This window comes from Capsicum annuum, chromosome 3 (genome assembly GCF_002878395.1).
Source record: "Capsicum annuum cultivar UCD-10X-F1 chromosome 3, UCD10Xv1.1, whole genome shotgun sequence".
NCBI classification, from domain to species: domain Eukaryota; kingdom Viridiplantae; phylum Streptophyta; class Magnoliopsida; order Solanales; family Solanaceae; genus Capsicum; species Capsicum annuum.
In genome coordinates this window covers 69,905,537-69,977,625 of record NC_061113.1, presented here as the reverse complement: position 1 = coordinate 69,977,625, position 72,089 = coordinate 69,905,537, and the positions used below count along the sequence as shown (strand labels likewise).

Here is a 72,089-nt window from a genome sequence, read left to right as displayed (position 1 = left end):
CTAACATACCTAGGAATATTAGTTCTTGAAGTTTTTGGTAAGTTTCTTGATATTTGCTCTTGATTGCTTGAAAATTAGGGTTGGCTAATTGAGAGAGAGCTTGTTGATTTTGGGGAAAAGGTAATCAATGATGGGATTAAATCCCATATCTGGGCGAGTTAAAATCATGGAAAAAGACTAGTTTAACCCTGGATGAAACTTTTAATTTTTGTCAAAATTTTTTGACTTGGGCCCTTGGCGCGACGCGGTGCTATTGTACCGTGTCTCTGAAAATTAACAACTAGTAAATTGGCTAGTAGCGCGATGCGGTAAAATCGCAGTGCCTCACTGGATGGGAATTTGGGACTCATCGCGACACGGTGGTATCGCATTGGAATACTGGAAAAGGGATAATTTTGAAAATTCTGCTTTGTGCGATGCGTCATGATCGCGATGGAGCACTGGATTTTTATAATTTCCATTTGGCATGCCTCCACAACGTGTTGATGCTCCAGGTGGTACACTATTTTACAAATATGCTATAACTATTCACCCGGGTATCAGATTTGGGCGAATTTTATATCGTTGGAAAGTTGACTGAATTTTCTACGAAATGGCAGGCTCTAAACTGAAAATTACTAAGTATTTAAAAAAAATTATATAGAATAACTCATCTACTGAGAGTTAAAATGAGCTAAGAAAATATGGGGCATTACAATAGTTTACCTAAAAATGTTCATCATGTTGAGCCCATGCTAACGCGAGTCATATCCCCCCAGTATATATATATAGCTAAAGATTTGATGCTCCGACATCCATTAAATTCGATACAGATCAGATATAATTATATAAAAAAATATAAAAAATTGTCACCTTGCCTTACATACGTGACATTGTACCTTCCATTTGTGGCAATGCTCCACTCATTTTCTTTCCATCTTGCTCCATCCCAAGGAGTACCTCCAACAAGGTATCAGGGGAATATCCACCCATGTTAAGTTGGATTTTACCTCCCGAAGTCATGGAACTTAGTTGGTTGATTAGTTTAGAAATCAAGGAAAAGGTGATTAAGAATCAAAGAAAAGTGAATTAGATTCAAAGAAATGAAAATAGGATGTTAGAACCTGAGAAAATGGAGTTTGAGGAAAGTTGGTTTGCGTTTTTGTGATATAATTGGTTTGCGTTTTTGTGATATAATAGCATATGTCATGACATGTTCACGTATGTCATGATGAATATCAAAGATAGAAAAGCTTATAGTGACATGCCCTCTAATATGCTGACGTAGATGGTGAGATGTTGGAGCATGTGTGGTCACATGGCCTACAACAGAAATCTGAAGGCTCCCAAAATTGTGCTTTTGTGGGCCTTTACTGTACTCCTATTCTTGTCTCTTCCACTTTTGGAATTAATCTTTTTGTACTAACACCTAAACAATTTTTCTTCTACCTTTTTTTTTTTTTGGATCAAACACCTTCTTTTCAAGATTCTTCTTCAACAAGACATGAATTTCATGAAGAACACATGACCATTAAAAATTTATCCCTCGATTAAACGAGCTCCAAATTTGATGAAATTTTAACCACCAACTCTTTTGACATCCCAAATCTAATCTAAATATTTTTAGTCTTCAATTTTCCACCAAATTGGTCCTAAAAACTAAACCCACTTTTATATTCTTCATGCTATGAAAAACATCATGAATATGATGAACTTCAAACATTAGATCTAGTGAAATTCAACTCCATTTGATTCTAGTTGGTTAGGAGAACAATCTGCAACACCATTCAACACTTAAATCAAAGCCAATAATAATAGATCTAAGAATCCATTTTCAATTTTTCTTCAAGGTCAAGAATGCAAAAATGGTGATTTCTTAAATCAACTCCAATCAAGATGAAATCTCATATTCGTACTAGATTTATAATGGAGAACACAACATAGCCTAAGAAAATCAAGAAAACACAAATATCAAAAATCAATTTTTTTAGGGTATTTTAAAAAAGTGATTTTTGTGATAACAAAATCAAAACTAGATTCATGGGAACAAATCTATAATATAGATCTGCTATGGAAAATACGAATCAAATACAAAAATTGAAAGATAATAAGGAAAATGATAAATAGCTAGACACGTGAAGCGGAAACATAGCAAACCAAATGTATATTAAATCAATGATCATCAAACGTTACACTTACAACAATCACCTAACTCTTACGAAGACCGAAAGTGAAATTAATCCACTTGCAACCAACTTTCATAACAAAGTTACAATAAAAAATCCCAACAAGATTAAAGAACTCGCATGTGTAAGCCTCATAAAAATCATCTAAAAAAAGAAAAATTCTAGCTATTTATACTCATGATCTATTTATTATAAAATGGACCCAAAAGTGACCCAAATAAGAATATAGAGTGGCCCAATGAGATAAAAGGAGCAAATCAATAATGGTCGTATATACCCACATGCCCACGTATATGAGAGAGAATATGCCCACATGCTAGCACAAATGGGGCTACACAAGGATCCAGAACGATGTTTAGCTCCTCTTGACTCTGTAGGTCCTTTAGCAACACATCTCCCATATCCCAAGATATCATTGTTAATAGAACTTTATTGAAGGGAAGAAAGGCTAAGGTTTACAATATAATCTGAAAAGCATAAAACTAACTAAAACAAGAGTAGGCTATATATACATAGCCAATAACCTAAAGGTCCATAAACTAAAGGCCCAATAACATATGGGCTAACATCCCCCCTCAAACTCACAATGCAACAGCAATAAGCATTGAGAGTTTGTCACACAAAAAACGAAATCGAGATGCCGACTGAGCCTTCGTAAAAAGGTCAGCAATCTGCAAAGACGATGGAACAAAAGGAAGCGATATGGTCCCGAGCTGTAAATGATGACGGGTGAAGTGACAATCAATCTCAATGTGCTTCGTACGCTCATGGAAGACAGAATTCTTTGCAATTTGTACCGCACTTTTGTTATCACAATGCAGGGGAGTAGGCATAGAAATGTGAACCCCCATATCTGCAAGAAGCCAACGTAACCAAATAATCTCACATGTAGTCACAGCCATAGCACGATACTCAGCCTCCGTGGAAGATCTAGAGACAACATCTTGTTTCTTGCTCTTCCACGAGATTAAAGAGTCTCCAAGAAACACACAAAAACCAGTGGTGGATTTACGATCATTGCGATCTCCATCCCAATCAGCATCACTATAGGCTCGCAACTCGAGAGATGACGTCGAGGGAAACAAGAGATTCTGAAATTGAGTGCCACGAAGATACCTTAGAATACGAAGTACAGCTCCCCAGTGCACAGAAGTAGGAGCAGTAACAAACTGGCTAACAACATGAACTGCATGTGCTATATCTGGACGAGTAACCGTAAGGTAAACCAAACTACCCACAATAGTCCGATAAAGACTCGGATCTGATAATGGAACACCATCACTAGGAGAGTAACGTGCATTGATTTCAAGGGGAGTATCTACAGTCCTGTTGTCAGAAAGACGCGCCCGTGTAAACAAGTCAGATATATACTTAGTCTGAGAAAGAAGATACCCTTTCTTAGACTGAGCCACCTCAATACCCAGAAAATAACGCAGCAAGCCCAAGTCCTTCATTGCAAATCGATGAGCCAAATCATGCTTTAATAACTCAATACCACTATGATCATCACCAGTAATAATCATATCATCTACATATAAGGACAATAGAATTCGCCCTGCACTTGTACATCTAACAAACAATGCTGAATCATGGTTACTCGGGACAAATCCAAGGGAAGTAATAACAGTGGAGAATTTCTCAAACCAAGCACGAGGGGCTTGTTTGAGACCATATAAAGCTTTTCGAAGCCGACAAACTTCACCTGGCTGGTGGTCAATACCTGGGGGAGGAGTCATATAAACTTCTGCGTGGAGATCACCATTCAAAAAAGCATTCTTGACATCCATCTGAAATATCTTCCACTGTCGAACGGATGCAACAGCAATCATAGTGCGAACAGTCGTCATCTTTGCTACGGGGGAAAAAGTCTCATCATAATCCATACCATATTGTTGTGAATACCCTTTTGCCACAAGTCTTGCCTTGTATCGCTCAACAGACCCATCAGATTTTGTTTTTATCTTATACACCCATCGACAACCAATCGCATGCTTACCAGGTGGGAGAGTAACCAAATCCCATGTATGTGTATGATGAAGAGCAGCAAGTTCCTCAGCCATAGCATTCTGCCAAAGAGGATCAGACACAGCCTCTCTATACGACTCAGGTTCAGACAAATGATGTATGTTTGCAATAAAGGAAGCAAATGAGGCTGAATATGTAGAATAGTGAAAATCTGGCAGTTTGGTGGACTTACAAGGTCGAGTAGACCTCCTCAGAGGTGGTGGGTCTCCAGTCTCAACAGTCGAAGGAGCAAACTCAGGCACAGGCGAGGCTGAAGCACTATCAGGTGGCACACCAGATGGCATGGATGAATCCGGAACTGGAACCTCTATGTCAATCCCAAAGGGATCAATAAGCCGAATATCTGACTTTGTCACATCATGGGTTTTAGCTGGAATGGAATAAAAAGGAATATGTTCCAAAAAAGTGACATGTCGTGAAACATATAATTTCTGACTTACAGGATCATAGCAACGATATCCTTTTTGTCCAATACCATACCCCAAAAACACACATATAGCTGATTTTGACCCTAACTTATTTCGTTCAACATGAGGACGAAGAACAAAGCAAGTACATCCAAAAACTCGTAATGCAGAATAATTCGGCGGGTGACCATATAGTTTCTCAAACGGAGACATCCCTGAAGTCAATGCAGTAGGAATACGATTAATCACATATACAGCAGTTAGAACTGCTTCTCCCCAAAAAATACTAGGAACCTCTGCAGACAAAAGTAAAGAGCGTGCTGTCTCAACAATATGACGATGTTTTCTTTCTGCCAGACCGTTCTGCTCAGGAGTGTCGGTACAAGATGACTGGTGTATGGTACCATCAGAGGCAAGTAACTGAGTGAAGTCATTAGAGGTATATTCACCCCCTAAGTCACACCTGAAACACTTTATCACAGCCGAATGTTGTGTTTTAACAAGGGCTCTAAAGTTGTTGTAAATGCCAAAGAAATCAGATCTGCGTTTCATAAGATACACCCAGGTATAACGAGTATAGTCATCTATAAACGAAACATAATAGGTCGATCCACCCTTAGTGGATACTGGCGCTGGTCCCCATACATCAGAATGAATAATATCAAAAGGAGCAACAGAATAAGACACACTTTTATTAAACGGTAAGGCAGAAAATTTTGCCAGTTTACAACCACTACAATCTGAAATATCACTAGTGTTCACATGACCCAAAGCACCACTAGAGACCAAAAAACGTAAACGTGAAACTGACACATGTCCTAATCTGGAATGCCAAAGATAAAACTGAGAAGACAAAGGACTCAAACGAAAAGAAGATAAATCTATGCTAGAGGCAGCAACTACAGACACTTTGAGATTCTCCAAGACATAGAGTTCCCCCAACCTACGGCCGGTCCCAATCACCCTCTGAGTGTGTTGGTCCTGTATAACACAAACAGAATCAGAAAAAAACACCCAATTACCAGCCTTACACAACTGACTGACCGAAACAAGATTTAAAGCAAGTTTGGGAATGTAATAAACATCAGAGAGGACAATGTGAGGGGTAGTAACAGAACCAACACCCTCGACTGACATAGGTACAGCACTCGCGGACATAACAGAGATTGGTGAAATGGGTGACAAAGAACCAAACGATGACAAATGAGGGGACATGTGATGAGACGCACCAGAATCCAATATCCACAAGGAGGAAGGAATACCTGAGGTACTAGAAGAAACTGAACCCGAATGAGACATAGATGCTGACATGGCCGTAGGATTAGAAACGAAGAACTGTCTGAACTGTTCGAAAACCTGGGGATCCAACGCAGAAGGTGGCATAGTGCTAACAGACTCAACATCTACAGATGGTGCAGCAGCAGCGAACTGTGGAGGACGAGATGACCACGGAGGAGCACCAGATGGGCGTGACGGATACTTTTGCTGCCCATATTTCTGTTGCTGCCCAGATTGAGGTTGTTTGACCTTGTTAAGTAACAACGGACACTGAGCCTTCCAATGATTTTTCTGTTTGCAGAATGCACACTCATCAAATGCAACTTTAGGAGATTGTCGAGTCTGAGTACGTGGTGGCCTAGACTGATCAGTTGAAGCAGAAAACACGACAGGAGTAGTAGTTACTTTAGACCCTTTATCCACTTGAGACTTGATACGAGTCTCCTCTGTAATCAGTTCATGAACCACAGAATCAACAGTAGGGAGGGGAGATCGATGAAGGATTGTTCCACGTAGGCCCTCAAAGTCAAAACGTAGTGCCATCAAAAACTGAACCAAGCGTTGCTCTTCCCGTCTAGCAATGTACGGCCCAAAACCTTTTAACTCTGCAGATTTAGTAAGTGCCAATTGATCCCACAAATCCGACATGGCAGCATAAAAATCTTGAATACTGAGATCATGCTGTTGAAGAGCACGGATATCATACTCCAACTGGTACTGCTTAGCAAAATTAGACTGAGTGTACAGTCTTTCCAAATGATCCCAGACCTCCTTTGCTGAGTCATACTTAGCCAATTGCATACCAATTGACTGAGTTACAGAATTGTTGATCCAAGTGATAATCTTGGAGTTATTAGTTTCCCATAAGTCCACCAACAAATCAAAATTTTCAGTTTTATCATCAATAGGTCTTGGTTTTACTCCAGTGATATAACCCCACATATTCTTCCCACGAAGAAAATTCTTCATGACATAACTCCAATATGCATAGTTCTTACCATCTAATTGAGTACTAATGGACTGGAGAGAATCATCCTTTCCAGTCATTGTAAACACAGCAACACACAAACAATTCAAAAAAACAAAAAGATGCAAAACCCTAGGTTGAACAATTCCGAACGAACAACAATGGCAGCAAGCAAAAGAACGAAAGACGAACAATACCAGACAGCAAACGAAGACAGCAACGAATCAATCCAACCAAAAAACCCAACGAAAATAGCAAACGAATACAGCAGCACCTCAAAAAAATTCGGGGCTCCGCCCCGAACCCCGGACGGGGGCGCACTGCCCCCCGTACCCCCCAGCGAACTCACCGCGGAGTTCGATCCGCGCAGTAGGTGCCTGCTACAAAATCTTCAACCAACAAATCAAAGGACATGGATCGAACTAGCTCTGATACCATGTTAATAGAACTTTATTGAAGGGAAGAAAGGCTAAGGTTTACAATATAATCTGAAAAGCATAAAACTAACTAAAACAAGAGTAGGCTATATATACATAGCCAATAACCTAAAGGTCCATAAACTAAAGGCCCAATAACATATGGGCTAACAATCATCAACATATGATATTAATATCTTGAAAGCTTTTTCCAAGAATGGTTGCTTTTGAGTTCCATGTCTTCATTCCCATCAACTACCAACCTTTCAAAAATTTATTTAACCGATAAATCTCCTAATTCATTAGTTCAACTTATTTGTAAGACCATGATGAAGGTCGGATTATATCAGTGGTATTTGAATTACATTAGCTCTAACTATGCGTATATCATATCGTATGTGTTAACTCTTTATGTTGTTTAGACTACATGACAATTAATCAGGAAGTGCCTTACTATATTCTATGTTGTATGATCCTGTTACTAGAGCATTAAAGAAATGTATTGTGCTGCCTTTTTTATTCTTCAACATAGTTTGCTGAAATACATTTATTCAAAGTTTATTCAAAACCAGTTAATGGAGCTGCATGTCCTTTGGTTCCTTTAAAACCAGTTAATGAAAGATTTTCTCTTTTCTACCACTATTCTCTCTTTTATTTTTGGCTCTTCAGTATTTTCGATTTTATCTTGATTACTTTAGGAAGGCATAGGGAGTGGATGAGTACTTTTATGGAATAAGAAAAAAGTTATATTATAACTTCTTAATCAATTTGATTCATCAGGAACATTAATTGTCTGTAAAAAAATAGTGTAACCACATTCTCCCGTAAGTATAGCAGTGTATGGATGTAGGTATCAGTCTTTAGATGATGAAGAATTTGGCCAGGCATTACAGGTTAGTAGCCTATAATGCTCTTGTACTCTCAAAACCAGATGGCTATAAAGCTAAAAACATTTACTATGATTTACTATTACCTTGGTGAATAGCATACTAACCAGTGAAAGTACTTTAACTTCCATATACTAGTGTCAGCATCAGATTCTCTTCTGACTAGCTTCCATTTTCAGCAACTATATTTTCAATCGAAAGTTGAGAGACACTATAAGCAAAAGAGACACAAAAACTACTTTTTGATATGTGGAAATGGATAAATTCATAGGCGAAAAATGATAACATCTTTAAAAGCAAAGCATACCCATATGGAGAACAAACAATCACGAAGTGAATATTAACAGAGAACCAATCCAAATATGGACATCCTACCAGAACACTTCTCAACTTTGTGCTCAACTTCTCAGAGGAAATCTTGTACACGTGTTGATTTTTGAATAAGTACAAATGGTGATAGTATTATTTTATTGAGTAAGTCACTACTGGTATTGTAGAAAAACAACATAAAGAGTTGTAAGAAAAGGGTATCTTAAATGAAGCTACTGATGTAGTAATAGTTGTTCAAGATTCTTGGTAAAAATAAATAAGAAAATGAGAATCTTGTAGTTGATACGTCTCCTAAACTCTAGATTAGCAAAAAATTTATTCATCCTTCAACACTTCCCCACCAACCCACCATCCTCTCATTCTGTAGATCTATCTCAACTTTTTGATCACCCAATACTCTCTTATTGGTTTCTACCCCTCGTTTATATGCTCCAATATAATATCTTTTTAGTACTCCTACATATCATATTTTTAGTGATATGTTCTTCAATAACTAAGATATTAAATTGCTACAGAAAATGTATAAACTTTCTTATTAAGGTGGTTACATTTTGCATTAAGACCACATAATCTTCCCAATCCCAAGAAAAGAATTAGCTTCAGCTTAAGCTAGTCTGGGATTCTTTTCCCCTACCCAATAATTTTAAATGCTCATTACTTATGTTCATCAGGAAGCAAGATGATAAAATAGAGTGGAAATGGAAACCAGACCAATCATTATGCAAGCATGATATGTCTTGGATAGACCTCTGTTTAGACTTCCAATTAGATTGTGCTTTATCTCAATAGTTCCTCTCTGATTACTGTATTAACTGATTATGAAGGTGAAAAAACTGACTCCTAGGATGCCTGCCAGAGGTGATTCTCTGGTAAATACACGATTATTTTGATTCTGAAGTTGTTGAGTTCTTTATGAAGGCATAGTAGATAAGTTTAAATACTTGTTATTTTTTAATATAAACCTACTAGGAGCTTATTTGCATCTGACCTTGAATTCCATTGACTGTTTTGGAAATTTTGGATTACGAGCACTGCTGCTAATATTTGGTGTCTAGATTCTAGAATTCTTTAGAGAATTAGTCTGTAATCTAATTACTAAAGAACAGTTTTGTGAACATCCAATACTAGAATGCGGTGATTGGGATTTCTCCATTCCCTATTCCTCTGTGCTCTATGGTTAACAGGATATCTACTTAGTTTGAGGTATTGCGCACAACCCTCAAGGTTAAAACTTTCGCCGCATAATATATTGGATGCGATTTTTATTTTTCTTGCATTTTTATTTTTTAAGCATTCTATTTTTCTAAGCGTGCTATAGGAGAGCAGATTGATGTTTGGAAATTAGTTTTACACCCTTCTTATTCTGCTCATTTCTCTCTCTTTTCTTTGTTTAGTTTATATTTTTTTAGATTCCATGGATATTAAGGGTAAAGTGGTTGCCAACATGATCCATGCATATATTTGTGATTTCCAATTCTGTTGCAGCTTTGCTGCCACTTTCTTTACAGGGAGTTATCTAAGTTACAGGTAGTGACTTGTAGAATTTCACTGGGTATGTTGTTATTGTTGTTGCTGCAGTAGTGACTTTATCTGAGTCGAGAAAAATTTTAGAATAGTTTTTTCGCTACATTGTGGGAATTTTAGAATTTTCACTGGAAGACAAAAATGCAAGCTTGTACCTTGTCAAATATGATGTTGTTCTGAACAAAGCTACACACAAACAAGGGGAGAAGTAGACTAAGTTGACTAAATTTTGTAATGGAATATGTTTGTTGTTTGTACTAATCTGTGTAATCTGGCCGCCTATGCTGGTAAGTGGTTTGTGCACTGATCTTCAGATATATGTGTTATACAATTTACGACTCTAAGATTTTCAGTCAGAAGTATTTTGTAGTAGTTTACATTCAGATAAACAAATTATATATTCTGAAGCACATCATCATATCTTTATCAAATCATTATACCACTGAAATGGAATAAGGAAAATACGGGAATTAGCAATTCCACATTATTGCTTGCATGCCCGGCCAGTGTGTGAGTATCATATCTACAATCCCCCTCAATATAATCGAACAACTAGTAGACTTTTCCTCATATTTTTTTCGTTCTCTTATTGGACATTGGAGAAGTTCATGCATATGTTTCCTCTTTCTTCCTTTTCCACATTTTATATTTCACCTTCAGTGCCACTCAAGGTACACCAATAATACCCTGTAGGCAAACATTTCCTCTTTCTTTAACTAAGAATAGTTCCTTCCATGTGTTCTACTGAATTCTTTGTCCATTTACCAATGAATTTCAGGACATAATTCCAACATTTCTTTTCCACAATTTTTTGAAAACAATATGGTGAATTTGGGTGTGGTGGGTGCCTTTGATTTGTTAGTGTGTAGTATTACTTTGTAGATGTCTTATTTCTGTTATTCCATCTTGTTATAGTATGTGTTCTATGTCTCATACAATTAAATGTGATATAGGATGGTTGTTCATGGCCTTATCCAACACGCGGCACTGATTGATATCTTTCATCTGCAGCGCAGCAATAGCATACGCCAACACAAAACACCTATCGAACTAAACACAGTAAGAAACTAGCAGACTTGTAAGGAGAATTATAGAGTTATTATTAGAAACTAGCAGACTTGTAAGGAAAAAACCATATTATAATTGAGTTGCTAGTCATGTCATTGTTGGAAAATAGTCACATCAGAAACTAGAAAGCATCTTCACGGTATAATCGTTGTTATCTTATGGATGGGAATTTGTTGCCCTTGTTTTAGTCACGTTCGTGTGAATGTGAAGCCCTACTGCTAAGTTATGTTATTTTGGTAGTGAGAGTTTATTTATTGAAGCTGGAGTGTGTTAAAATATGCTTCAGTTCTTCCTCTTACTTGTATAGATGATCATACCATTTTAGTTATACAGTGTTATGTAATCACTTCTTATCATCGTATAATGTTATCTGAGATGAGTATCTTGCCTATTTATTTATCAGCTTTTTTTATAGAATTTTATTCTCCAAGAATCTTGTATATTCAGTAAAGTTACCTATTTGAAAAAAAAAAAAGAAAAATATTGTATGTACAGTACAATTACTGCTTCCTAATATAGTAGACCAGAGTCATTCTACACTAATGAAGATTGACATTAGATTCTTTTATTTGTAAAATTGCTTACCATGTTATTTTGGAAGTAGGTAGATGGAACATACATATATTACTAAGAAACTTTAGTTCCCAAAGTATGTTCATTGGCACAGGAGACTGGTGAAGAACATGAAAAGTGCAGCTTGAGGGCATCAAGTTTGCAATGTCTTTCTGCCATGGTAATTGCTTTTATGGTTGGAGTAAAATCCATTGTTCTAACTATGATTGCTTTATATTTGAAAACAATTCTCTCATGCAAGTTTGTTGATTGCTTAGTTGGGTCTGGGTAATGGAATTCACCTTTGCAGGTTTAGTTCATGACTGAGTTTTCTCTTATATTTGTTAATTTTGAAGAGGTTAGTTCTCTCTCTCTATAGTACAATATGTTTAGTTCCTTGTAGTTTAATTTATCGTTTCCCTAGTTTTGAAAATATTACACACTCTTCATTTGCCAGAACATATTTTATGAGTCTTTATTATGAGATTTGATATAAAGGTTTTCTGAAATAGACAGTGATTTGTTGTGGATACATTGTTGCTATGTTTCTCCACCTTAGGTGTTCCCAAAAGTTTCTATCCTTTGTTTGTTTGCATTTGTTGTTGATCTAATACATAAGTTATTCATGATCATAGCTTTCAAGTAAAAAATAACACAAGTAATGAATTGAAATGTTCATGAACAAACTCACAAGTAATGAATTGAAATGTTCATGAACAAACTCAGAAAAAAAAAAGATCTGTTTGTTTGTTAAACAAAATGAGCTCAATCTTATTATGAAGCTCAATATTAAATGATCTGAGCTCAGTATCACCTCTTCCCTATTCTTATTCTAGTTGGTTATTTCTAGATTTTTTGACTGGATGATTTCTTATCAGAATGTTTTATTTTTTGTTAACAATTGACAATAGCCAGCCATCATTGAAGATTATATCATCTCTCGCAGATTGTTCACGTGATTTTGCATAACCATGAGCCTAAAATGAATAATGAAGACTTTGAACGGGGTGAGGCACACCAAAATTGGGTGGATAAAGTTGTTAGTTCTGAAGGAAGAGTTGTTGGTAGTGAATATGGTCCTTGCCAAATTAGACCCAGACCTGATAAGAAATATCCATTGTTATTAACAAGGTTTGTGCTGTTAAATCCATAAAAAAAAGTTGGCTATCTTACCAGATGACTGTGATTGTTGCCAATGTGTTAATATCTATTTTAATCACTTTATCTACCCATCTTTTTAAAAATCTTTCTGCCTCAAATTGTTTCTACAGTGAAGAAATTAAAACACCAAAAGTGTGGGCTCAAATTTATCTTGAAAGGATGGCTGACCTGGCCAAAGAGAGTAGTAATACAGTGTGTAGGGTGTTACATACAATGTTTGTCCATTTTGACCATGGGAGGCACTGGGTTTCTCCACATGGATTGGTTGTGATGGTTCTCTATGATATGATTTACTTTGTTGAAAGTTCAGGTAATATGCCAATATACTGCTTCTTGAACCTTGGTGATATCCCTGCATTGGACAAATTTTCCTCTATCCTTGTCATAGTGGAGATTCTTGATATTTTGCTCACCAGTAGTGTACATAACCATATGTCACTTGTAAATCAAGTGTTTCTTTGATGGGTTTCCCGATGCATTTATCCCAAGTATTATTTTTTCTTCATAGACATTCCTTTTGTATAGGGAAAAAGTTACTCCACCAGCTTTTTCCATGTGTTTTGGAGAAGAAGCTGAATAACAAAAAACACTGTCAATTATATTGTTTAAACTAGTGGGTCAATGCCTGGTATCTATTACATCACCATCTAATACTATGCCATGACACTGTATTCCTTGAAGTCATCAATAATTCCATGCATTGATGGCCAAATACGCTTGATGGCATCTAAATGTTCTTCATTTGTGAATTCGCAGGGAATCAACAATTGATTTTAACTGATATAATTCGTCATTTATACCACAAGAATATGGCAATCAACAATTGATTTTAACTGATATAATTCGTCATTTATACCACAAGAATATGGCACATGATCCTCAAATATAGTCTTATGTCATCCAAACTACTACTGTTTTCGCTCGACTCATTAGATTGGGAGTTAGTCTCTCAGATACATGATTTGTTAGTGACTTATGCAGACATTTGCGTAAGAGCTTAGTTTTGTGAAGCCTTATGGTTCCTGAAAGGTTGTTGTTTGATAAATCTAATGTTTCAAGCTGAAACAACTGGTTAAGCTCGAAAGGAATTTGCCCTCCAATTTGTTGCCAAACAAGTTTAAGTACTTCAAAATTGAGAGATAGCTCAGCTCAATAGAAAATGAACCAGAAAAGTTGTTGTTTACCAGGTTCTAGATTTCGAGTGATTCAAGCTGACCAATTGATGCAGGCATCTGTCCCCCAATCTTGTTATTTGACGCTGCAAAATTTTAAAGATTTTTGCCGTCGCCAGTTGCTTCTGGTATGGGGCTACTAAGACTGTTTTGCTATAAGAAAGATTAAATCTCACAATATGAGATTTATCATCTGAACATGCCACTCCATTCCAGGTACATATGCTAGTCCCTTCAAACCACTTCATCCCAAAAAAATATTAAGTAGTTTCGTTGATCTAGTTAATGCTTGTATTTTCTCCTTTTTCATGAATCAAATAATGCAAATTGAAAGGAAGCGGGTATTTTTTTCATATTCATCTCATAGTTGGACTTAGTTTTCAACTCTGTGTACCTGTTTTATTCGTTGGCTAAGTTAGATATCCACTACTATACTATGTTCCAATTTTTATCTTCTTACGTATATTGAACTATATACCAATAGTTATTAATTGTCTTTCCAAAATTTTACTCTTACAAATTTCTGAAGATTGAAGTTATAAGTGAAGATGCAAGTTCAGAGAATGCACAAATGCTAGAACATTATGTAAACATGACATCAAACTCTAGCTCGGGATGTTAATTGGTTGTTAAGTTTTTTTGTTTAATAAATATTGAAACTATTGACATCATATTCTAGCTAGGGATGTTAATCGATTTAGTTTTGTCTTTTTAGAAAATATTAAAATTATATTTATCATCCTTCGATATTTTTAGTAGCAATTTATATTCAGCAATGAAATATATAAATTTTATGATTTCAGTAGCAATCTAGGACAAGTTAGTTTCTCATCTCTAAAAGGTTAATAAGGGATGAGCTAGTTGCTAGTCTCTAAAGGTTAATTTAGGACAAGGTAGTTACTCATTGCAAAAAATATTTAGCGATCAGAAAATAACTACTTTTTAAAGATGAAAATCATCTATTAGGGACAAGATATACAATCTCTAAAAGTGTTTTTGAGGCCAGATATGCTACTATCTCTAATGACGTTTAACGACCAGTTAGAGTACCTCGTCGCCATAGACCTTTAGAGAAGGAGGCTATAAGGACAAGCCGCGACCAGTGTTTCTCGTCCTAAAAGATCATTTGCGACCAGAATTGGACTTTTAGGGATGAAAATTTCCTTCTCTAGAGGTTATTTTTCTTGTAGTGTTAGGTTCCATGAGTTGAAAGTACAACTCATATAATGGATCCATGAGTCGCAAGCTAACTCGTGGTTCCTGAGACTATTTTTTATCACTCTCTAGTTAAGGGTCTACGGGTGCTAAGTATGACTCGTACAATGATAGTATATGTCTGCAACTCGTGATTTCTAGAGGGATTTGACTACATAATATATTAGCTACCAGGAGTCAGAAATATGAATCATGGCTCCTTCTATGGATCTTACAAACACTCGTGGGAGCCTAGGAGTTACAATAACTTGGGAGTTGAGTTTGTGACTCATCTCACAACCTGTGAGATGATACCACCAGGTCGTACACTAACTCGTGGTTCATTAGGACATGGACTTTTCTTCTATTTTTTTTTCTTAATTAAGTTTGAATCAAAACATGTAAAAGTATGGGATGTTACAATTATCTTGGCAGCGGCCTTTCTGATAGAAGGCTTATTTTGAAGCCGCGATACACTTATTTTATTATTTTGATTTTATGGATGGTATTATACTGGTAATGTGGTTGTCTAACAAGGGCCAACTCAAGTCTAAGTTGGCATCTGGTACTAGTTGCATCCCTAAGTTAAGGCATGACAATTTATAATATTTTGGTATCTTTTGTTCAACCAAGTAAACTACAAATGTAGATGAAATAGAAAAAATATTTGAGCCAATGAGTTGCTTTCTTGTCCTTAAAGAAAATATAACCTCATACTGTTGTCAAGAATTTAGATTACTTCCTCACAAGATAGAACTGCAAAATACTTCTATAATATTGACAATACAAATTATTCAAATTCAACAAACTCATAAAATTAAATAGAATAGATTACATGGCACTTACTTTATTTTACAAGCCAAAGCAAAAAATTAGGGAAAGAAGAATAATGTTTTTTGTGTTTGTGTCTATAAAATTTGAGACAAATCCTCTAAATTTATAGACAATAAAAAGGTAAGATGGAGAGGTGCAGTTCAAAAGCTACCTTTTAAGATACAATCCAAGAGATGCTTTTTTTCCATTTCCCATTCACATCTTAAAAATCTCAATAGTCATATAGTCAACAAATCAAAATGAATTTTCTGACTCCTATTGGATTGCTTACCCTACCTCCCAAACTATTTAAGTAAAGACAAGAACAATAAAACAATTAATAAGACAGAACTTAACTTTTATAAAAGATTAACTATCATGAAATTGATAAAAACTAGGACTAACAACTTAGAAAAAAATTACGTCTTAAAATTTATAACAGGGTAAAATGTACGGATAATATTGATAAAAAGTAAGATAACAACTTAATAAATAAAATAAATTACGTGTTATAAGTTTCAACAAGCTAATATGTTTGGATAATGTTAAATATTTTTACAGTATGAAACAATTTTCAACAGGTTAAAATGTATGGATGATGTAAAATATTTTTGCACTAACATCATGTAGAAGTTAAATCCACAAGAAAGAATTTCTAATCAGAAAAGGGTACATGATTCGAGTACAGCAATTCCTAGAAAATCTATGGCTATAAGGTGGAAAAAGAGAGGGAAAAAATTTGAGGACTAGATTCTTTGAAGGATATGACAGTAAAAGGGGCTAGCATGAACACAACGGGCGTGTATATATATATATATATACTCTTCCCCTGCACTTGAAAAAACATGCATAGCCCCATAATAAACTAGCAAGCGTCTTGTGTTGTAGACACGCAAGATAACAGTAGCCAAAGCTACTTTTTTTATTTATCAAGGATTGTCATGCCAAGAGAACGTGATCCTCTGGTAGTTGGTCCTGTGGTTGGCGATATATTGGACTCTCACAAGATCTATTGGCCTAAGAGTTATATATAGGGACAGAGAAGTTAATGATGGTTATGAGTTTAGGCCTTCTCAAGTTGTTAACCAGCCAAGGGTCGAAGTTTTTTTTTTTTGGGTAAAAGGGGATAATGTCATAAAGCAAAACCAAAGTTTACAGGGATGCAGTTTATGGCAGAGCCACTGTACACGTGCTAGCAATAGTGATAACATAGCTATTATACAAACTATTATATAAAGCCCCTGCACTTATTCTATTCCTCCATCTATTAATTGGTCCTCCACTTTTATCAGCCTGCAAAATATCCTCTAGGGATGTGGGAGGGACCCATAGCAGCAAAGGTCCATCAGTAGTAGTATATACATTCACTCTTGCTAGCGCATCCGCCAACTTATTGTGTCCCTTGTTAACATGCTGAACTAGTGGTTTATTCAGAGCCCGTAGTAGTTACCTCCAATCATTTAAAACAGATGAGTTAATAGTTGATGAAACTTGCAACAATTTTACTTGTTGCTCATAATTTATATTTATTTTCAGAGGGTTCAACTGGTATTGACGAGCGATCGATAGACCTAGCATGAGAGCATGAGTTTCTGCCTCTAAAGGGCTAGTAGTGGATATGTGTTCAGTAAAGCCTAAGAGCTAGGCTCCATTGTGGTTTCTAAAGACTCCCGCTATAGTAGCACGACCCGAATCAAGCTTAAAGGTAGCATCCGAATTAAGCATTATAGCCTTGGGTGCCGGAGGTTTCCATTTGACATACAGAGGGAACATATGCTTTTTAAAATATGTTTTCCCGGCCAACAACCAGAACTCAGAAGCTACCGGTAAGACAAACGCCAGGCTTATATTAAAAGGCCTTTTCTTAAAAGTACATTTATTACGGTTAGTCCAAAGAGTCCAAAAATAGTAACTGAGCCAAGGGTCGAAGTTGGTGGAGATGATCTACGTACCTTTTTCACTTTGATAATATTTTATCTTTTTTTTTCACTACAGTTGCATTTTGTTGAAAGGAAATGTTTTTTTCTAAAAAAAATGCATTTTTTCGGAACATACGTTGTTTTCTTATTCATTTTTAGTAGTTTGATAAACAAGCAAAATATATTGTCTCAATAATATTTATATATGTGCTAACTTTAGGGAAAACGCTATGGAGTGAGGAGGGGGTTTAGGATTGAGAAGATTTGGGGATTGGGGTGGGTAGGAGCCCATGAAACTAGAATATTATTTATCATTTTTTTCCTTTTTTTAGTTTTCTACTTAAAAAGTTATTTTCTTAAGTTCTAAAAGAACATGTTTCCTTACGAAAAAATTTTCAAAATATTTTGAGTAATAAAATATGAGAAAATATCAAAGAAAAGTTTATATATTCTCCGAACCAAATATACCCTATATTAAAAGATTGGGAAGGAAAAAGATTAGAGTTAATACATAAAAATGACCCTAAACTTGACACCAAATTATAACTTTGACTTTAAACTTTGACAGTGAACAAATATGACCTTTGACTATTCAAAACTGCACAAATATGACCTCCAATCCTAAGTGGCAAAACGCGTTTTCAACACGCAAAATTTGCGCGCGACCAGCTTAAAATTTAAGCGCATAATACATAAATATGACCTTAAACTTTGACAGTGCACAAATATGACCTTTAACTATTCAAAACTGCACAAATATGACCTTTAAATGACTCTTCACTATTATTTTTTCATTATTTTCGGCTCAAAGATGAAAATGGCATCTAATTTCTTTTGACATTGCGGAAAAAGAGCAATATTGAAGATTTATAAATTAGACAGGTCAGCCTCATATGAAAAATCGAGCGGGTATGTATATATATTGTAAAGCAGGGGACAAATTTAAGTTATATAATATATCTAAATATTATTTATTTAAATATTAAATTAAAGATGAAACTATACTAATAATAAAAAAATTATAGTTTTAATAAAACGTTATTAAATTGATGTTATTAAGGATAGTAGTAGTAGTATATTAAATTAACGTTATCAAATTAACATTATTAAAATGTTATTAAATTAACGTTAATAAATTAACGAGGGGTGGACCTACGTGGTTGCCATGGGGTTCACCCGAACCCCTCGGTAAAAAAATTACGTTGTATATATATAAGATAGAAAATGTATACTTATGTATGTATATTAATGTTGAACCACATGAAATAAGGCACTTAGATAGCCCAGTGGTGTTATTTGCTTTTCTTAGGCGCTTCCTTCAGCCTACTGTGCGGGTTCGATCCTTGCTAGTGGTTGTTTTTTTTTTAATAAAAAAAAAGGTAGGTGTTGCTACTATAGAAATAATAAAATAATAATAATAATAATAATAATAATAATAATAATTTTAAATTAAAAAAAAAGTTAGGTGCTGCTACTATAGAAATAAAAAAAAAATTATTATTAGAATTATTATTATAATTATTATTATAATAATAATAACAATAACAATAACAATAATAATAATAATAATAATAATAATAATAATAATAATAATAATAATAAAAACAACATCGTTTTAACACAAAAAAAGCAAAACTTTGACAGTGCACAAATATGACCTTTAACTATTTAAAATTGCACAAATATAACCTCTCTTCAAGTTAGCCATTTTAACGACGTGGTACCGTGTGATTAAATTACCTTTTCATATAGGTGCGAGTGAGACTCACGCATGAGGTTACAAAATCGATGATCATATTTGTTCAAATTTTAAATAGTTAAAGATCCTACTTGTATACTATCAAAATTTAAGGTTAAATTTATAATTTAATATTAAATTTAAGATCAAATTTTTTTTTTATATTAACTCAAAAGTTAATACGGATAACATCCCTTCTTACTCTACGTAGGAGTCTTACTCTACGAGTCTACGTAGGAGAGTTCCGTTGTTATCATTAGATCATTATGTTTAATAATATTAGTAGTTAACATCTTCCTCTTATTGCGCGCTGACGCTGATATTTCCTTTCTTTTTTCTCTTTTTTTGCTTTTCCCAAGATTATGGTGGACCCTGATGCTCCAAGTCCAAGTGATCCAAATCTAAGAGAATACCTTCACTGGTTAGTGTCGTTTCCTTCCCCTCAGGCCTCAGCTATTCTTATTCCCTCACTTCTTTAATATGTTTGTTTTTTACTTTTCGCACTCCCATTTTATTTTTTAAAAGAATATAATGATATGGGTGCACTATAAATTCAAATCATGAGTGATGTGATGATATTATACTAGTGATGCAACCAGTAATAATTAATGTAAGACACGTAATTTTGTCCTTCTCAAAGTTCGTTTTTATTCATTTCTATCTTAGCATATTATGTACCCTCCCCACGTGATTAGACCCCACAAAAAATACAAAAAAATAACTCTCAACAAAATTCGTAACAAACTTTTATTCTTTTAACACCCTAACAATCCTCTCCAATAAAAAGTGACAAATCACCACCTCACCACCCCATACTCTACCCCTTACCCCTACCCCACGTCACTTTCTCTTTTTTTTCCTTGTCCAAGAAGAAAGGACTCAAAAAAGGATAGATAAATATATATATCCACATACACGCAAAATAGGGGGATGAACAGTAACCAAAAGAAAGAGGACCAAATTTTCTGTTTCTCTCTCTAGATTCTCACTCTCTCTCTCTCTCAAACTCGTCGGCAATCGACCGGAGCTCCGGCTACTACCACAACACCACCACCCCCACCACCGCGCTGCCCATCCTCCTCTCCCAACCCGAGATCCGACCACAACGACAACGGCGTCGACGCCGACGCCGCCATCTCTCTCGGTATCCGATCTCTCTCCTCTCTCTCCGGTAAAGCTGCCGCACGTCAACCCTTCTTTCGCTCTTCTGCTGCCTCGCCGGAGAACTACCGCCAGATCTGCCGTCGCCGTCACCGACCAAAACCCCATCGCCGCCGGAGAAGAAAGCAAAGCCAGTTGCTGCTCCGCCGCCAGCAGTCGTTGCTCCGGCTGCGGCGCGTCGGCCAGCTCTGGCCGCAGCTTCCTCCTCTCTCCCTCTCCGGCGATAACGCCGTCAAACCACCGCAGCTCGTCCCACCGGTAAGTATCCAGCCGCCGACCCGACTTCTCACCAGCAGCGACGGCAGTCATCGAAAACAGTGACGTCGGTGACCGGCAACGTCACCTATTTCATTTTCCACCGATTCCGACGAAATTTCGCGTATGGGTCTTCTCGATTTTTCATAATTTCAGTCTCGGTCATCTGATATTTCTTATTTCTTCGTGCACGGTTAGTTGGAAATCGATGGTTTGGGGTTTTGAATTTGAGATCTTGGGTTGTTTTTGAGTTTTATTCGGGTTTATGGGTTATTCATCATGGGGTTTTGTCGTGGTTTTTCGATCTATCCGGTTGAATTCAATATCGAGTTTGGAGTTGTTCACAGTCAAGGTTCTCCGGTCGAGTATTTTGGTCTTCGGATTTCTTTATTATCGACAAGGATTAATTTCATCGAGGTCCATTTCTTCTAACCGAATCTTTAATTTATTTTGACTTTTTATTGATGTTGTGGGTGTGGATGATTTATTTGTTGTGTGTTTGGTTTGAATCTTCGTTGTTTGTGTTGTGTTTGATGTTGGTTTCGGATTATGAGATGTGATTGGAAAATCGAAGCAGGCACTAATCATGTGGTTTAAAGGGAATTCGAGGCGCGAGTTAAAAAATTGTTAAAGTGAATTAGGATTAATTTTGATTTGTTGTTTGTTTTGATTCGTTGTTATTGTTTCTTTCACGTCTAATTATCAATTTCGTGATAGTATCATGGTAAGTCGAGCGGGTAGGCAAACATAGGTCGGGTAGGCGAAATTTAGGAATAAGTGTTTCGTGGGACGTTGGAATGTGCGTGTGAATGTCTCTTTCTAGATTATCGTGTTTAATTCAGATGTATTTATTTAGCCGGGGAATGCCCCGAGATCATTTGTATTTATTCATCGGGGAATGCCCCGACGTATCATGTTGGCGGAAAATAATCGTGATGAAGGCCCGCAGCGTCGGGTAAGGCATTGGAGTTTAGTTTAGATTTAGTTTAGACTAGGATTTATATTTTCGTATTTTTTCCTATCTTTCGGACTGTATAATTGGACTGGACTTTACGTTTTTGGACTGCTTTGTTTTATTTATTGTTTGATTATTTGCGTTCTTTTGTGTGGTTTATACATTTCATAATGTCAAAAATAGTCGATACACTCTACTAAGTGACCGTGGTTGAACCACGGGATCGAGGGATGCCTAACACCTTCCCCTCGGTCAACAGAATTCCTTAGCCGGAATCTCTGTTCGCAAACCAGTTTAAGAGTCAAATGGTTTCGAAAAGGATTTTTCAAAGGTGACTTGGCACACTGGATTATGCCAAGTGGCGACTCTGAATAAAAAATGTAAATAATCCTTTTTTGAAACAAATTTTCATTTCTTGTCACTTAAATAATAAAACTCTTTCGAACTTTAAAATATAAACATTTTTGGAGTATGTAAAAAAGAGGTGTGACACTTAATAAATAAAAAAACTAAGATATTGAATTATCAAGGATTGTCATTTAAAATTAATTAGTAAGAAACATATATTTCAATATTAAATTTATGTTATATGTACAAATAAAATAAAGGTCTTTTATATCATCAATACTCTCTTGTATTTTACTTAAAATACGCTTTACAAATATGTAAATACTAAAGCTCAACATTTGCTAATGGGCAATAGTCTAATACTAGTGGTTAGGAGTGTACAAATCGAACCATTAATTCAAATCGAATCGATGAATTAAATCAAACCAAGGAAAAAATCGACTTATGATTTGGTTTGATTGGTTTGGTGTTGACAAAAAAAAAATCGATCATTCTTAGTTTGGTTTGGTATTAGCAAAAACAAAATCAAACCGAACTCAAACCAAACCGACATAATACATATATAATTTTAATTTCTTAAACTTAAAAAAATATTACTTATAATCTACTTTCTTATTACTTTTATTATTTTTTTATACTCAAAAAATAAATATATATTCTTGAACCTTTAATTATAATATTTGTGCATTAATAATAAATTAATACAAAGCCAATATTAATATAAAAAAACTAAAACTCTTCAATTGTTTCACTTTACATTTTACTTTTCAAGTTTACAGAGAGTTCTCATTATTTCTTCAACTTATTTTTCTCATTCTCCTCATTCGTCAAGTTGTGATTTAGGTTTGTTTTTCTTCTTTCTCTTTTTTTATGGAATTATGTTATAGTTAACTACTTTATGGAGTTAGGTTTTTAATAAATTGTCTACATTTCTTCATTCTTTTGTATGCTCACATTTTATGTGAAAGGAACTTTCAGACAAGCTACGGTGACTAGCGACTTAGAAATTGAACCACTGAGTATCCATATAATATTACTTTGAGAAATATTAGTTTAAACGTCTTAGTAAGTTGCCAACTTAATTTTAATTGAAACTACTCTATGACCATTATTTATTTTTTAAGTGAAAATATTTTATTTTTTTCTTCAATCACATTATAATTGTAAAAAAATCGAGAAAATCAAAAAATCGAAAAAAATCGACTAAAACCAAAATAAAAAAAAAGTGTATATTGGTTTGATTTGATTTATAGATTTAAAAAATCGACATTATTAATTTGATTATATTTTAATGAAAAACCGAACCAATCCGACCTATGTACACCCTTACCGGTGTCCAAATAAATAGCTTTAACTTGCAATTATGAGTTGGTATATTTACAAATCTGGGTATGGCCATATAAGTATAGTTCTTTCGTGCATTTGGCTTCAGGTTATTGTCAACTTCTAAATCTACTTTTATGCTTTCGTCCCACACCTTTCCTCTTTTCCTAGGCTATTTATCGTGGAAGTTTATAAGCCATGGTACATGTTATCACAAATTTTTGTGTCATGGGGTGGAGCTCAAACGAACAAATTGAATCGGATATGGGTGGAAAATAAATAAAAATTTTATTCCGTTTATACTTAACATTGATAGAAAATGGGTTAATTGACAGATTATACGAATATTAATATCATCCATGGATTTAGAATCATCAAATGTTTAATAAAATTTCAAAAGGCAAGAACTCGTGAAAATAATAAACATACAAATGAGTATTGATAATATAAAAATTCATATCCATTTTAGTGTGACATTCTTTTAGGATAAATTAAAAAAGAAAATGTTACCATATAATAGAATAGAAAAAAAAAATACGGATTCAATTCATTTTTTAAAAGAAAAAATTATTCAAAATGCTCATTGAATTAAAATTTTACACAAAAAATAAATAGAAAATAACCTACTCCCTTCGTCCCAAATTATCCGTTCCAAATTTCCTAATTTGATTTCTCATTTTACTTGTCTTTTTTTATTAATCAAGAAGAGACAATTTTTTTTCATGTTTTACCCTTTTCATTAATTACTTTTTCTTCAAATTAAAATGTAAACATCATTTAATATGAGTACTATCATAAATTAGTCATGATATTAATTATTTTTCTTAATCACTATCAATATGTCATCTCAACTTGAGACGAGTAATTTGGGACGGAGGGAGTAGGATTCTTTCCTTACCCAAATGGCCAGTAGGCCAGGTTTACTTACCAATAATGGCCAATTTATTTACCACATATAGTCATTCGGCCATTTCAATGCCTTTGGTCCTTTTGTTTTGTTTTTTTTACTTGTTATCTTAAAAAAAAAAGAAAAAAAATACTTTTTTCCCATTTTTTTCTTCTGTGCTAATTAAAAGGAAAACTGTTTTTTTAAATAATGAATAATAAAAGTTATTCACAAAGATCTTATATTTTGTCCAGCATGTGATTAGTCCTTACTTGAACATTAGCATAATTAAAATAATAAAGTAAACAAATTAAAAAATATTGTGTTTTTTAAACTTCATTTCGCTGCAATTTTTTCCAAAGAAAAATCATTGCTATTGTTTCACTATGTTTTTTTTTTTTTTTTTTTTAAAAAAATTGTCGTTCCTTTTTAGAAACCTTTTTTGCTATTCTAATTAGTTCACTTCTTTTATGAAAAAAGAATATTTATGTTGTTATATTATTTGTTGTTTATATTTTTATTTATTAAGGTTGAACACATAATAGTTAAATAAGTATTGATATCGACACATTACATACAATATTACATAATTATTTATACAATATCGATACACATTTGTACATCATATATATAATTTCAATACATTACACATGTATTTATACATATCGATGGATATTTATACATACACGTTTATATGCTATTTATATAATATTGATACCCGTTTATACATCATTTATACAATATCGGTACTTTTCATAATTTTTATACAATATTGAGACATGTTTATACACTATTTATGCTATATTAATACAAGTTTATATACTATTTAAACAATGTCAATAGACGCTCATGCACTATTTATACAAAATCGTTATATTACATATACATAATATAACTATTTATATGTTATCGATACATTACATATACACGACATAACTATTTGTCATCATATGTACATATTTATACACCATTTATTTAATATTGATACATGAAAAGTAGTTGCACGAAAAAAGTTTAATAAAAAAGGGGGAAAATACATAAAGTAACATATCTATGTATTAAATTATAAAAAATAACACTAGTTTTATGAAATTACATTTCAGAGCATTTATGGCATATTTTTATTGTATTTCTCTTATTTTTACCGCATTGGAAAAGTAACCTCAGTTACCCCTCTTTTCACGCCACTATTCCTTCTCTCTCCAATTTTGAAAGATAATTTCCCATTTTTTCGCCATTAACAAAATCTTCCAACTTCAGTTTTACTTTCTTTTGCATTATTTTAGCTATATCAAATCTTCAACTACTTCAGGTAACACTTAATATAGCTATTGCATGTTTTTTTATTTTTTTAGGGTATTTTTTGACTCTAACACATCTCAAAATCAAATTTTAATTTTCTTTTGTTTAAATGGATGAACAAACACTAGAATGACAAAATAAAACTACTGGCATACGAAATTTAAATTTGAGTTCAAATTGTGGGTCGTCTTTTAGTATCGGCTTAACTCAAGAAGAAGTTGCTAAAGTTGTTTCATCTTCTTTACAGAAATATCACAGATCGAAGGAGATTAGGTCAAAATTTTGCAACAATCCGGTTAAGATGACAGAAATTATGAAAAAAAAAAAAGTTGCAGAAAAAAGCATTCTCCAAAGAAAATAAAACAACAACAAACCCAGTGTATTCCCACATAATGGGGTCCGGGGAGGGTAAGATGTATGCAGTCCATACCACTACCTCCGATGAGGTAGAGAGGCTGTTTTCGATAGACCCCCAGCTCACGCCACGAGGTACTAATTAAATTCGAAATAAAGCATGGGAAAAGATGAAATGACATAACTAATCCACCCACAAAGGATAATAAACAAAGAATAGTAAACAAATACGTAATAAGGCATGCAACAATGTGGCATAACAAGAAAAGTACACCCATCCAGTATTGCCCTACCCCAACGATCCAAACTATCACTAACCTTCTATCCTGATTCGCGTCCTCCAGATCTTCCTATCTAGGGTCATGTCCTCGGTGAGCTGCAACTGCTTCATGTCCTACCTAATCACCTCTTTCCAGTATTTCTTCAGGCTACCCCTACCCCGCCTGAATCCATCCAATGCTAGCAGCTCACACCTACGAATCGGGGCATTCATGCCCCTCCTCATCACGTGTCCGAACCATCTCAATCGAACTTCCTGAATCTTGTCCTCCACCGAAGCCACTCCAACTTTTTCCTGAATGGTCTCATTCCGAACTCTATCACCCCTAGTAAGCCCACACATCTAATGCAACATCTGTATTTCTGCCACCTTCAATTTTTGGATGTGCGAGTTTTTGACTGGCCAATACTCCGCTCCATACAATATGGCCGGAAGAACTGCCACCCTGTAGAATTTGCCTTTAAGCTTGGGCGGCACCTTCCTATCCCACAACACCCCTGAGGAGAGCTTCCACTTCATCCATCCCTTCCCAATACGGTGGGAGACATCCTCGTCAATCTCACCATTTCCCTGAATCATGGACCCGAGATACATTCTCCAAAGAAAACAAAAATTAAAAAAGGGACAGAGAAGAAAAGAAAATCTCAAGAAATTGAAGTTTTGAGTAGTAAGGTTGATGAGGAAGTGCAGAATTCTTTTGCTGACGATTCTCAAGAAGATAGTGATGAAGAGGTATTTTTTTGGACAAAATTTCGTGTAAATATATTTTTTAAGTAAATGTATTTTGTTATAAGTTTAGATGTTACTAAATTTGTAAGTTATATGTATTTTTTAAAATACTGAATATGTATTTTATATTTTTGATGATATGTGGAGGGAAAATTTAGTAGAAAGTATATTTGTGAAGATGATAGGATAATTGTGAAAATATACTGTTAATAAATAGGTTAATACTCATGAACAAGTTTTTTTCGCTATATGTATTTTTATATATTTAATATGTATTTTTTTAAGAATTTATTATATTTTGGACTGATAAACCACATATGCATGTTACTTTTAGTTTAACTATCATATCAGTATATTCGCTATAGGGTATGCCATTGGCTATATGTATTTTTGGCTTACTTGATATATTTTTTTCAGTCTTGATTGTATTTTTACCATAATTGATTTATATTTTTCAGTGTTGGTTGTATTTTTAGCATACTTGATTTGTATTTTTTAGCGTTGTTTGTAATTTTGATTATATGTGATATGTTTTTTTCAGTGTTGGTTCCATGTTATATTTTTTTTTGTATGCTTGAATTTTGTTTACAGATTAAGAAGCGGTAGTTTTACTTTGTATAGGTTATGCGGGATGAAATATTCATAGTCAGAAAACTTCCAAGATTTGCACCACACATGTGCTCATACAGTGACAAAGATATTTATGGAAGCATACGCGCAGTTTTAAATAAGGAACAGTTTAAAAACTTTTGCGACAATAATATTTTTGGTTATTTTATGAAGAAGCAGCAATGTGTAGTGCAAACGCAGATGTGCAGATGCGTTATGACGCTTGAGGTGAAGGTTAGTTCTTCTTCTGGTATTCTAATTTGTGCTAATGACACCTTTCTTAATTTTATTCCCAGAGAATTTTCTATCATAACTGGATTGAATTGTGTGTCAAATAGCTATGACTTTATTTTTTACGAGGGTGTACCAAATGGGATGGTTGAGAAGTATTTCAATGGGGAAGAATTATATAGAAAAGGCAACTATTTCTAGCATTCACGGAGAAAGTATGGGGGGAGAACAATGATGAGGATGCTGAGAAATGTCCAATCCTATATTTTCTGCCTTCATTTATGTTATCTAATGTTAAAACTATGATTATACCTCGTCTTCATTTCGATTTGGTCGATGGTGGAAGATATAAGAATTTTTATGGGGTTCTTTATCTTTTGAAGATCTGGCCAGAAGTTTGAACAACCAGTTGAAAACTAGTGGTCAATTTTATTTGATTCAGGAAATGTCACTGTCTATTCAAATGTGGCTTTATGAGTGTTGTTCTAATGTCCCACCAAAGATTGCATCGAAGGTTGATAATCGGATTCTCCGATTATTAAATTGGAAAACGATTGCACCTCGTCCACGCTTTGAGTTTTTGATGAATGTTATGTTCAATAACAATGGCAAGGTTTGTTGTTACTAAATACATATGTATTCATATATAATTTACAGTATACATATATACATTTTCATTTACAATTGTTTAAATAATTCTTTAACATATATTATTTACCTATTATTCTAGATTGTCTTTAAGAACATAGAGCCAACGAAAAAGAAGCTGTCAAAATTGCAAATACCAAAGAAGGATGCAATACAACATGAACGTTCTATTGATTTTGATGATGACTTCCAGGATCTACCACCAAGAAAGATCAATGAAAATTCAAAGAAGAAACAAAAGGTTGATTCATCAACACCAGTAGCGAAGAAACTTTTAAGAAAAAAGCAAGTAAACGAACATACCCGAACGAGGACACCAGCTCCTCGTGCTGCAAAGGCTGATGAATGAAAACACTAGTTTTCAAGTCAATTTCAACACGACAGGCATCTTCTTCAAAAACAAAGGAAGGAATACAAACAGCTCGAGTTATTTTTTCTCAGGTACAGTCAAAGTCAGATATTCATGTAGAGAAAGTAGTCGTGTCAAAGCCTGAGAGTCATGTTGAGAAAGAAGCCTTTATTTCTAAGAAAGATTTTGATGCATTCTGCGATGAGGTAATTATTTTTTGGCAAATATTTGTTTTACATAGAAAAAACTTTGTTTATTGATTTTGTATCAAAACAGGTTCATCGCGAGTTTAAAGGAATTCGTGGACTAATGAGTAAAAATTTCAAAAAGATGAAGAAAGCATTTGCTCAAAGCAAGGTTAATTTTTTCTTTGAAAATCTTAGTTGATTTGAATATGTATACTTATTGGACTTCCTTATACAAATACAGCATAATAACTCATTATGTTATTGTACTTCATTTTTTCAGGATCAGGTTGTAGATATAGAAGTTGATAAACCAAATATTGATGAGGGAGGGATAGAGAAATCTGAGCAACATTTCAGTCCTGATGGGTTCAATCTTCGGATAATATTTCTGACGATACAAAGGTAAATATTAAAGTTCAAATACAGATTTAGTTGTACTTTTAAAGTTTATATTCAAAATACATTTGAGGTTAATAGAACTTTCAAACACAGTGGGTTTTTAGTTTTGTTCAAATATATGTATTTTTCAGTTTGATGTTACATATCAATATGTATTTTTTATGTGTTCTACACACTGTAAATGTATTTTTTAGTTTTATTCATATGTATTTTTTTAACACTACATATATATGTATTTTAACACTGAGTGTTTTTTTTGTTATGTTCATAAATATGTATTTTTGAGTTTTATGTTATATATCAATATGTATTTTTAATGTGTTGTATACACTGCATATGTATTTTTATTATACTCATATGTACTTTTAACACTTCATATGTATTTTAACAAAGACTGTTTTTTTCTTGTTATGTTCTTTAATATGTATTTATGAGTTTGATGTTATATATCAATATGTATTTTATTATATTTGTATTTACATATATTCATTTTCATTAAAAAAATACATATTTTGTTTGACTTAAGTATTAATAGGTTATTTCAATTTGTATATGTATTTATAGCAACAACATGTAGATAAAGATCCTATCCTCCAGAATATGGATTATGTTGGTACCGAAAGATGACCACAACGATTAAGTTCTAAGGTTGATTAGGAATTGGAGGCAAATTTGCTTGGTAAAAAGGTAAATAATTATGTTTCATATATATATATATATATATATATATATATATTCATTTGAATTCAGATATATAAACAGATACAAGTATATGTTTGTTTGATGTTTTGATTTTTTTACTTGTTTTCAAGGAGTGCACTGATTTGCATTCCAAAAAAATGAATGTTGAAATTGATTCTCAACAATTAATTCCTGATGAGCTTTTCTGAAGTATAAATTTGGATTACTTACATTCTGAGAAGGTTGTTTGGCATGATTGTCGAGTACGTATAGTGATGTTAACTTTGTCTCATGTCATGTAATAATTTAGAGGATAATTAAATTTTTTCTTTTATTTTTTTACAGACCAGTGATGAGAGAAATTGATGAAATAATTTTGTCTGATTCGCAATTCACAATCCCTGATGAGATGTTACCGAGCCTAAATGTCTATCAAATACAAAGCATCATCATACATCCATCGACAAACCGTCAAGAAGAACATGAAATTTTGGATGCAAAAACTTCTGAAACTACTATTGAAGATCATGCTCAAGTATGTATCTTACTATAATATATTTAGAGTTTATTTAGGTTCAATTTGATAGAAAAAAGGTAATATTCTTTTTTTAATTTTTTTGTTAGATGAACAGAGGGATCACTGATTTGAGTTCAAATTCACTGGTGAATTTAGAGGTTGAACTTGGTACAGAGGAGCAAGTTAGGACACCTCCTAATACACAAGAAGTAACCATTGATGAACAGAGGAATGAACAATTATGGCCGGATTCACAAAACACAATTCCGAATGAGTTTCTACCTAGCTTGAATGCCTACGATAAAAAAAAGCATCATGATTCATCCATCCACTAATCGTGAAGTTAACACTCCCAGACCAAAGTTAATGATTAGGCGACTATCAAAATTCAAGGAATCCCCATACACCAAAAAATTTGGTTTAGCAGCTGGTAAGTACAATAAGATATATATAATTTTTTATGTAATATGTCTTGCAAATACGTTTGTATTTATTAAGTTTTTGTATTCTCTAATTATATGGGGAGTTCAGCAGGGCTAATACACATATTCCCCCAAAAACATCCATTTTTATATCACCCGATTGATGGGATAATAGATACGAAGATTGTCAAGACCTTCAATGATTAAATTTCTGCCGACCTATTAAAAGCTACTGCCAAGAGTTAGTTCTTTTGAATTTCTTCAAATTATTTTTTTGTATCAATACATGTTTTGATGGTTTACCATCTCCTTAAAATACCTAGGAAAGGAAAAGTGGATCATTACAAGAGGAAAAAATCAGAAATTTCAAAGATGCATTTTGGTGTTGAGACTGTTGAAGACAAAAATTGATTCTATACTATGGGGTTTGCAGATCAGACATAGACAGACTCGATTAGTATATTATTTTAAAAAAATTTCCATTTCGTCTGTAACAATACTTAAAAATACATATTAGGTTACATTGAAAATACATATGGTTTAATATATATGTATTTTTAAGTATTCAAAGTATGATATAGTATACTACATCACATACTGTTGCATATACTATTACATAACATTGTCTGCATGTAACTAAACTTTAAGAATGCACTTTTTTATACATAAGTCTTCTACATTAATATAAAAAATGCATATGTATTTTTTACTTGCATATACTTTAATATTTACAATAAAAAAATTTTGAATGCTCTAAATTTTGTGGTATTCACTAATGCATCATATTGATGTCTGCTTATACTACTTGAGGAAGAAGTCAAAGTATGGGCCGCACAGTTCGTACAAAAATGAGCCAAACAAATCATACAAATACAGTATAGCTGACTGTAACTTTATAAACGTAATTAGATCTTTGAATGATGTATATTCTATGGATCATCAAAACCTTAATGCTGGAGGACAAGAGCACCATATTATTGAATATATCAATGAATTCCGTATGCACGCTGCAGTGCCATGGCATACAGTGGAAGATATTTTTATTCCGATCAATATAAAAGAAAAACATCATTGGGTTCTCGTGGTTTTATCATTTTCAGAGAGGTATATATTCTTGTATGATTCATATGAATCCAGTGGTCATTATGCGGTTGTTCTTCTTGAGATCGAGAAAATAGCAACGATTATTTCATTATGTCTTCAAGATTGTAATTTCTATGTTAAGAAAGGAATTGATCTTCAAAACCATCCAAGATACAAAGACAAAGAATCCACAGATATATTTGATGTTTTATTTGAAGATGATTTGCCTCAACAATCGAGTGGAAACTTGTAAGTTTTGTATTTAGATATACCAAAATTGTATATTGGTACAAAATATATTTCACTATTAAATCAGATTTGATTTTTCTTTTTTGTAGGAATTGTGGTGTCTTTATGATTATGTATGCAGAGTGCCTTTTTTATGGTCACAAAGTTATTGCGACTGAGTTCGATCCCATCGCACTCCGTACAAGATATGCTGCACTTTTGTGGGACTATGGGATCCGAAAATAAGAAGCAAATGCCATTAGTGATATCGAAGCACCATTGAGGCCTGCAAGGCAAAGTAGAATAATTAATGTCACTGAAGTTGTTGATGTATGATGGTTGATAGATTTTTGACTTTTTGTATTTTAGAAACTAGTTTATGGATGTAGGTTTTGATTATACAGATTACTTTTTATGTTTTGAATTGGTTCTATTTCATGGAGTTCTATCATTTACTGTGAGATGTTGTTAAAAAAAACTTACGCAGTTTTTATATTATGTTTAAAAATATATATGTTGTATAAATCAATTTTATTTAACCTAAAAATACATATGCAGTGTTAAAATTAAATATTATAAAAATACACATGGAACATTCATAATATGTATTTTACTATGTTGTTGTTCTTTAAAGTTTTTCACCACTTTCCTATATTGTTAAATATAACATGTAGTGTGAGATTTATGAAGTTCTACCTTTTACTTTGAGATTTAGTTAAAAAATACATATGTAGTTTTCATATTATGCAGAAAAATACATATGTTTTATAAATCAATTATTTTTCTGCATAAAAATACATATGAAATGTTAGAATCAAATATTATAAAAATACAACTGGAACATACCTTATATGCATCTTGAGGATGTATTCCTTAACTATAATTATAAATTAGGATTTAAATTAAAGTAAAATTTCAAAAATTATTGCAGTTATTTACAAAATAAATATACAGTGTTGATATTTAGCTACAAAATACATATGGATTATACATTAAAAATATTTGCCAAGAAAATACATATGCAGTTATAGATTTGATTTTAGTTACAAAATACATATGCACTGATGATATTTTTATCAAAAATACATATGGATTATACATCAAATGTATTTTTACAATTTAAATACATATGCAGTATAACATTATGCAATTCAAACATATATTTGCAGAATATGTCACATATATTTAAACACTTGAACAATTAGGAATCATTTACTTGTTTGGTTAATCAAAGTTAACACCTTTAACCTAAAATATATTTACTATGTCAAAAATACATATGAACTGCTGCTAGAAAATACATGTGTAATGTACAACTTTTGAAACATATATAGCTCCATTATTCAAATATTACTGTCTTCAATTGTCAAATGATTCATAAATGCATTAACTAAACTGAATTAGTTCATTATTATAAAAAATGAAAAAAAAAAATGTTTCAAGAAATAATACAGAACAAGAAATGTATCATTTGCGATATTTCCTACAAGAACGCCTATTGTGATCCTTAGCCTCACAACCACCGCATGAGTTGATATTCTTCTTTCCAAACATATCCCGACTTGATTTACCACGATCCTTCTTTATAGGTCTTCCTGGAGGTCTTTTGAATTTTGGAGGCAATACTATTTTATCGCGTATGTTCTCTGAAATTATCCAGTCATCGCTGTGTGGCAACGGGTATATTGAAACATCATATGTCTTCAAAACAGTTTTTGTTTTAAACAAATCAGAATAGTATGACCCCTTTTCCAAATTCTTTTTCTCTAACACGTGCACATGGTATCTCATCTATTTGAAAAGCATTACATGAGTACTTTTTTTCCTTGATGCAAACAATGAAGTGCTTTTCTTTGTCGTGTACCGTATACACATATTCTGTCGCTGGTACAATCTAAAATAAAAATAAAAAATTAAATGCACTGATACAAAAAGATGAATTTCATATTTCATGATATGTTGTAAGCACACCAGTATTTTTGAAAAAAAAATACTTATGCAATAAAAATACATATGCAGAGAACTTTTGTACAGAGCAGCCAAATAAGGTCATATCATCATACGGGTACGCAAAGCCTCGTTCTCACTGATTATGTCATTAAACTTTCCAATGAGTATTGTGAATCTATATGAAGCCTCCTGCCTATTTGCACAATTCCATTTTGCAAACAGTATTCGAACTTCCTCAAGAAAGTCATAAATTGACAGTTCTCTAGCTGATACAAACACTCCATTTATTGACTTCGCAATATTTGAAGTTAAATTCCATCCTTGATGAACTGTTGTATACGACCTAGACCACTTTTCGTAATCCGCCAATTTCAAATATTTCTTCACCCTCATATCAGCTGCCTCAACTTTTTTCATTAACATGTAAAATTCTGATTTTGAATATGATTTGGCCATTGTATAAAAGATCTCCAACAATGCATCGTGTGACTTTCTGTAAAGTTTTTTCACATTACCTCATAGATACCACATACATGCATAATGTGGAACATTTTTGTACACATCACCGACAGCCTTTATGATGCTTGGATTCCTATCAGACACAAACACATGTTTTGTCTAACCCCGTACGCTTTCTTTAGATTCTTGAAGAACCACGTCCAAGATGCATAATTTTCAGAATCAAACACACCATATGCCAAAGAAAATATATGACCTGTATACATAATTCATCATTTTCAGAATCAAGCACACCATATGCCAAAAAAAATATAAACTACACATATAAAATAAATCTGTGCAGGCCAATTTAAATACAGTTAGGAACTGCATATGTATTTATTACAATTATAGGTCAATTAAAATATATATTTTATCTATCAGAAATGGTATCAATTGCATATAATAAAATATACTTGCACCTAACTATCAAACATAATCAATTTTACATGTTTCATTCAGAAAACTTTGAAAATATAAGTAATTACATACAAATATGTATATAAGAATTAGATATATGTATTTTTTAAGTCAACAGCAGAAATACAAAAAAATACAACCAGTTATACAAAGTAATTATTATTAAATGATACTAACCTGCTCCGTCCGTTGTACATGCTGTTACAAATGCCCCAGTATACATTCCTCTCAGATGACTAGCATCAACACCTACGACTGGTCTACAATGATCGAATCCTTTAATGAATGCATGTAGAGCGATAAATACATACAAGAACGTATTATCATCTGTCTTCTTCATTCTTATATGTGACTTCGAATAAGTAGTATACAACACATATAAGTATGATGACAGTTTCTCATAAGATGCTGATGGCTTACCCCTCAACTCTTCTAACGCTCTTTCCTTGGCCCTCCAACATAAAGTGTATATCAAATTCATACCAAAATCTTTCTTCATGTCATTTTTTATTTTCGTCGCACTATATTTTCGTTTGTGGTTTTTGAATTTCTGTTTAACCATACCAGCTATCAACATACTAGTTGCATGAACCTTTGGATAGATCTTGTCCTTCACTGGGCAAGTATGTTGAGGTATGAATCTTCTAATTTTAAACATTCCAGTGTCTTCCATGCCTGATGCACGCATTAAGAACTCGCAGTTTCTTGATTTGCAAAACAATGTATAACTGCATCAAACATGATTAAATATATTCAAAATACATATCCAAAGTAATATTTAACAAAATCATAGTGATATAGAATGTACGTACGTTTTCTTACTAGACCTTTTACTGCGCGTTTGAAACTTTTTCCTAAGTACATAGTCCTTCATGACGGACTTTAAAATTTTTTTTGTCAAGTAAACCTGATCGTCCTCAACATGCTTGTGATGCGGGTCTGAGATAATAACCTCAATAGCATCCATCTCAAAAAAATCTAATTCTTGTGTATCTTCACAAACCACCAAAGATCCTTCATTTGTTGTATTTATCACTGTTTGGAAGTTGTTACAATTGATATCTCTTTCAGCAACATGTATAGATGAACTTTCCAAGTTGTTCCCTACAACTTTATCCAAAATATTTACATATAAAAGAAGATAATTCATGTCTTGTATCAGCTTTTTCTGCAATATAAACACTTTCAAACCCATATCGTTATGTATTTCTATCTACCCTGCATTAGCAGTGATTTGATATTCCACTAAAATACGTTTTCTGGTTAAATCCACACTTAAGTGAGATGCCAAAACATCGTGCAGGTCAACGAATGTTGATGATGTGCTCAACAGTATAGCATCAATGACATATTCTTCGAAGTTCTTTTCGTACGTCCATCGGCCAGAGTGCTTCACAAGAACTGGTATGCTTCCTATTTCTACTTGATTTAATCAATAAATAAACAAATATACATATTTTTTAGATATCACTTATTTTAACACACTATTTACAGCTTTAAGTGCAGACAAAGTTACCCAGCCAACATCTCAATTTATAAAATACATTTTATACAATATTTGTTTAAAGTTACATACAAACAAAGCAAAAGTTTTCAACCAAATACATAAAATACTGCATCAAACGAAAGTAAAACAGGTACGAAATATATTTTCACATATACACTTATATTCTAAAATTCCAAAAAATCAAAACAAAAATACATATGCAATGTTAACATAAATCATATCAAAAATACATATGCAGTGTTAACATTAAGCATGTCAAAAAAATACATCTGGAACATACATAGTTTGTAATTTGATATGTTTTATACATATTTGTCAAATGTCACTTGTTATAACACGCACTTTTTAGATTTAAGTGCAAACAAAGTTACACAGCCAGCAACTGAATTTAAAAAATACATTTACACTACATTTTCTTAAAGTAAAATATCTTTTCAAATATACATTTATACTATAGAATTCCGACAACAGAGCAAAAATACATATGCAATGTTAACATTAAGTAAATAAAAAATACATATGCAGCAGATATTTTATACTTTTGTATGAGTTCATAGAATATCATCAAAATCAACAGATACATTCGATCATTCATTTATATAGTATTTCAGAAAAAAATTGATTCAACTTCAATTCGAAAGTTGTTTACGATTTGTTCTACTGTTAAAACAATCAAAATAGCAACAAACGATCCTCAAAACAATACTCGAATACTGATTTTTTTTCCATTAAAACAACTTTAAAGCTGAAATTTGCAACAGATACTTGAATTCCAATTTTACTACTGCCTTGAATCTAATTCGAACTTGTTTTTCAATTTTTTCACATACAAATTACGTTGGACAACCAAAACTTGATAGGCACATCAGTAATGGTAAAAAAAAAATGAACTGAATAACAAAAATGATTATGTACCTTAAACAGTAGTAATGGTTGTATTTTCAACTGACAGTTAAATTCAAGCAAATGGAACAGATGAACCAACAATTGAATTTGATTCAATCAAATTACTGGATCGCTTTGCAATTGCTGTTGATTTCGAAGAAGAATCAGTCCATTTTGATTCAGCAAAACAGGGTAAGTTTCGAACAAATTGCTAAGAAAAGATGCAGCTGTTAATGGAGAAAAACTGAAATTTGAATTCTCAAGTTATAACGGAAGTCACGTTTTTTAAGAGTTTTAAATGGAAAAGGAATCTACATAATTACTTGATTGGTAATTATACCATATATAGCTCAACTAATTTCAGTTACTTAAGTGCAGTAATTTTTTTGTACATGTATTTTTCCAACAACATTTTTTAAAAATATAAAATATAAGTTGCTATAAAATGTAATTATCAAACTATGACATAAGACTAATAATTAGGCCCTTAAGTATGCTATATCTGAATTTTGTCCATAAAAAATGTTATTTACAAAAAAAGAAATACAGCAAAAAGCAGTTTTTTTTTTTTAAGATTACACGGAAAGAAAAGGAATAATCATTTTAAATAATGATAATCATTTAACTAACAAACAAAATCTTAACTATTTTTATTATAAAATACTTTTTTTATTTATAAATAAAAATTTTCTTTTTAAAAAAAAATTGATTATCCCATACATTTTATGGGCCAAAATAAATGGTTGCTCTTTTTTGTTTTTAATTATTTTGTCAGCCCTAGTCATATCCATCTATATTAGGTCAGATCAGGGCACGGGGATCATCTTATAATATTCCCAATAAAGGGAACGAAAAAAGATTGAATTAGTGGACCAATAGTCTACTCTGTATTCAATCTTGGTCCAGAATCAACCATCAACTCTTTTACGTCCGTTTGGCCGCGAAAATTTCTCTTTTTTTGAGAATTTTTTTTTGAAGTTGAAAATTGTGGTGTTTGACCATGAAAATTCAGAAAATAATTTTAAAATTTTTTTCTGAAAAGAAAAAATAGGTTTTTATTATTTTCACGATTTTTCAACTCCGATTCCAACTTTTATTATTATTACATATAGCTCCAATCTTTTAAATTTTTACATAAAACTTTCCTTATAACATTACTTTTTTAATTTTACGTATATAACAGTTTTAAAGAACAAGATAATTATAATTTCAAACTTAATGCTATCCTAATTAATATATATCTCTTTTTCTCTCTCATCATTATTTTTATCCGTTATTTAATTTTTTTTCTTATTTAAGACATTATTTTACAGCTAATTTATATTTATACTCATAATATATAAAGTATTATATTTATAATAGAAATATACAAAGTATGTTATATATAAATTTTATACCATGTATATATCATATACACACATATATAGATATACAAAGTATTAAGAAATATACTATGCATATTTATAATATAAATATACAAAGTATGTTATATATGAAGTTTATACCATGTATATACCATATACACACATATATAAAAATACAAAGTATAAAGAAACATACTAAGCATATTTATATATTTATGGTATATGATATAATATACCATAAATATGCAAAACATGTTTTACATAGAAATAATTTATTCACACACAGTAAAATTTTTCATGTATAAGAAAATTAAAGAAATAAATTAGCGGCACCCTAAAATTTAATAACAACTCATCATTTCCTATTTTTTAGGAACGAAAAATGAAGGAAATAAATTAAATAAATTTCTAAAAAAATAAATTTAGTTGAAAGATAATATTTGTTACCTAAAAAACAGGAAATAGTGATCTGTTAATATAACATCCATATTTAAAAATTTTAAATATGAGAAAATGGCTATTAATATAAATATTATATATGTCATAATTGAAATTTATTAAATATGACCATGTATATGTAATTATTTTTATAATAGTGGCTAATTGTGTTCTTTTTCCATTAGTAGGTAAATTTTAGTTGGGTGATTTTGATAGTTTATAAAAGTTAGGACATAAAATCATATTTAAAAAAGTTTTTTCAAAAGTTAAAAAAAAAAAAATTCAAAAAAGATATGGCCAAACACAACTCCAACTCCAATTTTAACTCCAACTTCAATTTAAACTTCAAAATTTTTTAATTTTCATGGGCAAACGGCTACGTAGTATGATTTATTCTATGTTTAGTTGCTTCATGTGTGCTAGAATCATGCAGAAGGCATACAATATTATTTATTTATTGTTGACTATTTACATGGAATATTATTTATTAGTTCAGGCATAAAATATTAAATAAAGTAATTTTACTGATGATTACACACTTTTTTTTTAATTTTCAATAAAGTCGTAAACTATTTTAGTAATAAAAATACTCATCCAACTTTACATAAGGATTATGAAAATTACAGTATTCTTCTAAAAGTATCACTCAACATTATCTAATATCATATAATTTATTTTTTCCCATCCGATCTTAATGACTTTATATGAAATTAGCTAAAGTTGATTGATATTTGAATTTAAAAAGTAATTTTAATCACAAGTACTTAAGGTATACAAAAGATTAATTCATAATTTGGATACAATAATTAAAAATTTTAATGATCATCTTTTGAGATTAATGCTGGACTATTATGTTTATTATTACTTTTTTGTATATATTGTTTTTCTAATAATTCATCTATATGCATTTTAAATTCTTTTAAATCGTCAAAATTATATGTTAATGGTTTCTGGGTTATTATGCTATTTTTATTTATTAATTCAAATTTTATAGTAGTTTTATGTTTTTCCCATCCTTTTAATGGATCTTCACTATATAATTGTTCTAATTTTTTCTTAATTATTTCTATCTTATTTATTGAAAATATAGTTATTTCTGTTTTATTTATCGAAAATACAACTAGTTCTATTGTATCTTCAGTATTTTTTATATTTTCTAACTTTTGTGTAATTTTTTCACTTCCTTTTATCCAATCAGTTTTCTTTCTTATTTTATTATTAACTCTTTTTGCTCTTACTTTCTATTTACATGGTGTTGTAAACCACCAGTCTGTTCTAGTTATTATATGTGGGTATAATTTATCTAAAAACAGCATTCCTAAAAGTATATCTTTTGATGTTAATTCATAATTATAAATTTCTTCTATTGTTAATACCTTATCCCATACTTGTATTTTTACATTCCTAGCTTTATAAGTAATTAAATTTCCTTCATTATTAAATCCTTTAACTATAATTGGTGTTTTTAATTTATCCCATTTACTTTCTGGTAAGCAATTATATCTACATAAATTAGTTTCTGCTCCTGTATCTATCATAGGCGTATAATATCTACTGTAATATTCTTCTACTACTATCTTCATTAATACATATATTTTCATTTTATGTTAAGGCTCTTCTTAACAATAATTTCTCTTTGTTATATGTTAAGGTTAATTGTGTATGTTCTATATTATATGGTTTTACTTGTTCTAGCCATTTTATTCCTAATATTATATCTGTTTTTTGCATTTCTTCCTTTACTTCAAATTCTATTTTTATTTTTCTAATTCCTATTATTATTTCTTTTTCTGCTATATTTTTACTATTTATTAAACTTCTTGGTAGATCTGGGCACATATCATTATCAATTTTTATTTCTTCATTTTTTATTAGATATTTTGCTATATAATTTTCTTCTTGTCCTGTATTTAAGAGTATTAAATATTCTTTTTCATTTATTTTTCCTGTTATATAATATTGGTTTAAATTACTTGTTGAATTTATTTCATAACTCGTTCTTTTTTATGAGCTTGATGATTCTGGTTTTTCATCAGCTATTCTTTTCATTGTAATTATTCTATCATTTACTAATTCTAAATTTTCTTCTATATCTATGTCTCTATAGCTATAATCATTATAATCTATTGTTTTTACAATTTGTTCGAATGGACTTTCTATTCGTATTTTGTTAATCTTATTTTTTCCTGTTATTTTATGTTTTGTTGTTAATACATATAAATTTTTGCATCTTGCTGTAAATATTTTACTTCCTGGGGTTAATTTTATTCCTGATATTTTTCAATATAATACTAATGATTTATCTATATTTTTATCTGTTACCGCTACTGAATAATTTGCACTTATTATAAATTTAAATTTTTGGTATATTAGATTTCCTTTTACGATAGTTATTATGTTTTTTTCTATAGGTTTTATAATTCTATCATCTGCTAAATATAATTCAATTGGTGTATCTATTCCTTCTCTAAAACATGCTTTTATTAATATCTCTGTACCTCCAAGGTGTACATATTTTATTGGGTATCCTCTACTCTTTGTATCGTTTATCTCTTTATTAATTATTCTTTTTGTTACTAGTGGTATACTAGCTTTGCCTTTTGCATATCTACAGTCTATTATATGTTCCTTTTGGCATACTACATAATATTCGTCTTTTTTCCTAGTAAAAATATTTTTTATTGTTGGTATTTTAAATATTTTTTCTACACTTAAGTCTAATTCTTTTCCTTTTATTTCATCAAATATGTTACTATCAAATATTATTTTTTGATCTGTTCCTTCATCATTTAAATATTCTTCCTTTGTTATTATTTTTATATCTTCTTCAGTCATTTGATTCATCTATTTCACTATCTATTTCATTATCTGTTTCATTTCCTGAAATTTTATATATACTATCCTCACTTTCTAATTCATAATCTATATAATCTATCTGGATATATTATGTATTATCTATTTTTATTTTTGATATTTGTTTATTTTTTGAATTTTTAGGTAATTTACAATCTCTAACTAAATGTCCTAATTTTCCATAATTATAACAAGTACATTCTTTTATAGATTTCTTTTTTCTATATGTTCTTTTGTATTTATAATTTTTTGCATAATATCTTTTTCTTGGTTTCGTGTATTTATATTATGATTTTTTATATTTCTTATGTCTTTTTCTTTTCTTATAATATCTTTCTTCACATCTGAATTGGGGTGCTATTTTATTTTTGCAATATGCTAAATTTCTTATCAATGTTTTTTTCATTTTTAATTCTTCTCTATATTTTTCACATAAGTTTCTATACCATTGTTGTAAAAATTTTATTCTTGCTCTTAAAGTATCCACTATTTTTGCTTCTTCCCAACTCTTTATTATCTTTGAACTAAATAGTTCGGGTAATTTATTAAAATATAATTTTCTTATTTCTTTACTTTCTTCTATATTATATGCTCCTTTATAATAATATTCTTTAAATGCGCAAGTATATTCATCTATATAACACATATTACATATTGTTAATTTTAACATTAAATTCCTATTTGTATCTTTTTCTTCATCTTGTTCTTCTTCTATTGTTGTCGTACTACCAAATTCATCTTTTATAGTTGTTTCATATTCTTTTAATAATTCTATAGGTGTTAGTTTAGTTGTTGTTGATGATGTTCCTTCTATAGGTTTATTAGTTCTTAATACCTTCTTGCTATTTTCAGTTAAATTTGAAAACCATAATTTCACTGTTCCTATTAGTGTTCTTTCTATATATTCTGGTGCATCTGTTATGTTTATATTATTATCTAATAATTGTTTTGTCATATATTCTATCCATAATTGTATTATTTTTTCTGTATCTATTACACAGTCTAAGTCTAAAAAGTTATAATTTTTACTAACTATTTGTTTTGGTGTCCATTTGTCATATTCATTCTTTAGATTATATCTTTTAAACTTATTCTTCTAATACGTAGGTTTTCTTATTTCTGATTTTCTAGGTATTATATTTTCATCTTCTTTTTTATCAAGAGTATTTATTTCTGTGTTGATATTTTCTAAGTTTTCTTCATTAATTACTTCTTGTTTTTCATTGATTTCTAAATTTTTTGTGTTTGTTAATATTTCTGTATATGTTTCACTATCTTCTGAATCATAATTATCTGTCTCTTCAACATATATATTATTTATTTCTAATTCCTTGTTTTTTATTTCTAATTTTTCTTTTAATTGATTTATCTCGTTTATTAATTTTTTTTCTTTATATTTTTCTTCCTTTTCCTTTTGTCTTTGTTCATACAAATCTTTAATATTTGTAGTTCTTTTTCTAATTCAGCAATTCTAGTATTTTTAGTTTCTTCTATTTTTCGTATTTCTTCTGTAGTTTGTTGTTTAATTTTTTCTATTTCCTTTTTCCTATCTATTTCTTCATTTTCTCTTTCTATTCTTACCATAGCTGTCAATTTATCTTCTAATTTTAATTCTTCTTTTTCTAACATTAAATATAAATGTTCACCTATTTTCTTATATCTTCTTTCTAGATTAGAAAATACTATTTTTATTTTTAATCCTTCGTGATTTTCATATATTTTTTCATCTATTATAAATTCTTCTTTGTTCATTTTATTGTGAATAGTTCATGTTGATATATATATTCTAAACTGTCTATTTGTGATTCTAATTTTGATATTTCATCTTTTTGTGTAGTTATTGAGTTTTCACTAACTCCGGCAAATATATTATAATATAGTCTTTCTATTCTTATTTTTAATTCTTTACGTTTTTCAGAAATAACTTATTTTAATTCTTTGTATTTTTGTACTTTATTAATTTAAACCATATTTATAATATCTTGATGAATATCTAGATCTAATTTTATCATAATTAGGTGGTATGTGTCTCATTCTTCTAGATTTTAAATGGATTATTAATTTTGCTTCAATACTAGATATTAAGGTAATTAGGTAGGCTAATCTTTGTGGGTTTTCTTTTGTTTTATTTAGACTTATATATTCTGAATAATTACTAATTAAAGATTCTTTAATTTTTCTAAAAGCTTCTCTGTTTTAAAATGGTCTTCTCATAATTAATTCAATCCAATCTAAATTCAAACATAAATTCGAACATATGTACTACTGCTATATTTTTTAAATAACTGGGCTCTGATACCATTAGTAGGGGGGTGCGGATCTATACGGATAACTAACTTATGAAATAGATCCATTAGTAATATAATGAATCTATTTTTCTTTGTGCGTGGATATTTCTTAAATTTTGTTTCAATATCTTTTAATGATTTATTATTTTCGTAAGATGTATTCATTAATTTGTGTAGTTTATTATTTTATCTTGTGGTAATTGCAGAGTTACAAATTTCTGTATAATAATTTATCCTAGATGTACTGTAATGTATATTTAATTCTAGATTTTCAATGTTATTTATTATCTTGTGTTGTTCTTCTCGTAGTGAGTTTTTTAAATTATATAAACTATCACATGTACTCTTTTCTAAATTTTCTAAGGTTTCTTCTATCCATATTAATTTTTCTTTTAGATTCTCCATTATTTTTCTAATTCGGTTTCTATAATTAATTTCTTTATTTAGATTATCTTGATTTTCTCTAGTTTTTCTAATATATTCTAACATCTCTTAATCTGAATAATATCCTTCTGGGTAATTATCAGGTATAACTATGTTATCCAATTTATAGTTTCAATTTCATAGTCTAATACTTTTTCTAATATTATTTTCTTAATATCTATAATTTCTATATCTCTAAGTATATATAAGATTAAGACTTTAAGATTATCTATCATTTAAAATTGACTAAATATTTTATTATAATATTTTGTAGTTGTTTGTTTTAGTCTTAGTAGTTCTTGCATATTTTCATTAAGAAATTCTATATATTTTATATCTTTAGTTTCCATGTATTTGTCTATATTTACTTTCATCTGTTTTTCTATTAACTGTATGTTTCTCATATTTTTTTCCAAAATTTCTAGATATATGTAATTTATCGTGATAAGTATTTGTAAGAGTAGTTAGGTAGGTATGGTATGTAATTTATTCTTAGTCATATAATATTTACCAAATGCTTTTTCTAATATGATTTTTCTTATATCTACTACTTTTATATCCTTAAGTGCATACAAAATAAGTATTTTAAATTTATCTGCCATCACATCAGATAAATAATTATTCATTTTCATAAAATTGCTTTTTTCAATATATTCCCTCCAATCATATACATAACAAAATATGGTTATCTTAGATTACTATATACTAGATTATTCTTAAATAACATGTTCTTCGGTCACTATTAGCATGGTAATTTGAATACTTTTCCCTTAAACAGCGCCTCTACTCTGGTTACTCCCCACCACGGCTTCTTGCCTCATTGGTTTCACCTTTAGGATGGCATAGTTCTTAGGAATTTTTCTCCGTTTTCACTTTGCTAATAAACTTCTTAACATATTATTCTTCGAATAATTCTACTATAAAGTAACTAATATGAATTTATTTTATCATACCATGATTGTTGGGAATTATGAATTTAGCTATTCATAATCATAAATAAATATACCTGTTCGGGTAGGTTTGATATTTCTGAGGTTTGTTCCTCCACAACTTTTTTCATTAAAATATATCTATTTTTTAATTAACTAAGAAACATATTTGTTACGGACAGGAGAGAGTATTTGTGCTTCAACACATAAAGACTTGCTTTGCAATGCCTTCAGTTCCTCTTATTTATAGAATGAATTTTTACAAAAGTATTTACAGTTCTTGGACGTTTTCTAAAATTAAAAAAAAAGTCTCCTAATGAGACAAGAATTATTAGTGTTATAGCCTAAAAAGTCTAAAAGGCTAAAAAGGCTATAAGAATTATTAGTACTATAGCCTAAAAGTCTAAAAGGCTAAAAATCTATACAACAACTTTACGTAAAATGTATTTAATATCTTGTCTTCTATTATTACTCCGTTGATATCTTCTCGTTGTCGTATCTGCTGCTTTTCCATATCTACATTATTGCTTCTTATCTTATCTTCCAGATGACATGCTTATTTTCTTGATTCTTTTATTCTAGGTGGACTTCTGGGATAATATTATCTTCTCCATTACATCTTGAACATTGATGGTCTGGATATTTGTGTCCAATTATCTTGCAATATCTTATCAATAATCTGTCTGAAATAAATCCTCTCTTAATTGCTCTTGCAGTAGATTGTTTTTCTAGGTTAAGTAATGTCATTATCCATTGCCTAACATCTTCCATATCTGCTTGTCGTAGTTCTTTTGAATTTGAATAAATCATCTGATGGTCTCTTGAATAATAGCTCCATATTGAATTTCCATTGGTATAATTATTTGCTAATTCTTGAATAATTGTAGCTAGTCCAATGAGTCGTTTATTTGCGTAGAAATCAGGTATCTCAATTCTGGGTATCTCTGGCTGTTGCATAATATCTTCCGGTATAATCATATCTCTGGTTAATCCTATTTTTACAACTTGTATAACTGGTTTTATTTCATCGTATAATATCTCTGCCGGTGCAGTATAACACTTTATATAAAATAGATTCCCTTTGGTTATCCTTTTATAGGTAGTGAATATTTTATGTAATTCTTCCATAGCTGTTAGTTCTTCTCCGTCATGGGTGTATATGGTATTTAATAATCCATAGTCAAAACAAGTTTTTATTAAGCTTGGGTTGGTTTTGGGTAGTGCAATTAGCTTGTTGTAACCTTGTAATTTTTGGGTTATATAATTTGTGTTTGGTTCTTTGATATTTGTAGCTCTGGGGTTAATGTTTAGGAATGTATTTTTGGGTTGTATAGTTGTAAACTTTCTTATCTTGGTTCAGACTATCTCGTTATGTGGTAATTTGTGGGGGTATGAACAAAGGGTCTTTTTATGTTTTTGGTATAAATGGTTTCTCAAATATCTTATTCATATTCATGTTCTGATATCTTTGTTTACTAACTCCTCTGCTTGTACCTGCAGAAGTAGATTGATAAGCGTTATGGGTTTTATGGAGTGTCCCATCATCTCCTTCTAGCTCTGGAACTTTAATGTCTTCCGATCGATATAGCTCTGCACACTGCTGAGTTAGCTGATTTGTAGATATAAACTTCAGTTTATCTTCATTAGTCTTTAGCTTTTCTATCTCATTACCCATACTGTCCACTTTCATTGAAAGCGTAGTTAGGGTGTTAAGTATTTTTTCTAGAGTATCTTCTTCTATTATATCAGTCTGTGTAGCTTTGTCTTGATATGTAATCTGCAATAATATTTTTGTTAGTACTAATTACTTCAATTATAAATGTGAAATTTAATATATTCAAGACTAGTCTCCGAATCTCTTTTGTTGTAACTGAATTTTGTATTTTCTTTGTTAACCACCAGCGTATCTGTGTATTATCTGTTCGTACAATAAATTTGTTATATACAATATATGGCTCAAATGCTAACAAATATTTATATAATGAACATAATTCTTTCCTATTTATTTCCCATTTTATTTCTGTTTCATTGAACGTTCCTGAGTAGTATCTACAATGGTGTTCTAATTTTTCTGCTTCATATCGGTATTTAAGTACTCCTCCATAACTATATTCACTAGCATCTGCTTCTACTATATATATAAATTTTCTATTTTCATCTGGAAATTGTAGTTTTGATAATTCTTTACAAAGTAATTTTATTTTCTGAACTTGTTTTTTATCTTCTTCATTATAGTTATATTCTACATCCTTTTTTAATTTTTTCTGTAGTGGTTTTAAAGTTTCTGCTAATTTTGGAATATATTCTCTTACTTGGTTTACTAATCTTAAAAATGATTGTAATTTCTTTTTTGTATCTAATTCTTCTTTCAAATTTATTATTTTTTGTACTATATGTTGTTGCATTTTTACTCCACTCTTATCTATTTGTATTCCTAAAAATTCTATCTGATTTTTCATAATTTCAGCTTTCTTTTCACTTAGACTTATTCTCGATTTTTTTATTATATCTGTAAATTGTCCTAATAATTTTAAATGTTCTTCTTTAGTTTTTGTATATAATAATATATCATCTATGTATACTATACAATTAGATAATTGTTTAAAATAACTATCCATAAAATGTTGATATCTACTTGGTGCATTTTTATATCCAAATGGTAATACGTTCCATTCATAAAATCCTTGTGGTATTGTAAATGCGGTTAATTCTTTAGATTCTTCTTCTAACTTAAATGGTAAAATCCTGATTTACAATCGAATTTGCTAAAATAATTATATCCCTGTATTTATCTTATTTTTAATATCTTATTTGGTATTGGATAATTATATGTCATAGTTTTTGCATTTAAATTTCTATAGTCATGCTGAGTACTTGATATATAATAGAGCTCCCAATATACACTAAAATAAGCTGAAACTTTCGACATACTTTTGTTTAGTACTACCTAGCTGTACAATACTCGTGTCAAGTTCAAGATATTTAGGGGTCGTTTGATAGAGTGTATAAGATAGTACTGAATAGGATGTATTAGTAATGTTGAGATTAGTAGTCCTGTGATTAGTAATACTAAGATTAGTAATATGAGATTATTTTTTATGCAGTGTTTGATTTGATGTATTAACAATAATGTGTATTGTTATATTTTAAACAAAATATTATTTGTTTACAAAAACACCCTCGACATATTATAACTTTGTGTATTTTCTTTACAAAACTTTAGTATTCTTTTTTTAAAAATAAAAAAAATCATCAATATAACTAATTACTTACTTTGAAATTTGAAGATTTAATCATTCACTTGCAAGAATTTATTTATTTTTTGTTATCTTTTCTTTATTTGTTCATCATTTGTTTTTTGTTACCATTTTGTGGTATTCTTAAGTTGGAGGGAGGTACTTGTAACTTTTGAATGAGACAATAGAATTATTATTAACATAAAATTATGTTTCGTAGAGTATTAAAGCTAAGTAGAAAAATTATTTTTATTTGTGAATATCCTATTTACAAAATTAAAGCTTGTATGCAATCATGCAATTTATTTTCGAATTTTATCCAATAAGTATTTTTTTTTGTATAAATAACATAAATACCAACCCTTTTGGAAGTAATTACACTCTCTCCCACTTTTTTAATTACTTTACTTTCTCTCCCTATAATATACATAACATAGTCGACATATACATAACATTGTGTGTATATGTTGGGATTTTTGTAATATGTTTAGGGAGTTGAGATTTTGTTTTAATATTGGAAACATAAGTTGTGTATTTGTGTAATTTTTAGTTTTTTTTAAAGTTAATGAAGTAGTTTTTTTTATGACTAAAATTGTTTGGAGGGATATTATTATCTTGATAACTTGGAAAGAAGTAACTCACATTGAATAAATTGAAAAAGATTTAGAAAAAAAAATACAAAAAATTGAGGGCATTTTTGTCTTTATTCATATTTATCCATGGATTACTAATCCCATCAAATTGGTTGTATTAGGTTTACACCCTATAATACTATCTAGGGTGTATAACTAATTCATGTATTAATTATACATTGCTTCAAATTTACTATCAAATAATATATTAAATAATTCACTGTTTAATCCATAAATTATCCAAATAATACAACCCTTAAATGGCTCCTTAAAGTATTTGGATGGTTTCAACCAACAACATGTGTTGTAATTAGGGGTGGGCATTTGGTCGATTAGGTCTGATTATTTAATATTAGTTCGGTTTATCAATTTATCGATTTTTGGATTGACAAAAATGACATCCATAACCAAATCGAAATAAATTTGGTTTGGTTCCCTTTTTACAAATTCTATTCGGCTATTTCGAATTATTATTTGGTTTGAAATATTAAAGTAGTTAGCCTCTCTTTTTCAATTTTAAAACCTCATTCATCTTCAAATAAGGTTCGAGATCAGCTTTTATCATGCAAACAAGAAAAACCATCGACCATAATTCCAAGACAACACAGAAACTACAAACTACTAAGTACTAACAATACCATATACTAAAGAGATACTAATATATAAGTAAACAACAGACCCTAGTCATCCCATTGCTCGATTAGAATAAAATGCAAAATGAAATCACAATATCATCATCTATTTTTAGTTACATCCACAGACCACAGGATAACTAATAAAGAGGTTTTTGAGAACATTTGGTAAAACTGCAGACAAACAAAGATGCAGGGTGAATGCAACAACCAACAGGGGAGACACTTAAAACACCTTAAGTTTAAACAACAAAACAGTCTATAAAATGATAAAACAGTCTGTTAGTCACCACCACCATCCACTAATCCATAAAACAGCTGGTCTACTCGAAGCAATATGTAGACGACATCGCCATTCACCAGGCAGCAGCATAATTTAGAGCCAAAAAACTGCTCAAAAGAGGCAAAATGCATTAGGTTCCAATATAATTTTTAAAAAAATGATATTCATTGTATTACCAAATAGTTAAGATAGGAAACTATAAGAACAACTAAGAAAAGTCCAATTTCACCACAGTTTTGCATAAATCAGCAACCTGGTTAGGGAAAACACCCTGAAAATTATTTCCCTGCAAGTACAAAAACTGTAGGCTTTCACTTGGTAGCTTAGGGACCAATCCCACAAACTTGTTATTGGTAAGGTTAAGAAAACTGAGTTTTCCACATGAAGAAAGTAAAGCACCAATATCACCATAAAACTTATTGGATGACAAATCCAAGCGCTGTAAATTGGAGCAATCTTTGAATGAAGGAAAAACAGTTAAGAAATTATTGGCAGAAAGATCCAAATATGACAAATTCTTGAAGTCCAATTCAGGAATACTCCCAGCTAGCCTATTACCCTCAATAGAAAAGAACTCAAGCTCAGTAAACCCCACAGAAGAAAGCCATGGAAAAAAGCTTAGACCTGAGATATTATTGTAAGAAAGATCAAGAACTTGAAGGCTAAAGGTTGCACCTTTAACAAGTTCATTACCAGGAGGGTCAATAGAATTTTTAGAAAGATTAAGTGACTTAAGGTTTGAAAAAACACCAAAGCTGAAGATATCAAAAACATGCCTTGAAGTTGTGTTTTCAGCTAGATCTATTGAGGTCAAAGAAACCCCACATTGGGATTTAGCAATAACAATTAAAGAACCACTATGATTAGCATTTTTCAACACTAAAGACTCCAAATTAGACAAGCCAATCAAATAAGAAGACACCAAAGTGAAATCAACACTTAAACAAAGTGTTTGAAAGATCTATAGAGGAAACTCTAGAATTCTTGCATGAAACCAGTACAACTACAGAAGACAACCAGTTTTGAAGAGTACTACTAGGAGAAAGTGAAGCTTACACCAAACAAATTTAGTCTGATACTAATTTATTATGTTTATTTGTACCTAAGAGGAAAACAAATAGACGATTCACCAGATGCAAAGATCTTTAAAATAGATGATTCACCAGATTCTAGCACAACCTCATCACTTGTTTCTGCTTCTGGTTCTACTAGTTCAGACACCACGACTACTACTCCAGATACCAAGACTACTACTCCAACAAGCATCAGTGGGGTTGCAAAGAATAGCACAAGCATCATACTGACTATGTCACTCACAGTAATTACACTGATCTTCATTTAGATATTTGACTAATAAGGCTTTAACTTATGGAAACTTACTGGAAGCTAGGGATCAATTATCAGTACTTCTATAGTTAGTTTGTGTTTTCTGCTTTTAACTTGTTTTCCTCTTAGGTACAAATAAACATAATAAATTAGTATCAGTTTGCAATACTATTTATTTTTGCAATACTCTATTTGAGAGCTTACACTTTGAGGAATCTCAACCAGAAACCAAAACTAGAACTCTTAAGAAGCCTACAAAACCCAAGGGTGCATCCCAACAGCACTCGAACTTAAGTGACGATGAGAGAGCAAGGTTGAAATCCCAGAAGAGGGAAAAAACAATAGGTGATATCTTTCCATATCTCCAAGGGCTGATGGAAAAAGTTGCCCGATATTAGTTGAGTTGTGTTGTGGGTAAACTCAGTGTTGTAAGAAGCAAAAAACTGATGAGGTAGTTTAATAGAAATCGGGTAGTATAGTATTTGGCAATTAGCGGTAAAATATGAACCCAAAAACAAACTTACACTTACCTATAATTCATATTTGCTCATTGAGAACTAGACATCAACAATGCTAGATTCAGTTTCACCACTAGCCATTTTTGAAAAAATATAAGACACTTGTTAGTTGATATGCAATATAAATAAGAAGTTATTTTTAATATAATGAATACAAAATCATAAAATTCTTACCAACTTCAAGTTACTCAAGATACTCTAAATCTTCCTCGATATTAACTGGAGTAGATTCATTTCTAAGACAATCTTGAAGACAAATAAGAGATTGCACTAGTTTAGGAGTTAATGAACTCCTAAAGGGATCAATAACTCGACCTCCCATGCTAAATGCACATTCAGATGCAACACTGGAAATGGGAATGACTAACACATCACGACCCATCTCAGTGAGAATGGGAAATCTCAGCTCATTAACTTTTCACCAACCTAATATATCAAATTGTTCTAAATCTGGCTCAATCTCTTCAGCAAGATATTTTCCCAACTCAGATTTATTGCTTGAACCTCCGCTAATTTCTTTATGCTTCTCAAATTATTGTTTTGTTCTCATTATTTCTCTTTTTTGAAAGTTTTCATAACCACTTATGGATGAAGAATTCCCAGAATAAGAAGAAGTGGATGAAGATGAAGAGTTTTTTGATTTCTTGACATAATGCTCAAACAAGGCTTTCATTTATGACTCCACTGAATCGGACAACTTGTCCCCAATTTCTTTTCCAAACATGTCCACAATTGCAAAAGGAACATATTCAAGTTTGTTGCGGGAATCCAACACAGATGAAATAAAGATCATTTTATTTATTTTCTCTGGAGTACCCCAATACTTTTTGAACTTTTCCCTCATATTTGCTGTCATTTTTTTCAAATTAGAATCTTCATTTTCTATCATCTCTTTCAAAATTAGATCAAACTCAGCAATTTCCACAAAGTGTACATTGGTAGTAATATATTTGAACCAGAAACTTTCAAAGTAAGATCATTAAAAGTTTTCAAAAATTTTACCATTGTCCTCACATTTTCTCAGTCCTCACTTACAAAGGCGCCTGCTTTAGGTCTATCTTTACAAGGAGAGGTATGGAGATAATCCAAGAAACCATTATCATAGAAATTATATCTTTCAAATGCAAGCTCAAAATGTTGTGCGGTTTCAAGTATTAAGTATGTAAAGTTCCATCGAGTAGGAACATCTAAACATAAAGATTTCTTGCAAGTTATCAATTGAGATTCACAACATTCTTTGAACTTTTTAACTCTCGCAAAAGATTGTTTAACATACTTCACAGTTTGTCTCACTCGCTTAACAGACTTATCAATTTCCTTCAGCCCATCTTGCACAATAAGATTAAGAATATGTACCATACACCTCACATGAAGATGTTGACCCTTCATTATATTAGTTCCCCAATTACTTAATTGTTTGGACATTTCTATCAATGTAACATCGTTGGAACTAGCATTATCAACTGTAATACTAAAAGCAGTATCCAAACCCCATTCAAGCAAACAATTAGTAACGGAAGCAGCCATATCAACACCTTTATGACTAGAAATTGGACAAAAATTTATCACTCTTTTATGCAATTTCCAATTTGTATCTATAAAGTGAGCTGTTGACACATGTAGTTAATCTTTTATATAGACGTCCAATTATCTGTCATAAGACAAATTTTTGGACGTACTTCTTTGAAAACCCTTCTCAAAACTTGTTTCTCTTTATTGTAGAACTAATAACAATCTCTTGTCAAGGTTCTACGAGAAGGAATATGAAACTGTGGGGCTGTGACTCTCATGAAATTTCTAAAGCCTTCTTTTTCAATAAAACTAAATGGCAACTCATCAACAATTATCATTTAAGCTAAAGCTTTCCTACTTCGTCCTTGATCAAATATCCAAGTACCCAATGCCCCTCCTTTTTCATTCCTAGAAGATGGTAGAAAAGCTAATTTTGTTTGATTGTCTTTCTCTTTCACACCAACATTAGGGCGGTAAGGACATAATTTTAGCATGTAATTATTCATCGACGAAGTACCACTAGCACTTGAAGCAACATCATAAATTTTTCCACAATACTTACATTGTGCTTTTTTAGCTCTGGTTTTTCCATCAATAATCTTGTTAAGTCACTGTCAACATCTTGCCCTCGGTTCCATGACCTTTCTTTTTTTCGATAGTTCAGCTTCAACCGTAGTTTCAACTTCATTTGGAGATGAAGCTAAAATATTTTCATTTGATGCTCCCTGTTTACTTTTCCTACTTCCAATCTGTGAAATGAAATAATTTATTTATTAGTTCTCAACCTTTAACCTTAAACTATCAAGTTAAATAAAAATCATAAAAAAAATATCGGATTAGACATATTTTGAAGGCTGACTAATTGCTGGAACAAATAAATAAAAAAGTGGTCTGTCCACAGTTGTCGCCGATCGCCGCTCAACAAACAAAAACCACGATCAGTCGCCGCCTCAAACACAATCGTCGGCGCCGCTCAACAAATACGAAACACCAGTCGTGGGTCTTTATTTGCAGATCACCGATCGCAGTATTTTTGTAAAGAAATAAAGTAGATCGCCGGTGCCCGGTGGTCTATCGTCGTTGTAAAGAAAAAGCCGAAAGCGGCGTGTGTGTGAATTGTAATGAAATTTTGTGATTTAGGCGCCTTTAGAATTAGGGTTATTAAATTATGTAACTAATAATATATATATATATATATATATATATATATATATATATATTAATAATATATACTATATTATTATTTATATAATTCCGATTTTGATTTTTCGGTTTAATCGATTTTTTTTTTTAAGAAAATCGAAAATCGAACCGTAAAACTGAATTATGAAAATTGAAAATCGAAATCAATCCAAAAAATTAAAAAATCGAAACCAAAATTAAATTTTGATTCGATTTTTCAATTTTTTCGGTTTTATCCAAAATTTCCCCAGCCCTAGCTGTAATAGTAGGGAACTTGAGAATTTGTTATCTTTCCCTCCACCTTTTTTCATTTTATTATATCATACTCTCTCTTACATTGATTATATACAATAATAATTCATATTATAATGTCTAATTTATTCAAAGTGGGATAATTTATATGCCTAGTTTATTTGAAGTGGGATAATTTATATCAAACAAATATTTATATTTTTTATTTTTATTTTTTGCTTTCTATTCCATCAAATACAATCACTTAAATTAAGACCAATAAATTATAAAATTATGAATACTAGTACTCTTTTTGTCTCTTTTTAGATCCATGTTTGAGTTCATACATATCTTAAGAAACAATAAATCAAATAATAATTTTATTATATCACTCTTTAATTATAAGTTAGCCGATGTTAGGAAATCAATAGTTTTAATAGAATATAAATATAAAATGGTAAATTATCTATTCTTTTTCAAATTGTACACATAAAAATAAATATTTATTTTTAGTATAATGTAAAAGTGGACGGAGGGGTTATTCTTTTCTAAGATGTCTTCAGTATGACTAGATAGTTGATTTGTCCGTGCGTTCCCAAGGAGACCATATACAGATACATCGTGCATTCTTATTGAAGATCAAAAAATTTTCTGATCTTGTCTTTTAAAGTGAAAGTCGAGTAGGCCAAAGTTCCTAGTTGGTGGTGACAAATAGATGCGATTGAATCATCCTCTGATTTTGCCACTCTTCATCGCTAAAAGTTCATCTATTTTTATTCGTTGGGTTGTTCCTGTTGAAGATATCAGAGTGAACTTTTTTAATTTGGCGTCGTTAGAAACTTAGATTTTAGTATATATAAACACATCCCTCGCGTGCCACTGTTTTGTTATTAGAGTAACTACTTACTCTTACATTAAATCGCATCAAATCTGGTCCAAGAAATTCAATAAAAGTGAACATGTATATTAATTAACTATAATCACATAATAAAAATATATATACAAACACATATTATATATCTTAAATCCTCTTTTCTACTTTGTCTATAATTCTCTCTTGTTATTATCACTAAGTATCAATTTTTCATTAACGAAACGTCGACAGGTTGGGCACTGATATTCCAGCTACCACAGGTGCAAGTTTTGGTGAGAATCCTCTCTTTATCTTATTGTTTGTTTCTGTCTTTCCATATCTTTGATTTAATTTTTCTCGACTTCTTTATATTCAAATTTAAGTCACACTTCCGATTATTAACTGCTTGCTAATTTTATGTCCTCCTTCGTTTCTTATTTTATTTCTTCCCCTTAAAGTAACCCAAATATTATCACTATTGCTTTATTGACTGAAACATTAAAAAAAATAGAATAATAATAGTAATCATAACAACAATAATATTACTTTTATCTCTTATTAATTGTCTGCTCTCTTCTTTATATGCTCCTTAAAAAAAACAAATACGAAGAATATTTTTATCAGTTTACCCTTTTAACTCTTTTTAATACACTATATAAATGTGTCATATTAAGAATATTAATGCACTCTTCTGACTAAATAAAAAAATATTAATAGTAGAGAAACTGTATAAAATTATGGAGGTGATCAAAACTGCTTTACACTTTCCAAATGAGTTAATTTTAAGAGTAAAATGAAATGATTTTAAATAATTGCATCTTGAGTTTGTAATTGACAAGTAATTTGAAATGTATATGTTAAGTATTGTGGACAAGTAATATGAGAAGGATGAAGCAATTAATAACAAGGTATTCACTATTCATATTTCTGGGTAGTGTTGCGTTCTATGATATTTTTCACATACTTGTAATAAAACCAAGGAAATAAAATGAAATGAAATCTATTGTCAAAGTGATTGAGGTGCCTAGGCTTTCCTAAAAGATATGCTAACGATTAATATCCTTTTCACCCACACGAGCACGATTACGCTGGAATTCTTATGCAGATCTGCAATGTGTTACTACTAATTTCTTAAATTTTTGTTTGTTCACTTTTATATTTAAAAAATTTCGAGCATCAACCTAAATATCCATCCAATCAACTGATTAAATTATAAATAACAGACAAATATATAATATATGTATAATTTATACTCTATATAATGTGTGTGAATCTATATCATAGGTGAATAATCTACATATATTGACTAGAAAAGTTAAACAGTAACACATGTCATATCATTTTTTCCCTCTGTTCTGCTGAAATTCATATAGAATTAGCTGAATCATGTCATATAGAGCCCCTTTAGTTTGCTAGGTGAAATAAGCCGATTAATATTCGACGTTTAAAACTCTGTATTGGTATACATTGTTTGGCTGCTTTTTATAATATTATCTTCTACATATGATATCCACTTAAATTGTGCTAGAGTCTATATGTTAGTTTTATACGGGATAGGATGCAAATAACAACACATACATTGATAATAAATGGATTGAATGAAAAAAATACAGCAAAACTTTCATCATACTCTTCAGATTAATATCTTCTTTTCCTTGAAAAATATTCGATGTCTGCTTAACTGTTCTAGGAATTGAATAATGGCCAACGTTCTAATAAACTTTAAGCGGCATGTATGAAACATGGTACTAGAAATATTAGTGCATGAAATTGAGGAGTTTGGTGTGTTTGTAGGGCAAGAAATAGTGAGCTATGAAAGTCCAAGACCATCAATAGGAACCATCGCTTTGCATTCGTATTGTTTAGACAGTTGGGTCTATAGACAGTGTATGCTCCAGGATGGCGTCAGAACTTAAATACAAGAGATTTTGCAGAACTCTATAATCTTGGCTTACCAGTTGCTGCTGTCTATTTTAACTGCCTAAGAGAGAGTGGCAGCGGTGGACGTAGAAGGTTTGCTGATTGACAACTTATTCCTTTTCATTTTTTAACTACCAATACATATGCTGGCAAAAATATACTCTAGTAGTTATTACAAAGCATGTATACAACAAAATGACACATTAGCTGATAACCAACAATGCCATCCATCTGTACTTTTTAAGACTCCAAAATAAAAGATTACCTTATATAATAACCGGGACATATAGGGTCCTCAATACATTAGTGCTATATAGAAGTGTGATGAAACACACGACACATGAATTCTTCTTCACTTGCTTTTTTAGCTGATTCAATCTTAATTTTATTAAGTAGATATTCGATCATGAAAAATTTCTCACTTTTTCTCGAAAAATTATTTCACTTTAGTAAAAAAAGTGTAAATAATAGTGTTTGAGCATAAGCATTATTTCACTTTATTGAAAATTATTTTTGGAAAACTTATTTTCACTTTATTCACTCATATTTCTCTCACAAAATTTCAAAAACAACTCCAATTTATATTTATGGCCAAACACAACACCAACTCCAACTTCAACTCAGACTTCAATTCCAGAAAATTATTATTTTCATGGTCAAACGAGGCCTATATATAACCACTAATTAATTATTATAAGTCATCAAAATATTAAAAAATTAATAATATTTAATAAAAAGTAAAATAGATGTATAATGATAAATTAACTCTGGATGTTTTAAGTTAACTTGACGTATTATATGAAGCCCACTTATTTTTTTTTTTGGTCGAAATGAACAAATTTTATTGCCTTCAAATTTTCTGTGTTACATGTTCTCATTTTTTTTTACATCTCGCCATATAATTTCCCTATCCAGTTTCTATCTTTACAAGTTATCCTATTATGGACAAATTCGATACTACGATATTTACAAACTTCCTTTATTTGTTTAGCCAATTAATTTTTTTCACAAGTATTTTTTATAGTAATTTTGTTATATCACTTTTAATTAGTTGTTATAAGTCATTTAAGACATGTCTATTAAAAGTAATATAAATAACAATAATTAAAAATTAAATTATTTTAAAAATAGAATTGACTATCAATACCACAAAAGTTTGGACAAGGAAAGTAATATATATTATTTGAAAATTACATAAAAGGTATCATAAATCAATAGTTAACAATTTAAATATCTAAAATATTTAATCTGTTATGTATTTCAAATAAATACATAAAAATACTATAAATCACAATAATTAACGACTTAAAAGTTTAAAGATCAACATGCTTGCTTTTACACAACTTCATTGGTTCTTTTCCTTGTCAAAGTTTCGACATGCCTGCTTGTGTTACCTGCTTCAACTATGATTTTATTATATTATCTCTAATTAATTATTATAAGTTATTAATTTATTAAAAAATTAATAAGTTTTAATTTAAAAAGTAAAATAGACATTTTGACATGTTTGTTTCAGTTGCTTCAACCGTAATTTTACTAAATTATCACCCCTAATTAATTATTATAAGTCCTCTAAATATTAAATAATTAATAATATTTAATAAAAAAGGTAGAATAGATATAAAATGATAAATTAACTCTTGATGCTTAAAATTAACTTGACGTCTTATATGAGGCCTCCTTAAATTTTTTTCACAAGTATGTTTATTATAATTTTGCTATATCACTTCTAATTAGTTGTTATAAGTCATTTAAGACATGTCTCATCGCTGGTTTAATCATGATTTTACTATATCACTCTTAATTAATTATTATGGCCATCTAAGTATTGTGCCACTTAAATTGGGATAGAAGAAAAAGTATTATAAATCACAATATTAAAAGCTTAAATTATTTTAAAAATCTAATTGACTATCAATGCCACACAAGTTTGGACAAGGATAAATATATAGAAGTGTAAAGAAGCAGGCAACACTTCATTTACATGCTTACTTCTTCACCCGCTTTAGCTGTTTCAACCGTGGTTTTACTATATCACCCCCAATTAATTATTATAAGTCATATACATATTAAAAAATTAATAATATTTAATAAAAAAAGTAATAGACATTTATGATATGTCTGCTTCATCTGCCTCAACCGTAATTTTACTATATCAACCGTACTTAATTATTATAAGAAATCTACGTATTAGAAAATTAATACTATTTAGTCAAAAACTAAACTAGACTTTTATGACATGTCTGCTTCATCTATTTCAATCATAATTTTATTATATCACTTCTAATTAATTATTATAAGTTATCTAAGTATTAAAAAATTAATACTATGGCCATCTAAGCATTGAGCCACTTAAATTGGAATAGAAGAAAAAAATATTATAAATCACAATAATTAAAAACTTAAATTATTTTAAAAATATAATCGACTTTCAATGTCACAAAAGTTTAGATAAAGAGAGGAACATAAAAAGTATTATAAATTACATATTTAACAACTTAAAATATTTAAAAATATATTAAAAATATAAATAATTATCTAAATTCTATTTATGTCATATGAATTGAGATAAAAATAAACATATATTGGCATGGGCACATCGATATATATATATGTAAGTGAAAGTTGTTTGTACTACGACGGGTACTTAATGTAATAAGACCAACAATGAAGATAAATATATCTCTCTTATCCACATGTTATTGGTGTATATTGATATTATTACACGTGTGTGTATATATATATATATATTACAGTTATATGTAAGTAAAAGTTATTTATACTACGACGGGTACTTAATGTAAATAAGACCAACATTGAGGATAAATATATAACTCTCTTATCCACGTGTTATTGGCGTATATTGGTGTTATTACACGTGTGTATGCATGTATCATTTTTTTAATTTTTGTACACGTATTTCAATGTTTTTTACTTCACAAATCTTTTTTATGCATTGTCTTTTCTACTTCACAAGTCTTTCTTTTTCTTTCATTTTTATAGATACCAGCTAAAGTTATATTTTTTTTTTTATAAAAAACATCACTGAAAAAAAATTTCTTCTCCGATTAATCTTCATAAAAGCTGTACTAATGTTTGTGTGATAGTTGCACTAAAGTTCGTGTGATTCTTGGTTCTATGAAAGTTATCTGGGTCAATTGCTTTGGTCCTTTTTTTCTTGTTTATCTGTGAGCTTTTCTTCTTCCAATTTGTTTATTCTTGATTAGTTTTATTTGTCACTTTCTATTTTTATTGTATTTTTCTTGATTTTTACTTCTTTGTTGTGATTATGTGTGTATTTGTATTTTAAGTTGGCTATAATTTTTTTTGATTTTGAGTTTTTTATTGTGATTATGTGTGTATTTGTATTTTAATTTGGGTATAATTAATGGAGTTGCTTTTTTTTTTTTTAAACTAATTTTGACTGAGTTTTTTTCTTTTGTTGCATGTCTTATAGACAGAATAAACAGAAAGTGTTCTTTTTTCCTATTTTCTTTCCTATTTTCTTTTTTGTAGCAATTGCCACTTGGATTAACTTTCCTTTTCATTAGGTTTTGATTTTGCATGTATTGTCGTTTTAACAATTTCTTTTTTTTTTGGCCTAATTTTACTTTGGTGTCAACTACATTGCTTGCATTTGAAAAAAATATTTAATACATTTAGGTGCTAGGTTATTGAGGTGTTACCTGTGATATTATTTGATTAAAATATAATGGACTCAGTTTTTGATTTTGCATGTATTGTGGTTATAATAATTTCTCTTTTTTGGTCTAATTTTGCTGTCTCATTCACTTTCTGATCTACGTCTGCTCAAGTAGAGAAATTTTTATGCCTTTTGTGTTTCGTTACGTGTTTTTGATTGGTATAGTTGCTGTAACATTGAACTGTAGCATCAATCAGCTTTTATTAACTTTATCTATATCATGGTTTTCGTTCGAAATTGTTAAAATTATGGGCATTTTGTGTGGAGTGTATAGTGTAAAGATACCTAGGCAGCTTATGGAATTAATTTGCTTATTGTTTTCATGGTTAAGCTCTTGTAGTTTGCCATATATCGAGTGATACTTGGGCGCTCTAACACTATTAAGTATTTCAGGTGCTTTGGTTGTGTGATTTGTAATCCTTCAAGTGTGTATTTCTGTTGAATGAACCATTATGTAGTCAATCATATACCTTTTGTGTGAAAACTATTTGGTTGAATTATCAAACTAAACTTTGATTACTTTTAATCTACGACTCTGACTATCATATATTTACCTTTTTGAGAACACTAAGCATGTGCAGTCATTGTTTTGACTATGGATTATTAAACACCATATACACCCAAGACGGAGAAGAACTAACAACTATGGAAAAATTACATAAGATATTCACCACCTACAAAAGGATAACAAAAGGAAATCTATTTTACATAAAGTATTATACTGCACCAGCAGAGATATTATACGACGAAATAAAATCAGTTATACAAATTGTAAAAATAGGACTAACCAGAGATATGATCATACCAAAAGATATTACGCAGCAACAGGAGATACCCAGAATTGAGATACTCGATTTTTATGCAAATAAACGACTCATTGGATTATCTATGATTATCCAAGAATTAGCAAATAATTATACTAATGGAAACCTAATGGAAACCCAATATGGAGCTATTATTCGAGAGACCATCAAATGATTTATTCAAATTCAAAAGAGCTACGACAAACAGATATGAAAGATGTTAGGCAATGGATAATGACATTATTTAACCCAGAAAAACAATCTACCGCAAGAGCAATTAAAAAAGGATTTATTTCAGATGAATTACTGACAAGATATTGTAAAATAATTGGACACAAATATCCAGATCATCAATGTTCAAGATGTAATGGAGAAGATAACATTATTTCAGAAGTGCACCTAGAATAAAAATCAAGAAGATGAACATGCCAGCTGGAAAGATAAGATAAGAAGCAACAGATACGACAACGAGAAGACACCAATGGAAGAAGACAAGATATTAAATTATTTACGTAAAATTGTTAGAATTGTAAGTTTTTATTGTATAGACTTTTCTTAGCCTCCTAGCCTTTTTTAAAGGCTATGGCACTAAATTTTTATTGTACAGACTTTTCTTTTTTAGACTCCTAGTCTTTTTGACTTTTCAAAAGGCTATGACACTTAGGATTCTAATCTTAGAATTTTTTAAACGTGTAAAGACTCATGCAAGGACTTTGTAAAGATTTTTCATTCTATAAATGAAAGAAACCGAAGGCATTGCAAGGCAAGTCTTCATGTGTTGAAGCAATACTCTCTCCAGTCCACAATAAATATTTTGCTCAGTTAATTAAAAAACAGTCATACTTCAATGGAAAAAGCTATGGAGGAACAAACTTCAGAAACATCAAAACTACCCGAACAGGTATATTTATTTATGATTATGAATAGCTAAATTCATAGTTCCCAACAATCATGATATGATAAAATAAATTCATATTAGTTACTTTATAGTAGAATTATTCGAAGAATAATATGTTAAAGAAGTTTATTAACAAAGTGGAAACGGAGCAAAATTTCTAAGAACTATGCCATCGTAAAGGTGAAACCAATGAGGCAAGAAGCCGTGGCGGGGAGTAACCAGAGTAGAGGTGCTGTTTAAGGGAAAAAGTATCCAAATTACCATGCTAATAGTGTTTGAAGAACATATTATTTAAGAATAATCTAGTATATAGTAATCTAAGATGACCATATTTTGTTATGTACATGGTTGAAGGAAATATTTTGAAAAAAGCAATTTTATGAAAATGAATAATTATTTATCTGATGTGATGGTAGATAAATTTAAAATACTTATTTTGTATGCACTTAAAGATATAAAAGTAGTAGATATAAGAAAAATCATATTAGAAAAAGCATTTGGTAAATATTACATAACTAGAGTAAATTATATATCATACCTACCTAACTACTCTTACAAATACTTACCATGATAAATTACATAAAAAAATTTAGAAAAAGATAAATACTTACCATGATAAATTACATAAAAATTTTTAGAAAAAGATATGAGAAACATACAGTTACTAGAAAAACAGATGAAAATAAATATAGACAAATACATAGAAAATAAAGATATAAAATATATAGAATTTCTTAATAAAAATATGCAAGAACTATTAAGGCTAAAACAAATAATTACAAAATATTATAATAAAATCAATTTTAAAAGATAGATCATCTAGATTATCTTAAAGTTTTAATCTTATATATACTTAAAGATATAGAAATTATAGACATTAAGAAAATAATATTAGAAAAAGTAATAGACTATGAAATTGAAACCATAAATTGGATAGAACAGTTATACCAAGAAATTTACCCAGAAGGATATTATTCAGATTAAGAAATGTTAGAATATATTAGAAAAACTAGAGAAAATCAAGATAATCTAAACAAAGAAATTAATTATAGAAACCGAATTAGAAAATAATGAAAAATCTAAAAGAAAAATTAATATGGATAGAAGAAACCTTAGAAAATTTAGAAAAAAGTACATGTGATAGTTTATATAATTTAAAAAACTCACTACAAGAAGAACAACACAAGATAATAAATAACATTGAAAATCTAGAATTAGATATACATTACAGTACAGTTAGGATAAATTATTATACAGAAATTTATAACTCTGCAATTACTACAGGATAAAATAATAAACAAAACAAATTAATGAATACATCTTACGAAAAGAATAAATCATTAAAAAATATTGAAACAAAATTTAAGAAATATCCACGCACAAAGAAAAATAGATTCATTATATATATACTAAATCTATTTTATAAGTTAGTTATCCGCCTATATCCGCACCCCCTGCAAATGGTATCAGAGCCCAGTAATTTAAAAAGTACAGCAGTGAGATATATGTTAGATATGTTAGAATTTATCTATGTTTATTGAATTAATCATGAGAAGACCATTTAAAAATAGAGAAGCTTTTAGAAAAATTAAAGAATCTTTAATTAGTAATTATTCAGAATATATAAGTCTAAATAAAACAAGAGAAAACCCACAAAGATTAGCCTCCCTAATTACATTAATATCTAGTATTGAAGCAAAATTAATAATCCATTTAAAATCTAGAAGAATGAGACACATACCACCTAATTATGATAAAATTAGATTTAGATATCCACCAAGATATTATAAATAAGGTTTAAATGAATAAAGTGCAGAAATACAAAGAACTAAAACAAATTATTTCTGAAAAACGTAAAGAATTAAAAATAAGAATAGAAAGACTACATTATAATATATTTGCCGGAGTTAGTGAAAATTTAATAAATACACAAAAAGATGAAATATCAAAATTAGAATCACAAATAGACAGTTTAGAATATATATATCAACATGAACTATTCACAATAAAATGAACAAAGAAGAATTTATAATAGATGAAAAATATATGAAAATCATGAAGGATTAAAAATAAAGATAGTATTTTCTAATCTAGGAAGAAGATATAAGAAAATAGGTGAACATTTATATCTAATGTTAGAAAAAGAAGAATTAAAATTAGAAGATAAATTGACAGCAATGGTAAGAATAGAAAGAGAAAATGAAGAAATAGATAGGAAAAAGGAAATAGAAAAAATAAAACAACAAACTACATAAGAAATACGAAAAATAGAAGAAACTAAAAATAGTAGGATTGCTGAATTAGAAAAAGAACTACAAATGTTAAAAAATCTGTATGAACAAAGATAAAAGGAAAAAGAAGAAAAAGATAGAGAACAAAAATTACTGAACGAAATAAATCAATTTAAGGAAAAATTGGAAATAAAAAACAAAGAATTAGAAATAAATAATATAGACGTTGAAGAGACAGATAATTATGATTCAGAAGATAGTGAAACATATACAGAAATATTAACAAATACAAAAAATTTAGAAATCAATGAAAAACAAAAAGTAATTAATGAGGAAAACTTAGAAAGTACCAACACAGAAATAAATACTCTTGATAAAAAAGAAGATGAAAATATAATACCTAAAACAACAGAAATAAGAAAACCTATATATTATAAGTAAGTTTAAAAAATATAATGAATATGACAAATGGACACCAAAACAAATAGTTAATAAAAATTATAACTTTTTAGACCTAGACTGTGTAATAGATACAGAAAAAACAATACAATTATGGATAGGATATATGACAAAACAATTATTAGATAATAATATAAACATAACAGATGCACCAGAATATATAGAAAGAACACTAATAGGATCAGTAAAACTATGGTTTTCAAATTTAACTGAAAATAGCAAGAAAGTATTAAGAACTAATAAACCTATAGAAGGAATATCATCAACAACAACTAAACTAACACCTATAGAATTATTAAAAAAATATGAAACAGCTATAAAAGATGAATTTGGTAGTACGACAACAATAGAAGAAAAACAAGATGAAGAAAAAGATACAAATAGGAATTTAATGTTAAAATTAGCAATATGTAATATGTGTTACATAGATGAATATACTTGCGCATTTAAAGAATATTATTATAAAGGAGCATATAGTATAGAAGAAAGTAAAGAGATAAGAAAATTATATTTTAATAAATTACTCGAGCCATTTAGTTCAAAGATAATAAAAAGTTGAGAAGAAGCAAAAATAGTAAATACGTTAGGAGCAAGAATAAAATTTTTACAACAATGGTATAGAAACTTATGTGAAAAATATAGAGAAGAATTAAAAATGGAAAAAACATTAATAAGAAATTTAGCATGTTGCAAAAATAAAATAGCACCCCAATTTGGATGTGAAGAAAGATATTATAAGAAAAGAAAAAGACATAAGAAATATAAGAAATCAAAATATAAATATAAGAAACCAAGAAAAAGATATTATGTAAAAAATTATAAATACAAAAGACCATATAGAAAGAAGAAATCTATAAAAGAATGTAGTTGTTATAATTGTGGAAAGTTAGGCCATTTAGCTAGAGATTGTAAATTACCTAAAAATTCAAAAAATAAATAAATATCAGAAATAAAAATAGATAATATAGAATATATGAAGATAGATTATATAGATTATGAATTAGAAAGTGAGGATAGTATATATGAAATTTCAGAAAACGAAACAGATAATGAAGTAGATAGTGAAATAGATGAATCAAATGACTGAAGAAGATATAAAAATAATAACAAAGGAAGAATATTTAAATGATGAAGGAACGGAACAAAAAATAATATTTGACAGTAACATATTTGATGAAATAAAAGGAAAAGAATTAGATTTAAGTGTAGAAAAAATATTTAAAATACCAACAATAAAAAATATGTTTACTAGGAAAAAAAACGAATATTATGTAGTATGCTAAAAAGAACATGTAATAGACTGTAGATATGCAAAAGGCAAAGCTAGTATACCACTAGTAATAAAAACAATAATTAATAAAAAGATAAACGATACAAAGAGTAGAGGATACCCAATAAAATATGTACACCTTGGAGGTACAGAGATATTAATAAAAACATGTTTTAGAGAAGGAATAGATACACCAATAGAATTATATTTAGCAGATAATAGAATTATAAAACCTATAGAAAAAAACATAATAACTGCCGTAAAAGGAAATCTAATATACCAAAAATTTAAATTTATAATAAGTGCAAATTATTCAGTAGCGGTAACAGATAAAAATATAGATAAATCACTCGTATTATATTGGAAAATATCAGGAATAGAATTAATCCAGGAAGTAAAATATTTACAGTAAAATGCATATACAACAAATCCTCATCTGTAGAAATGGATGAAAGAATTGAACAGTTACACTTGAGGTTAATTTCATTGTCGTTGCCATTATTCTTTATTGATACTCACAATTCTCTTATCTCTAGCTTTTCATTTTCATCGTTATTTTTGGGTCTTTGCTAGATGTTTTTGAATAAAGTAAACATAACTACACTGGTTTGAACTGAAGTAGGTACAAGAACCACTACCTTACTACCATTTTCATGAGAATAATTAAGTTCATTTGTTATTTGGGATTCATCAGTTAATACTAAAGTTGTTCTATCACCTTCATCAGAAACATTAGCTTTGCATAGGTCTTTCTTCACTTTTTCCTTTTGTACAAATTCTTCAGTTGATTTGTTGCTATCCTTAATTTCAGGAATATCTCATTACACTGCGTACTGTGAAGCTCAATACTCAGATTCTTATCGTTAAACCTTAATTGTTACCACTTGATCATTCTTGTGTTGTACAAGATCTACCACTGCACCACTCACCTAGGATTCTCTAACATGTGTATATTATTAATATATTTTTTTCTTTTTCCCAGTTGATGCACGGATGCAACTTTGCTACCAACTACAACTGCATGAATTCACATTTTTTGCTTTGACACTTTTTAGCAAAAAATGTTATATCAATGTAATATTTTTAGAATATCGTTGTATCATGTAACTACAACATGACAGGACTTACTGATACTACTTTCTTTATTATTAAAAACCCGCCCGTGCATCACACGAGCATAGGCCATCTAGTATATATATATATATATAGGTTTTTTTTTTTTTTTTTTTTTTTAAGTTTATATTTCATACGTCAGTAATTTTGTCTTTCGTGGATATCGTCATTGCTTACGTATTTATAATGCTTATATATATATATATGAAAGTTAAAACACTACTTCGTCATTTGCACACTATTGATATATACTTAATTAGTAGTATATATTTATTTTTCTTCTCCAACAAATTTGTAAATGCAAATTCTTTTACATGTATGCAATTACTATTAAACACGATATTATTGTATTTTTAGTTTTATACAGGGCCAGCCGCCAACCAGAGTGAGATCTCTAAGGGGTGGGGAATGTTAGCAGCTTAGTTGGTTGGCTACCTAAATTTTCACCTTATTGGTGAGGGTTCGATTCTCCATATTGTAATCCCCTCCCTTAACCCTAGTTATTTTTAAAAAAGGTCACTAATAAGTCATTTGATAGAGTGTATAAGAAGAGATTAAATAGTATGCACTGCCAATGAACACAAAAATTACAAGGTCAGCTTATTTTTAGTGTGATATTAAGTATTATCATAAATATTATTGATGTTCAAATAAGAATAAAGAAAAGTGTGTGACAAGGTAACTTAGACTCTCAATTAATTCAATAGAGTTTGCTTAGGATCCGCTTACTAAAAATACAGAAATCTCTTTCACCGAGCTACTTCATAACTGTTCTACTTCATCTTACGCTTCAACACCCTTGATTCTTGAAGGAACTAGCATTCACCATTGAAGCAATTAAAGACAACCACCAGCCAAAAAAATATGTGGCAAATTTTTACTCATTATCTTTTTCTTTTTCAGAATCTGAACGTGTATATAATAGAAGGTTTACTCATAACTTAAGACATAGCTTTTAAAGTCTTTTTCACAATATGAAATGGAGTTGTGTTTCAATTTAGAAGAATTTTATGTCTAGCTTCCTTTCCTAAAAAAAGATTGCTTTTCTTTTTTCTTTGTTGCTACTAGAAAAAACGATTTTTTCATAATTTGAGTAGCTATCCCTTGGTCTTTAAATTATCCATCAACCTTTAGCATTTTCTAGTGTTAATTCCTTTGGGCTGGATATCCCAAAACAAATGTATGTTTTCTCCTTGTATTCTTAATTTCCTCCTCTTTGTATATTTTGTCATTCCAATATATGTATACATGTATTAGTGGCGGTTTTAGAATTTAAAATTAGTGGGTTATATTCTTTTATATATGTACCTATGGTTATATTTTTTTTTACATACTCGTATATTTAAGCTCGTTGAGTCTACTCTAGATTTTGCCATGGTACACAACTTAGGTAGACTTCTTAGGTAGAAACTAAATAAATTGGTACCAGATTTTTTTACAGTCTTAAAATGGGTGATATGTGTTGTTTTTCGGGTACAATATGTATTTACAATATGAACTTCAATAACAAGTTCAAGAACAATAAAGAAGTTCAAACTATTTTTTGAAAAAATAGACAAACCATATGAAAGATATGAAGACAGAAAGAATAAAGTCCAACGAATTCATGATGTGTCCTCAAAAAAATTATTCTCCTCAAGTACCGAAGATTAATGAAATATATTCTCCTTGAATAAAATCATTCACTTTAGTTTTTATAGAACAAGACAGTGTTTTATTTAACTTTAAAATTTTGTGCCTTTATTTGAGGAAAAAATAAAATATTTATACCTAAAAAGTGGTGCTCCAAAAAGTAAGTAATGATTAATACAAAATTGCACTATTTTGAACCATCGCCATCCCGCCGACCCCATTTGCAGTCATAGGTAAACCTTTGCACAAAATAGTGTGTTTTAGTTGACATGCGTTACGACCTGCCCTAGCATTTGCATCCGCAGTTGGTCAAGTACGCGCACAGGTTCCATTTCCATTCTGAAATAGTGCCTTATAGGGTCGTATTACTTCTAGGTGCATTGTGACATGTGTCTGCACATGCTCAGGTGCGCCCACAAATAAATAAAATTTTTGTATTAGATTTTTGGATCAAAAAGTCATTAACTCTCAAGTTTCAAATGAATCTTATGTAAGAAGATAATCTCTAGATCGATTATTTGACAAACCCAAATCCAAATCCAATGCCAAAGCTAGAGCTGAGCTGAGCTGAGCGAGTGATGATGATGACGCCGATGATGCGAGGTTTTTCTTCTTCTTGCCTCAATATCCACATGAAGGTATGCTTCTTAATTTAAGCACAAAAATGTTTCTTTATTCCACCAATGTGAGAAAAACACTCTGTTATAAATTGAACTCACATTTTTACTTTTCCTTATATTTTTCTTTCCTCCATTTTCCATTCACTTTTATCACTTAGAACCTAACAATCTACCACGTGAATGGGAAATGACTGTTTCATTAAAAAAATATATAAACAAGTGTGTAATCTACAATAATAGACTAAATCATCTAGATAAGTAGGTTTTCCTTTGAAATTTCCCTTGTGAATTTGCATCGAATGCACTTGGTCAATTGGTTGATTTTTTGAACCATCAAACTTTTGTGTACACCTAGACAACACAAGTTACATAACTAGCCTTTTATTGTGTATGGTTCTCACAGTTTTGTTTGTTTCAGCCATGAAAACTACCTAGTTTTGTGATAGCTTAGAGAATATGCCTTTGCTATCATTCTCCTTAAAATGACTTCCACTTCACCCTTACAAAGGTGATTCCAAAATGTTTAATCCTATAGATCAAACTATTTGGCCAAATTTTTCAAACTTAGAAACCATTAAGAAAACTTTAATCCATAAGTTTTATCCCTATTTTATGAACATTGTCATTATTTTGAGAACGAGTTGAGTTAATTTACAATGCTGAATCGTTAGTCACAACTTTGTTTGATTTAATTGAACCTAGCTCTTGGGATCTCCAGTTCCCTAGGCAGATTTACTGCCATGATGACTTGCCCTAGTTTGTAAACCCATTCCTTTCGATGTTCTCTCAACTCCCTCTCTAGTTAGGCCTTTTGTAGTGGACTCAACACATTATGCCTTAACTTCACATAGTTAATTGTTATAATTCCACTAGAGACTAATTCCCTAATGGTATTATATCTCTATCTTATATGATA

At 30.4% G+C, this 72,089-nt stretch overlaps 1 pseudogene; it reads left to right on the top strand.

Annotated features, from left to right (window-relative positions):
• The first annotated feature begins 16,900 nt into the window (after window positions 1-16,900).
• On the top strand, window positions 16,901-58,550 carry LOC107863598 (annotated as a pseudogene).
• The last annotated feature ends 13,539 nt before the right edge of the window (window positions 58,551-72,089 follow it).